This window comes from Lycium barbarum, chromosome 10 (assembly GCF_019175385.1).
Source record: "Lycium barbarum isolate Lr01 chromosome 10, ASM1917538v2, whole genome shotgun sequence".
Lineage (NCBI taxonomy): Eukaryota > Viridiplantae > Streptophyta > Magnoliopsida > Solanales > Solanaceae > Lycium > Lycium barbarum.
Window position 1 is genome coordinate 116967174 of NC_083346.1, and position 72089 is coordinate 117039262.

The 72089-nt window shown below is 35.2% G+C and overlaps 2 protein-coding genes, 1 non-coding gene and 1 pseudogene across 10 annotated transcripts; 2 read left to right on the forward strand and 2 right to left on the reverse strand.

The window, feature by feature from the left end:
• The first annotated feature begins 875 nt into the window (after nt 1-875).
• Nucleotides 876-13379, forward strand: LOC132616024 (chorismate synthase 2, chloroplastic-like). 8 transcript variants are annotated; one of them, XM_060330635.1, is made up of 15 exons: nt 876-1020; nt 2500-2650; nt 2789-2865; nt 5627-5685; nt 6544-6627; nt 6748-6840; nt 7522-7602; nt 8796-8909; nt 9004-9106; nt 9790-9884; nt 9984-10049; nt 11781-11848; nt 12269-12399; nt 12528-12612; nt 12881-13379. In XM_060330635.1, the coding sequence occupies exons 5-13, from the start codon at nt 6556-6558 to the stop codon at nt 12321-12323; spliced, it is 747 nt and encodes a 248-aa protein (XP_060186618.1). In that variant the 5' UTR covers nt 876-1020; nt 2500-2650; nt 2789-2865; nt 5627-5685; nt 6544-6555; the 3' UTR covers nt 12324-12399; nt 12528-12612; nt 12881-13379. The 8 variants fall into 8 exon arrangements, with proteins under 8 accessions (XP_060186618.1, XP_060186616.1, XP_060186619.1 ...); XM_060330631.1 differs by lacking the exons at nt 876-1020; nt 2500-2650; nt 2789-2865; nt 5627-5685 and adding an exon at nt 6090-6437 and having other exon boundaries at nt 12760-13379; XM_060330630.1 differs by lacking the exons at nt 876-1020; nt 2500-2650; nt 2789-2865; nt 5627-5685 and adding an exon at nt 6090-6437.
• Nucleotides 13380-13948: 569 nt separating this feature from the next.
• Nucleotides 13949-29967, reverse strand: LOC132616023 (chorismate synthase 1, chloroplastic-like). The gene is made up of 13 exons (XM_060330629.1): nt 29810-29967; nt 27945-28095; nt 27034-27110; nt 26391-26449; nt 18649-18732; nt 18458-18550; nt 18272-18352; nt 17685-17816; nt 17001-17103; nt 16765-16859; nt 16254-16319; nt 15201-15285; nt 13949-14298 (listed from the first exon to the last, which is right to left on the reverse strand). The coding sequence occupies exons 1-13, from the start codon at nt 29886-29888 to the stop codon at nt 14159-14161; spliced, it is 1245 nt and encodes a 414-aa protein (XP_060186612.1). The 5' UTR covers nt 29889-29967; the 3' UTR covers nt 13949-14158.
• Nucleotides 29968-48999: 19032 nt separating this feature from the next.
• Nucleotides 49000-50485, reverse strand: LOC132614996 (uncharacterized; annotated as a pseudogene).
• Nucleotides 50486-51365: 880 nt separating this feature from the next.
• On the forward strand, nt 51366-51463 carry LOC132616280 (U6 spliceosomal RNA). Its single transcript, XR_009573072.1, has one exon. It is a non-coding gene; the product is annotated as a U6 spliceosomal RNA (small nuclear RNA).
• The last annotated feature ends 20626 nt before the right edge of the window (nt 51464-72089 follow it).

Here is a 72089-nt window from a genome sequence, read left to right on the forward strand (position 1 = left end):
TAGGGTGTGTTCACTATGGAGGATGTTTTTCTCTTTTCCCATATTTATCTGGTCAATTTTCCAGAAAATATTTTAAAGATCAGGAAAATGACTTTCTGGTGGAAGTAGGGAAAATAAGTTTCACAAGTGACATTCCACATTATTGTGTCCTCCCACCCTCCAACACATCTCATCTTCATCCACACCCTAGTGTTATCATTTTTCATTCTTTTTTTTCGGGTGTTAGAGCTATTAATTTGGCTGCAGCGAAACTCTAGCATTCTAATTACATGGACCATGGACTATGTTCTTAAGGACCCTACGCGGTACGAATTTCAATTAGTCAGGCTAGTGGGTTCGAATACCAGATGGTTATCAAAGAAAAGGGCAAAAGAGAATAATTGGAATATGAACTCGGTCCATGTTATAGGCTTGTAGCTCTACCTTCAACAACTAAAGAGGCCAATATTTAACCAGAAATAGAATATTTATTTATTATAACATGGCAATGACCTTACAACTTTTTCCGGTAACTCCACTGACGAACAATGTGGCAGTTTCTGTTTGAAGTACATAAACATAGAGCTAAGCTGATTCTTCATGCTTTATCAGTTCATCAGTAAATGAGAACAGACAAAGAAAAACCTTTCTTTTACCAGTAACGTTGATTAAAACCATGCTCTCTCACGGGATTATAATATTTTTATTTAGTTTTTAAATATGTAAATTTTATTTCACAAACTTTAAAGATTGTATGTTCAAACACACGGTCAAAATTAAATTTGACAGAGGGAGTCGTATCTACTTATCATCAAGTGATAAATATGTGGGATTAAAGACACATATTTTTTATATATTTATATCAATGCGGATAAATCTTTACCACATAACTCCATATTTATATTTGTTAAATTTTTTAAAACAGAAACAAAACATTCTTGTTTGTAGTAAACGACAAACTCACTAACCAAATTCAAGAAAAGGAAGGAAAAAGGCATTGTCTGTACCTTCCAAACAGTTTCTCGGGGCTCCGAATTCACGGTTCGGATCTATCCAGTTACCATCCAAGTTCTCTTCTTCCAATCTCCAAATCCCAACTCACAGATCACAACCAAAACGACTCGATGAAACTTTACGCCTTTCATCTGTTTGTTAAAATGCGTGAAAGAACTTGACGTTAATTCCCGCTTTTTTTGGGTGAATTAAGGAATTGGGTATTAAAATTTAATGAGACTATGATCATTAAAAGGGAAAACAAAACTCTGGAATTTGATATATGTTTTTTTTCTGTGTTATTATATCTGTGATCATTCCACCATGTATTCAGTGATCGAGATAGGATTTTCACCAGGGGATACATCCTATACTATATATGCATTAAAAAAAGTGGGAATTTTCAAAAATATACAGTCCAACATATAACATTTTGCCACATAGCCATATTTTCGGTTTATACAATATTATACAACATTATAGATTATATAATATTATACAACATTATACCTTGGGAAAGCATTATACTTGTATAGAACTTAAAAGTATATAATAGTGTATAAAAATGTTTATACACAAATATGGGCTAAACCGGGTAACAAGCTCAAAATATGGGCTAAAGCGTGTAAAGATTCTCCCCCAGTAGACATAGTGCGTAATTGTCCCTAAAAAAATTGTGATCTTGTATCTATATACAATGTGATTTTCTAGTCATGGGGATTTGATCGAACGCCCTTCGCGCCCTGCATGTATCTGCATCTTCCTACTATGTACTAAGTACAGGTTGATTATGCCCATTAAGGCTTAGGCAGATGAGAAAAAATCACCTTTTCTTCTTGCCTCTACCGGAAATTGAACTGTGGTGTCCTATGATTTTCATTTCGCCTTAATTACCCGCTATGACACGTCTTTGGATAATTTGAAGTTTGTTCTAGTGTTATCATTTGTCTTCTTTTTTTAGCCGGTGGTAGAGCTATTCATCTGGCAACAGTGTAATTTTACTTGGACTTTGCTCAGGAATTCATCATTAATTAGCCAAATTCTGTAGTTTTGGCTCACTTTCATCAGTTAACATCATCTTCATTACTGTATAAATTTGAAATAGCTCGAGGTTACATGCTTCTTTCTTGTTACGTTAATGGGGTGAACTTAAGCCAAGGGTGTATGCAGAAACATACCACTATTATACACATCAAAGGCAGTTGGCTTTTAGAAACTTTAATTGTCATTTACTGATCACGTGAGAACTCAATTATAGAATTTCGTGGAAGTACCCTTCTATGTTTTTTATTATTTCTTTATGCTTATATCATTGGTGAACCAAACAAAAGCTCCAGGAATTATTTTGATGCTAATGAATGTCTAAGTTTGGATATGCTAGTTCCCACTTTTTTGGTGGTAGTGTGAGCCAAGAACAATTTGCCGCATTGAAAATGAACTTACAAACATCTCTGGATCCATATTAGTGGTTTATTCTCGAGTACTAAAAAGGATTGACAACTTATTTATCTGCTTTTGTACTCGCAGAGATACAGGCTGCCAGTAGTACATTTGGAAATTATTTCCGTGCTACATATTTTGGAGAGTCTCACGGCAGTGGAGTTGGTTGTGTAATTGATGGATTGCCCCATCGACTCCCACTTTCAGAGTCAGATATGCAAGTGGAACTTGACAGGAGGTATTTCTTTGTTCAGAGATTTCCTTTCGTGGGTTGAAATGGAGTATTGACAAAGTTGTTAGATTGAAGTCCTTCAGAATTCGTGGTTTTTGGCGTTTGTTCACTGTTTCAAGTATTACCCATTTTTGACACACCCAGGAGGCCAGGTCAAAGCCGAATTACCACACCAAGAAAGGAGACTGATACTTGCAAAATATCATCAGGCACTGCTGATGGTTAGTCCTCTGTAAAATCTCTTCTGGCCTGTGCCACTTAATTTGACCTGCTTTTAAAGGATTTAGCTTCTATCCGTGCATAAACTATAGGTCTGACTACGTGATCTCCAATCAAAGTTGAAGTTCCAACACTGACCAGAGAGGAAGTGAAACAAGAATCCACTTTCTACAATGATCTATATGTTGTATCACTCCATTTTGCACTTATTGCATGGAACAGGCCAAACTTGTTTTACTAGCTTGGCTAGGATACATGATATCTGCTTTGCCTGAGCAATGTCAAGGCTAACCTTGTATTATTGTGCATAGAAAGTTAATAGAAGGTTAATCAAGTTTCGTGTTTCGGTTTTGTGTTTCCACAAACATGAGAACGTCACATCCTTGGCATGTCAAGTTTATTGTCTTTAAGGGCATGGACTAGCATTATTAAACTGTGATGATTAGTGTAACACCCCGCATCTGGGAGCTGAGTTTAAGCTCATATCATTAGAGTTCTAGTAGAAACACTGAAGGTTTGAACGTTTTGCGAAAATGGTTGATAGGCCTATTATGGGCAGCGATAACTTCTTGATCGGTTTGGAATTTGGGAAAGTACCCTCAATGAGGTTGTAGTATGTAGAAATACCTTTCTAACGATATAAGGATCAAGCCAATCAGAGATCGGAGCAAGGAGATATGATCGTCTCAATGTGGCTAATAGTAAGACACTTGAAATCCTATAGAATCGACTAAGTTTTCGATACGTCTGCCTTCCAGTTAACTTTCGTGAAAATCCGTTGGGAATTTGGGAAAACTTCCTTGATGAAAGTTGTAGCCCTTTGAAATAGCTTTCCAACGGTATATTATGGGGGTCAAACGGACATCTGTGCAAAACGTTATGCCCATTTTACCGAGCGCTGTGTAGAACCAACACCCGTCGCTTCTCGAGGCGCGTGAGAGAGCGCGCGATGGTCCCGCTTCGCGGACCGATCGCGCAACTCTAAGTTTTTAGCTGCAGAATGTTGCGCGATGCACCCGCATCGCGGAACCATCGCGAAATAGGTCAATTTCGGGTCAAAAGTCGGGTTTACGCGTTTTCTTGTTATATTTGGGGTTGGGGTTTATTTCCCCAACACCCCATTCACGAAAATTCTCTCTAAACTCAGAGACAACAAATCCCAAACCTCAAGATCTTCCAAGGTAAGTTTTTATCATGATTCTAAATTGAATTTAAGTCCCTAATCCCTTTCTAACTTGAGTAAAACTCTTCTAATCCATAGAGTTAGGATTGGAACATTTTTGTTGGATGTGGAAACCCTAGAACCCGAATTCAAGAGGATTGGACTTCAAAAAGGTAATGTTTTTATCCCTAATCATTTATAGTTGTGAATTGATGAATTCTTGGGAGAATAATATTTGGGTTGGATGAAGAGAATTATATGAACTATGCTAGAGTTGTTGGATTGTTGATTTGGGATTGTTGTATTCATATGGGTGATGAAGAATGATGTTAATTACATCTAATTGAGATTTTAGCATTAGCTAGAAGTAAAAGAATGGGGATTGGGTGAAGAAAACACCATTAATGAGGGTTATAGAGCTTCATGCCCACTAAGTGTTTGATAAAATGCTTAGATGAACAAAACATGGATATTGTTGCTAATATAGGATCCCTATGACTTGTATTGCTATAGATTGAAGTTGAAGGGGTTGAAGGACATTGTGATACGCTCAAAAGCGGAAAGTTAAGGTATGTAGAACTTCCATCCACATGTGGGAATCTCTACGTTCTTCCCCATGATTCGTTTCGTAAAATATATGAAGTTCAAATCCTAGGGCATTAAACCCAACATATTGGTAGCCCGTAATTATGTATGTATGTACATGAATTTTGTATCTATGTTCGTTATTGTATTCCTAATCTTCCATTACGGATATTAGGAATCCTAGCTAAATCCATGAATCATGAATTCTTCCTCATGTGTTCTCATTATGTTTATATGAAACTTTATGATTTCATCCAGCAAGTTACAAGCATGTTTTCAAGTCAAGTATATATATATGATTATGAACTATTGTTATTACTCATGCATCAAAAACATGTTTTGCAAGACTATGACAAGTTATCTTATGAAACTATATTTACAAGTTATGATTTATGAAAACCATGTACAAGCAAGTTATGATTCATGAATACCATGTACAAGCAAGTTATGATTTATGAAAACCATGTACAAGCAAGTTATGATTTATGAAAATCATGTACAAGTAAGTTATGATTCATGAAAACCATGTACAAGCAAGTTATGATCATGAATACCATGTACAAGCAAGTTACGATTCATGATATACCATGGGCAGCAAGTGCCACTATTTTACATGTTCATGTTTGGGAGTTGCATTAATTACCGAGGAGGGCTTCAGATAGCCTGAAACTACGTAGCCATCGTAGGATGAGGATCGCTCCACCCATGTCCCGGACGATCTCTCATAATGACTGGATCCTTTCATATTTTATTAAATCTCATGTTCCCTGGCAAGGACTGAGTGTTCTGCTGGCGGGACGCAAGCACCAGACCATGGATCGGTTATAAGTTATTGCTCTCCCTACTTATGATATTTTTACCATGTTTTATATATATATGTATGCACTCATGTTCATGTCCAGGTTTTCAGTTTCAGTTCTTATCATGTTATTTCTTTCAGTTGTTTTACATACCAGTACATTCAATGTGCTGACGTCCCCTTTTTATTGCCCGGGGGCCTGCATTTCACGATGCAGGTACTGATATACAGGACGACACATCTGCTCAGTAAGACAGCATTCGTATCAGCTTATTGGTGAGCCCCATCTCATTCGGGGTTTAGTCAACTTTTGTTTTATGCTTAGTTATGCATCTGAAGGTACGCTGGGGGCCTTGTCCCAGTAAGTATGTTTTCCAGTCAGACTCATGATAGAGGTTTCATAGACTAGACAAGTCAGTTATGTTATGTCAGACATTCGGAGTCGTATAACCATTTTTGGCTCATTCATGTTATTTCCGCACTCATGTTTAAACAAGTGTTTTTATTAAGTATTATGACTTACTACGTTTTATAAAGGCTCATCAGGCATTCACGTTATATTTCCGCTTATGTATGCCTCATGATAGTTCAGCAAGCCATGTGGTTCGCTCGGTCACATGCAGTCAGGCACCGAGTGCCGTGTTACGTCCAGGCCATGGTTCGGGGCGTGACAATTAGTATCACTCGTCATTCATTCAGAGGTTGAAGTTCTGCATGCATGAGATTTCAAAATGATTTATCAAAAAGTTAGTAAATTCCACTTGTGTTTTTATGAACTGTACATATTTTCAAACTCAAAACAAGTGAAATGAGTTATTTCACAGCATTACATCCTGATAATCGAGGAGTAGCTTCAAAGTGGAAAGGAGAAACATTTCAGCCTAATCTGAGACTCATGATTTAAGATGTTATGCTTAGTATGTGTTCGCCGAGGGTCTCCGGGAAACAGCCTCTCTACCTCCCAAGGTAGGGATAAGGTCTGCATACGCTCTACCCTCCCCAGACCCTACTTTGTGGAATTTCACTGGGTATGTTTTTGTTGCTTAGTATGTGTTCATTTCTTTTCTTTTTGTGGCCAAAATTTGTGTTCTCCTGGTTCTTGTCAGACTTATTCATTTCCTGTTGGATTTCCAGGACTATAGTGAAATGTCCCTTGCTTATAGGCCATCTCATGCTGATGCAACTTATGACTTCAAGTATGGAGTTAGATCAGTACAGGTGATGTCAAGAGGAGATCATTTATTATAAGAAAGCTTTGCAGCTCGTTGATAAGCAATCTTCTGCAGCTATAGCTCCTGCTATTTCTTGTGTCCTTACTAGTGCTAGTGGAATATGCAGGGGGGTGGTAGATCTTCAGCAAGAGTAACCATTGGGAGAGTTGCTGCTGGAGCTATTGCTAAGAAAATTCTCAAACTTTATTCAGGAACTGAGGTGAGGTACTTGTTGCAGGATTTTCTAATGTCATTTTTGAATGATACTAGTCTTTTACATCATTAGATAATTGATATCTGAAACCTCTCTCTGGCCGTGGAACTGAAAAGAACTCCCTTGAAGTGTTGTACAGATGTTAAAATGGACATCAATATTTCAAATTCTCGCGTACCCCATTTTTTCTGCACAAACTCAACAGTAAGAGCTGTAGATCTACTTCGTTTTTGGGGATTGTTGACCCATGAATCATCATCAATGCCTTTTATACCAAGTTGGGCTCAATTATTAAGAAATAAAATCAACTGTCATGTCCATTACAGTTACCTGTTCAAGATGAATTTACAGCTTAAACATAAGGAGAATTTAACCTTTAGATTTTAAAGTTAATTATGAAGAACTGAGCTGGGTTACTATCAAATGATTGTGATCTAGTAGAGCCCTGATAAAACGTAATTCCTGTATTGTCTTACATGAAACTTCTGTGTATTGCAAAAAATGGTTATCTTATGTATTGCTAGCAGAAAATTTGCCATTCTGGCTCTTGTTGCTGGAGAATCTATTACGGTAGTTATATATATGTATATCTTTATCGTTTGTGGCATTCTTGTGGAGGCGGCTTCTACTTTTTTTTGACTTTTTCTAAAGAATGTGGCCTTTTAGCTCTGATATTCTGTACTGCAGATCCTTGCTTATGTTTCGCAAGTTAACAAAGTTGTACTTCCAGAGGGTTTGATTGATAACCAGACAGTGACACTAGAGCAGGTATATTTCACATCAGAACTATATCTCAATTTAAAATATGTAGAAAGAGTATTTCACGTAGATTGGGGCAGGGTTAAGATAGTGTTGTAACTTGCTATCACTTGCCAGTCTTTCTTTTTTCCTGGTAGAGATCACTTGCCAATCTTCCGAGCCTTGTAGGAGAAAGTAATTTATGGTTAAGACACTATTTCTGAAAGTTGCAGTTCAAAGGTTAGCTTCTATTGTTTGTGAGGAAACTATTGAACTTCTCATTCACATGCTAAGCGTCCTATTAGAGAAGCTACTTTGAGTATTATATTCTTTGACAAGTAAAAAGGAGAATTTCAATTGGTGAACTTTGAACTAGATTTTCAGGCCCATAATTTCCTCATTTGAATTTTGCTGGTGGTAATATTCTCGAAGAGAAAACTCTCTCAAAGAAAGAAAAATGAGTGGGACTCGGTACCAGTTCCAAAAAAATTAAAAATTAAAAAAAGTAGAGTGGGATTGAAATCGCCTGTGGCAGGTTGCTTATCCAAAAAAAATAAATATATATATATATAGAAAAATACAAGTTATTCTGGGGGGCAAAGAAATCCTGTTTGTTAATTTTTGTAAAGAAATGGAAATTGGGCTTAAATCAATCCCAAAATCTAGCTCATAAAAGGAGGATTGCATAAGGATATAATAATCCATACTTAACACCCCTCCCTTCCCCCGCCTAGAACTAGACAGCTGGAGCGTGGATAACATAACACCGGAGCGTAGATAATGCTGATTTTGTTGGAGGATGGACGCTAAGGTTGACTAGCCTATAGGAAGATAAGATGCAATGAGAATTATTAGCTCAACAGACATGCTTAGCTATGTGTTTTAGACCAAGGACATCCTACTTCTAAGTAGCTTAAAAAAATTGTAGAAAAGAGTTTTTAGGGGGGTATGTTTGAATCTGAGGCAATGTTTCTCCAAATCTGCACCATAGGATCTATGTATGAACTCTATTGTTTGCCTTATAGAGTGTAAATAAACCATGTTGCTTGATCTACCAAAGAGTCTCCTCTAAGGCATGGAATGGAAGGAGTAATTTTTAGTTGATATAGTGCGAGTTTGTGGTTTTCTTTATTTATAATTATCTTCTGGTATTGCTCTGGTAGTTTCTTAGCTTCTGGTGATAAAAGAACTTGATTTCTATGGTAATTATCACTTGATGCCAGATTGAAAGCAATATCATTCGATGCCCAAACCCTGAATACGCAGAGGAGATGGTTGCTTCCATTGATGCTGTACGAACAAGGGGGGATTCTGTTAGTGGTGTCATTGCTTGCATTGTTACTCTCTCTCTCTCTCTCTCTCTCTGGTATTATTGTTCATGTCTTTGGTCCTGGTGAGACCTTCAAATGAAAGTTTGGTGATAATTTCTAGGATATTGGTACACCAGTCTTTGATAAACTTGAAGCTGAGCTGGCTAAAGCTTGCATGTCATTACCGGCAACTAAGGGATTTGAGATTGGAAGTGGCTTTGCAGGTACAGAATCTTCATCCTATGGAAGTGTTCTCTTTATTGTCATGTTGTTGGATGATAGCAAAGTCCTAAGTCGCAACAGATTAATCAAGACAGTTGTTATCATCTATAAAGCATGGGTATGGATACAGGTTTTGTATTGGGAACCTGTTTGATGAAAATATGAAATTTTCTTAAAATTGTAGGGATAAAATATGAACCAGGTGATTTAAGGAGATTAAACAAGTAGTGCTAAGGATTCCTAGTTGATTCGTCCACACTTATTAGTTTATGGCATGGTTGGTTAGAATAGTAAGGAAGTTGGCCAATTCAGCTTCGAGCCATAGTTTGTTCATTACAGGGCTAGACAGACTTTTTTTTTTTTTTTGATGACATGGGAACCTGAAGCCGCTACCCTTCAGGTGCGCATAGGGTAAACCCAGCTCCTGTGCAATAGCTCGCAAACCACACAGGAGAGATAACCCGCACTAGGTAAGCCCCGTGGGACGAGCTCGACCCAGTAGGCAAATCCCCTGCTGTTGTAGGCGGGGGGTTTCGAACCTGAACAGGGCTAGACAGACTTCTTTTAACTAAAATAAGGATCATCCTCCTATTTCCCAAAAAAAAAAAAAAAACTGAAGGCTCTTACATGTTAATATCTTTGATAAATCTCATGTTCTTTTTTGTTTCTGGTGAAAAACCACTAGGTACATTCATGACTGGCAGTGAGCATAATGATGAGTTCTTTATGGATCAACATGACCAAATCAGGACAAAAACCAACAGATCTGGTGGTGTCCAGGTACACACACTGCAAATATTCATTTGGATATGTCTTTTGAAAGGGACAAACAATTCCTTTTCTTTTCAACTTTTGTTGTGTGTTTCATGTATTTCACAGGGAGGCATATCAAATGGAGAAATTATTAATATGAGCATAGCTTTCAAGCCAACTTCTACAATTTCAGTGAGTCCTAGTCTCTGTTAAAAATTCTCATTATAGGATGCTATCAGTTACTTTTCTACTTTGTTACAAGAATGCCGCTTTGAAAATTGATTGGATTCTGACTAGGTTAGATATTTATGTAAATCATATCATATCGTCATATAATATTAAAAGTAGGAAGCCGTGAAAAGTCATATTAATAAAATGCCCATCAAATGTTGAATGACCAATTTACCCTTTACTTAAACACTACTCCTATAGTCTTATTGTACTAAAAAAGTAAATTTACTTACCTTTCATTAAATAAAAAGTAAATGGTATAACTAATTTGTTACATTAGTATGTAGTCATTAGGAATTGGAATACATACGTTATTCCAATGATTGGTATTGATGCCCTCACTTAAACACCATTAATGTATGAAACATACAACAACAACAACAACAGCCCAGTGAAATCCCACATCTTGGGGTCTGGGGAGGGTATAATGTACGCAGACCTTACTCCTACCAAGGTAGGATGACTGTTTCCGAGAGACCTTACTCCTACCAAGGTAGGATGACTGTTTCCGAGAGACCCTCGGCTCAATAGAAGCATAAAAAGGGGGTCAGATAAGGTTAAAAGATTTAAAACGATATTGCAATGAAATAATGCAAGCGACACAGTAAAACAGGATAATCAAGGAATTCAAAGCGATATGAAAATGCAAATCACGAAAGCGGCACAGATAAAATAGAGTAATCAAAGTACAGAAAGTAGCAAATAATAACATAAATCAAAGCACAAGAAATTATAATGCGCTAATGCGCCTACTAATAAGGAAAGATAACGAGACTTATATACTAGCCTTCTACCCTAATGTGGGTCCTCCACACCTTCCTATCTAAGGTCATGTCCTCGGTAAGCTGTAACTGCGTCATGTCCTGTCTAATCACCTCTCCCCAATATTTCTTTGGCCTACCCCTACCTCTTCTGAAACCATCCATGGCTAACCTCTCACACCTCCGCACTGGGGCATCTATGTCTCTCCTCTTCACATGCCCAAACCATCTCAGTCGCATTTCCCGCATCTTGTCTTCCACCGAGGCCACTCCCACCTTATCCCGAATAGCCTCATTTCTAATCCTGTCGCTCCTAGTGTGCCCACACATCCATCTCAACATTCTCATCTCGGCAACTTTCATCTTTTGAACGTGAGAGATCTTAACTGGCCAACACTCCGCCCCATACAACATAGCCGGTCTAACCACCACTCTGTAGTAATGTATGAAACATGAATTCAAATATTCAACAAATGATTTCAGAAAATAGACTACATTAGCTGAATTGTAGTTGTGTAGTAAATGATTGAGAGTTATTGTAGTAAATGTGGGTAGTGAAGAGTCTACCAAAGACATTCACCTTTAATATTAATTTTGTAGTAAATGTGGGTAATGAAGACTCTACCAAAGACATTCACATTCAATTTTATATACAGAAAATCTTTCATCCAAATCTGTGTCTTCATCTTGCTTTCTCCGTTAGAATTCACGGTTGGCTGCATTCTTTTTGTCAACTTTGATCCATATTCTGTCTTATCCAATTTGGTGAGTTAATTGGCGAAGTCACAAAACCATTCCTTAAGCAATAGACGCTTCATATATTTCTCCACTTTTGGGATGGTTAGTCTTCTCTATATCTCTAAAATTGAACTTGCCTATGAACTTTTGAGCTATTATTATTACAAGAAAAATAATCCTCTTCGCATGCCAGAAACTGGAACTGGAAGGGTCAAAGGACTATGCAGGCATATTTCTATATGTATACTTCAGAATGATCAGGTATGAATCTTAAGCTCTGTTATGTTCGTTTTCTGTAATAATATCTCTAATTTTTGCTGGTTATTCATTTCCTATGAATTATTGTGGCTCTATACAAATTGTCTTTTGAAATCTGTATTTTGGACATCATTTTTGAGAGGAGCAACGTAGTAACTTTATTATGATATGTCGACGGCACAAGCATGTGATAAGTCTTTTCCCTAAGCTTGGGCTTCTTGGAAAGAATACTTGCGCCAAACTAAGCTTGATTAATCGTGTCTTAAAGAAATTTCCAGCACCTAATGCTTAAGTTTGATTAGTATTTTAACAAGTTTTGGCAGATACAAGAATGGTTCAAGTGGCTTATCCTTAAAACCAGTTTGTTCATCATGGCTTATATCCTTTTTTCATTTTCGGTTTTTATTTCTGGGTACCACGCAGTGAATTAGGCGTGGGATTCGAATCTGTCATTCTTGGGATTACATGTATCATTTGAGATAAAATGGTGATGAAGAACATTAGTTATATTGTCAAAACATTTGACATCACCTGCAATCCAATCTAAGCAAAAGGTACGCTAGATTATTACGAAGAAACTTTAATTTCATTATTTTATAAATGATTAATCAGGGGTTCACGTGCAAAGCACGTGCACAAAAACTAGTTATAATAAATACCTATTATTTCAATTGTTATGCAGAGGAAGCAACATACGGTTAGTAGGGAGAAACATGAGACTGAACTCGTTGCTCGTGGTCGCCATGATCCTTGTGTGGTTCTACGAGGTTTGTATATTTGACTTTGTTTGACTATTACTCAATTTGGCAGTCCCTTTCAATCCTCTACTAGGAATTCTTACTATTAGAAGCCACTAAGGCAGGCGTGTTAGATTTTCTCAATCTATTCTTGTTCTTTACTGGTGCATGGGCCAGAAATACTTCGGCTTACTATGATAAAATAACTGAGAGGAAATCTGCTAGCCGTTTGCTTTTCCATAAAAATTTCTGGTCACCATTTGAAAAGTTACGGACATTTGATGTCTTGGCGCCACAGCTGTTCCGATGGTGGAAGCAATGGTTGCCCTGGTGCTCGTGGATCAGTTGGCTCAATATGCACAATGTATGCTGTTCCCAGTCAATCCTGTGTTACAGGAACCTTTGCAGTCATAAAAAACCGGGTCAGCTTAGATTCCCCTTTAAAAGGAGCGGAGCAGCCCATAACAACTTCTCCCTACATGACTTCTCACATTTCTGGCATATTTCTTCGTTTGAAGAATGCATATATGTAAAAAGAAGTTTCCAACGATGCCTTAAGAGTTATATAGTTTTACAGAGATAGGTATATATAGCTTTTGTTGCCAGAGCTCTCACCAGTGTGTGGAGAACAAAGTGCATCTACAAAAATAGGAAATTGTGTCGTTTTCATTATTTTGTAGACTTTTCTAGTGTTTATAAACTCATGTCATTTTCAATATTTTATAGGCTTGGTTGGTCAGTATAACGATGAATGTACAAAAAACATCATTGCTATTTGCTATTCTAGCAAGGCCTCATTGGAAGTCTTCTACCAATTAATTGTTTACTTCAACTAAATGTTGAAATTCATTATCTTGATGAAATGTGTAGGTAGATGTGACGTTTTATTCTTAACAAGTTCTTGTTATCATTTCTCTTTTTGACATAAACTGAGAAACTGCATTTTCACTTGAACGTTGTTCTTTTTAGTCTGATTTGCTTTTTCCTGATCTTTTTTAGGTTAGATTCAAAATGAGCAAACATATCAATGTGCATTACACACACGCACGCACGCACACACGCCTGCATGCATGTATGTTGAAATGAAAAGTGAGCGTTAAGCTTTACTTATCTACAAAATGAGTGTTGTAGAGATGCCAATGTAATGATGCATATGCAGTCATTAAAGAGTAAGATTACAAATGATTAAATTATTAATTTGTTTGAGATGGTTTGGACATATCCTAGGTGAACCTGCGAATGCATCGATTCTGTAAGTTTGACACCAGGATAACCGTCGTGCTACAAGAAGACGACAAAAATATAAAATCACATGGAGAAAATTCGTTTTTAATAGACTTGCAATTTCTCAAGATCAACACGAATGTGGAAGCAAATGATCCATATATACGACACTAATCGGATCTTTTTATCAAAATACAAACTCACATATCAAGTCGATGTTAAAATAAAAAAGGTGAATCTTCTAATTCCCTTGTTAAATAACAGTACCTCAAAAAATAATGCAAAGGGTGCAACAGGAGAATATAACAGATAACAGACAGTTAGCATTTCTATTCTTAAGTAAAAACATGGTCTAATTCAGTATTTCAGTTCTCGGTGAGCCTAGGGGCTCTTGAAGGGTGGGATTGATGGGAAAGAGCATGCACTGAGCATATTGCGCCATTAATTGATCAACAAGCACCATAGCTACCATGGCCTCCACAACAGGAACAGCTGCACCATCAAGATACTGTGCCATTAGCTGAACAAGAACCATACTAACTGATCCCCATAGAAATTCACTAAATGTCTGTGTAAATGAATCTTTTTTCATTGAAAAAAAGTACGTTTAATGTGCCGACACCACTAGGAAATAAAATAAACATCAATTTGGATCGGAAATAAACTCTTGCATGTAACAAATCGAGTTGTGTTAATATATCTGACACAGTCAGGTATTTGACGAAGATCTATCTACCAATAGATAGGAATTGAGTGTTTGATACAGGGAATTGGATACATCTGCTCTTTATCTCACGATTTTTTAAGCGAGAGCAGATATAATGTAGAAGCATCCAGAACGGGTTCCACATTCATTTCATTGGCAGAAACGATCTCACTACTAGAAGATCTCTATTTTCCCACTGAATTTCCCACTGAAAAATGTCAGAGTGGCTATTTCCCACTGAATGTCGGTGGAAAAGTAAAAAAAAGTAGTGTTTTCACATTAAAAAATTAGAAAATTTCCCAGGATTTCAATGGGAATTTGTTTCCACCCATGCATTTTCCCAGTGAGCTAGTTTGGTAGAAATGACGTGGGAAAATCATGTTTTGCACCGTTGTTATATCTATCTATGCTTTATCATCTCTCGGTTCTTTTTTCTATCGTTTTATCTTCTGTCTCAAAATAAGATTGTGAGATAAATAGGAGATGCATCCATTCTCCCATATCAAGCATTCATTCCTATCTTATTGATAGAAAGATCTTCGTCAAAACCAGACTTTGCCTTTTCGTAGGAATTACTAATCCAGTTGTGTTAATATATCAACACAGTTTACACAAAATTCTGCTTGCACCACTCTAATGATTGTTGGGTGCACTTGCATGCCAAGAGGCATATAATTTGAAAACTTACCTCGTGGGGCAATACATGGCTCTTGGCGGCCGAGAAATATGAGTTTTGTCTCATGTTTGTCCCTAGTCACCGTTTTCTGCTTCTTCTGCATATGCATGAAAGCAAAAGTATGACTACCTTCATTATATACTAACTGAATTGCTCAAAAAGATAATTTATAAAATATTTAGCTCTAAGACTCGAGTGTACACTGTTTACTACTTCCGTTAAGACTATCTATTCATCACAAACGGCATTACTGTTTGTGCAAGGCCTTAAGGCACATTTTGAAGTAGTGATTTTCTAATGGCAAGAAAGGTTAAACAGTGTATATCGGGATAAACTTGTTGCTAAGCCTTGACTACTAGAGTTGATCACATGTATGGTTGCTAAACTTTGTTCACTATAATATAAAGTCATGAAACTTTTTTGTCACGCTAAAGTAATTGAACTTTACCCATTATAACAGTAAAGTCACTAAACTTACGGACTCTAATAGTGAAATCACAGAACTATCTTTTGTCATATTAAATAACTAACTTTATCATTATAACAGTAACATCGCTAATTTATACCCATTATAACAACAAAACCTACTTGTCAAGGTAGCTTTACAGTTATAATGGATAAAATTTGCAACTTTACTGTTATAGTTGGTAAATTTCAGTTAATGTAAGGTGACAAACAATAGTTTGACTTTAATGTTATAATGGGCAACGTTCAGTTACTTGAATGTGGCAAAAAATGGTTTTGCAATTGTATTGTTATAGTGGATAAAGTTTAATGATGTTACGTGAAATAAACCCTGACTACTAATACATGGAGGCACGGCATTTTCAAATGGTATGAAAAGAAGGTGGAAGCAATATTGGAGGATATTAAGTCACTGAAAAGTGAATTGCTTTCTCAATCACACCAATATTAGTACCACAATGTTAGAAATTAATTGTAACCTGAAAAAGATGAGCTTTACTTGATCTTGACAGGTAAAAAAATAGAGAAATAGAAAATGTAACACCACTGTTATTATATACTATATGACATATTAAGGGAAAAGAAAGACAAAGTACCGACATTGATTGTAGGTGTTGGCTTGAAAGCTATTTTCATGCTAATTGTCTCTCCATTTGATATTCCACCCTGTACATAAACAAAGACCACCAGATCCAAAGTTAGTTTCATGTATTATCACTAGTAAAAGAACAAAACTAACTACCTCTATAACAGTAAAGTCATGAAACTATATGCTACAATAGAAAAGTCACAAAACTATTTCATCACATTAAAATTACCTACTATAACAGTAAGTCACTAAATTTTACCTACGATAATGACAAATGCTACGGTGATTATACTGTTGTCTCGGTAAAGTTTGTGACTTTATTGTTATATAGATAAATTTCAATTACTTTAACGTGACAAAAAAAAATTATGACTTCACTGTTATGGTGATTGGTGAGTAAAATTTAGTTACTTTAATGTGACAAATAATAATTTTATGATTGTTGTAATTGTGAGTAAAGTTCAGTGACTAAAATTAACCCCTAAGATGCATGTTTTTAATAAAAGATCAGATATTGAGAACCTGAATTCCACCAGACCGGTTAGTTATTGTCCTGATTCTTCCATTCTCATCAATATAGAACTCATCATTATGCTCGCTACCAATCATGGAAGATCCTATAAAGTAGGTGATTTATCAATTTAGGTGCACATAGATAAGGGGGAAGAAAAAATTGTATATCTGCCAAATCTTGAATTCCATATTTGTTCAATCAAAAGCGATCACTAAGAAGGTTCAAGGTCACTGTGCTTAGTTACCTGCAAATCCCCTTCCAAATTCAAATCCTGTACTTGCTGGCACAGACAGAACAGCTTTAGCTAGCTCAGCTTCAAGTTTATCAAATACTGGCGAACCAAGACCCTAACAAACAAAAATGAACAGAATTGAAGTAATACTTTACATGAAATCATCTTTCAGGAAAATATTTTCCATGAAAACGTCATTTTCTGTTGTTAGGTATGACATAAGTCATATTTCCAGGAATACATTTTCCATCAAAAGGGGGACAGCGACTTCCTTCACTTATGGACGGAAAGCATTTTCTTTACAACTGTCTTAGCCTTTAACTTTAAATTACTTGCTCCAACTAATACTCAAAATTTACTATTAATCTTTTGTACTAAAAAATTTCATCATTACATCCGCCAACTTGCTAACATTCTTATGAATCTTTACAAAAGTATTTTCCATTCACCAACTAAACATCTAAAAATATTTTCCACAGAAAATGACTTCAATCATATCAAACACACTCTATGTACTTCTTTGTTTTTCTATGTTGTTCGGACTCACCAAAAATGTTGTTGTACTTGTGTTGAATCCTCCAAAAAATGCACTACTTTTGAAGGATCCGACTCGAACAGTTCGACATTTTTGAAGAGTCGGAGCGACATAGTTGTCTTTCCTTATTAGGGGTTGAAAAGGTGAATGAAGGAGCTTACACGAGGAACATTTCTGACGATGCAAGTTACAATACCTCCTGCAGAATCTCCACTCTCTCGGACAGCATCAATGGCAGCAATCATTTTTTCTGCATACTCTGGATTTGGGCACCTCACAATATTACTCTCTATCTGACAGTATGTACATGGTAAACTAATTGGATCAACAAAGCATCAAGAAGTGGCCTTTCAAAAGCTTAACAATAATGAGAATTTAGTTAACAAAGAAATGCACCACTTGCTACTGTGTTCGTTTATCCTTTAAGCTTTCTTTTATTTGTTTTGTCATTCATTATCTGATATTGTCTTGAATCAAAAAAAATATCTTATTCACAAATCCTCTATTCAAGAAGTAAAAGCTGACTTTCATAGGATTTAGTCGACTTGAATCTTCTTTTAAAATTCAGAAATTAGTTTTGAGTCAATAACATGAAATACAACTCAATTCACCTTCCTCTTGCACTTCCAATTCGTTTACAAATTTTGAAGTGGGACAATAACTTGGCAACATAAGAGATGCTCCACTAGCAAATAAAGAGTTCCTAACAATAAGCCAAAGAAAATAAAATGTGTAGAAGCTTGTGAACCTGATCAAGTGTTAGTGTATCATAATCAACCAAATCTTCAGTAAGCACTACTTTGTGAACTCGAGAAGTATAAGCAAGAACCTGCAAATCGAAACATGATGTGGCGAGTGACGAGTTATAGGTGCTGTAAATATGTGTTGATACATCATTAGTGAATCAATAATCCCACAATATCATACCATATACCTCAGTTCCAGAAAATTGCTTTAGAATTTTCTTAGCAATTGCTCCAGCAGCAACTCTCCCAATTGTTTCTCTTGCAGAAGCTCTGCCTCCGCCCTATTTTCCCATTAACAACATGAGAGAATCCCAAAAAAACAATCATAATATATCTACCCCAATCTTTCAAACAACTGTAAATATTTTGTGTTCATAACCTCTATAGATCTCAAGCCATATTTGAAGTCATAAGTTGCATCTGCATGGGAAGGTCTATAAGCTTTTGACAGTTCATTGTAGTCCTGAGAAATCCAAGAAAGAGTCAATATAAACCACTGTGATACTGCTATCTCTATCTTAATTTATGTGATACTCTTTCATTTTTACTCAGTCCCAAAAAGAATGACAGCTTTCTATATTTAATAACAATTTAACTTTAAACTTCCCATGTTACCCTTAATGAGATGATTTATAGCCACTCAACTGTCTATGACTTATTTTAGACCACAAATTTCAGAAGTCTTCCTTTCATTCTCAAATTTTATGCCTATTCAAACACCGACAACTTTTATGTACAGAAAATGGAAAAGGAAGAGACCAGATACACTTGTGCATAGGATTGCACCTTAAGGCACATATCGACACGAGATTCAGAGATTGAAGAGGATTGCTTTAATATGTGAATTTTCCACTTCGGTTAAAACTCTGCAAGTACTGAGCAGTGATTGATTGATCAAGTGAGAGCAAATGTATTTTTTTTTTTTTTACAACCGTGGTGTTTGGGCTAGCTTGTGCGCACCTCGACTAATTTTACGGGATACCTGTCACCTCTCACCAGAAACAGGTACCAAGTAACTGTAATACCACGTGTATTCGGGCTAAGATTTGTCTCATAAGATGGGGGTATAATGAACCCAATTTGAGTAGTGTATAAATGGTGTTAGAAACCCAATCAAGACATGAGAAGAGTCTTTTGGCAAAGCAAAGTTGAAAACCACTCTACGGGGTATGTTTGCAAATGAGTTTATAGAAGGTCTTACTTCCAACGACCATAACCCCTTTATTAATTTGGAATTTGGGAAAACTTCCTTGATTAAAGTTGTATCCCTTTGAAATAGCTTTCCAACGGTATATTATGGGTCTTTAACAGAGCTGTGTACAAGAAGTTATGCCTATTTTACCGAACGTTGTTCAGAACCGACACCCGTCGCTTGTGCAGGCGCGTGCGGGCACGTGTGATGGCCCCGCGCCGCACGCCGATCGCACAAAAACTCCTACTCTGAATAATGATCTGAGTATGGTCGTGCGATGCATGTGCGTCGCGCGACCATCGCATAACAGGGTCAGTTTCGGGTCAAAAGTCGGGTTTACGCGTTTTAAGCTATATTTAGGACTTGGGGTCTATTTCCCTAGCCTCCCCATTCACGAAAAATCTCTCTAAACCCATAGAGAACAAGTACCCAACCTCAAGAACCTTCCAAGGTAAGTTTTTATCATGATTCTAGGTTGAATCCAAGTCCCTAATCCCTTTCTAACTTGAGTAAACCCTTCTAATATATAGAGTTATGATTGGAATATTATTGTTGGATGTGGAAACCCTAGAACCCGAATTCAAGAGGGTTGGACTTCAAAAAGGTAATGTTTCTACTCTCTAATCATTTATAGTTGTGAATTGATGAGTTCTTGGAAAAATAGTAAATGGGTTTGATAAAGAGGATTATATGAACTATGCTAGAGTTTTGGATTGTTGACTTGGGATTGTTGTATTCATGTGGGTGATGAAAAATGATGTTAATTACACCTAATTGAGATTGTAGAATCAACTAGAAGTAATAGAGTGGGGATTGGGTGAAGAAAACACCATTAATGAACGTTGTGGAGCTTCATGCCCACCAAGTGTTTGATAAAATGCTTAGATGAACAAAGCATGGATATTGTTGCTAATATAGAGTCCCTATGACCTATATTGCTATAGATTAAAGTTGAAGGGATTGAAGGACATTGCGATACGCTCAAAAGCAGGAAGTTAAGGTATGTAGAACTTTCATTCACATGTGGGAATCTCTACGTTCTTCCCCATGCTCCGTTTCTTGATATTCATGAAGTTCAAGTCCTAGGGCATTAAACCCAACATATTGGTAGCCCGTATTTATGTATTTATGTACAGGAATTTTGTATCTATATTCGTTGTTGTATTCCTAATCTTCCATTACGGTTATTAGGAATCCCAGCTAAATCCATGAATCATGAATTCTTCCTCATGTGTTCTCATTATGTTATATGAAACTTTATGATTCTATCTAGCAAGTTACAAGCATGTTTTCAAGTCAATTATATATATGATTACGAACTATTGTGATTACTCATGAATCAAGAATATGTTTGCAAGACTATGACAAGTTATCTTATGAAACTATATTTCAAGTTATTTCATGAAACCATGTTTACAAGTTATTTTCGTGAAGTCATGATTACAAGACAAGTACAAGTTAATTCACGAAAATCATGGGCTTCTTAGCCAACTATATCATGTTCATGTTTTTGGGAGTTGCAAGAATTACCGAGAAGGCTCAGATAGCCTGAAACTATGTAGCCACCATAGGACAAGGATCGCTCCGCCCAGTTAGGACGATACCTTAATTTTACACTGAATGGATCCATCAGGCACGTTACCACCTTATACCCTGGCAAGGTATAGGGGCTCTGCTGGTTCGGCGAGGTACCAGACTCCACGTATCCACGTGGTGATATCATGTTGTCGGTTTATGAAATGCTCTCCCTACTTATCATGTTTTTACTTATGTTATATATATACATATGTACTCATGCTCATGTTCATGTCCAGATTTTCAGTTTCAGTTCTTATTATGTTATTCCATGTCCTATGTTATTTCTTTCGGTTGCTTTACACACTAGTACATTCAATGTGCTGATGTCCCCTTTTACTGCTCGGGGGCCTGCATTTCACGATGCAGGTACTGATATACAGGACGACACATCTGCTCAGTAGGACAGCATTTGTATCAGCTTATTGGTGAGCCCCATCTCATTCGGGGTTTAGTTAACTTTTGTTTATGATTAGTTATGCATCTAAGGTATGCTGGGGGCCTTGTCCCAGTAAGTATGTTTCCAGTCAGACTCATGATAGAGGTTTCATAGACTAGACAAGTCAGTTATGTCATGTCAGACATTTGGAGTCGTATAGCCATTTTGGCTCACTCATGTTTAAACAAGTATTTTATTAAGTATTATGACTTACCATGTTTTATAAAGGCTCATCATGCATTCACGTTATATTCCGCTTATGTTATGTATCATGATGATTCAGCAAGCCATGTGGTTCGCTCGGTTACATGCAGTCAGGCACCGAGTGTCGTGTTACGTCCAGGCCATGGTTCGGGGCGTGACAAAGCTTGGTATCAGAGCCTAGGTTCAAGAGTCTTTAGCGAGTCTATGAAACCGTGTCCAGTGGGGTCACTTTTATATGTGTGAGGGCCCCATACATATAAACAGTTGACCACCAAGACATTCAGGATTTGTCTCATTTCTTTCTACTCTAGATCGTGCCATATCTTAGAGTAATAAGTAACCTTCTCTTCCAATCAAACTATGTACGTTTCGAATGCGCAGGCGACGAACAGATAATTCAAGGTCCAGGTAAGGATGTTTACCCATAGGGGGTACAAGTGTGCAGTGCTTACTGGTAACGAATGATACTCCAAGTGCTATTGAAAGTTGAATACAATGTAAGTTGCCCGAGAAGGGGAATAGTAGAATGAATGGTATGTTGAATGATAATAATGTTCTTGAGAAAGGAGAATGGAATACAACAGGGAGAGGATATCAGAGAAATTAGAAAAGGAGATAAGTCAACAGGAAAAAGGTAAATCATGGAGGATCACAAGGAAGTGGTGGCAGGCAGTTTTCTACCAGAGGTCATCAGGACCCACTCCATCTGCTGTTAAAGATTGAAAGGGAAAATAAACAGGAAAGAAAAAGCATGAGATTTGGCAAGAAAAAGCAAACTCAGCCCCAGATATATTGGACCTTAAAGAATTCTGCGAAAGATCAGCCTAGTAGCCTATGAACTTGAGTTGCCATAAGATTTAGTTGTTGTACATCCCGTGTCTCATGTGTCCATGTTGAGGAAGTGTGTAGGAGACCCGTCGTTGGTTGTTTCTGCTGATACTATAACAGTTAAGGATGATTTGACCTATGAGGAGATTTTTGTAGCCATTCTTGACCGTCAGGTTCGAAAGTTGAGAACTAAGAAAGTAACCTGAGTGAAAGTCCTGTGGAGGAGTCAGAAAGTTGAGGAAGCTACATGGGAAGCCGAGGAGGATATGAAATCCAAGTACCCGCACTTGTTTCAGCCCGCAGAAGATATTAATAATGAAACACCAAGATTTTGAGGTATGTAAGCTTTCTTTTCATACTTTTGGTCGCGTGTGGCCAATTTATAGTGCTATTGTGATGTAGCCCTGTGAGGCAATGGTATTATGGGTTGTTGTGACAGGTTAGTACTGCCATATTACATGGGAAACTCGGGCGAAATTTTTGTAGAATCCCGAATGTTTAACATTCGAGGACGAATGTTCCAAAAGGGGGGGAGAATGTTACACCTTGGAAATTTCCCCGTTAGCGTACAGACCCACTAAGGGTATGATATATACGACATGTTGACGAGTAAGAAGTAATATTTAATGATTCTAAATGAGAATTCAAAGACATTTGAGGTAGGAGACGAAAGTTGTTAAGGAAAGCAAGGTATATGTTGTGTGTCGGGCAAGAATTACGAGTATCGAATTAATGATAGCTTAATGACATTTTGGAGGAGAGTTATAATGTCCCTTATGTATTCATGCCTCACGTTTCACGTTCAAGTTCATGTATTCGCTATTCATGTCTCGTGTTTGGGCACTGATATTTTCATGAAACTATGTCATGTTAGTTTCCATGCCCCATGTCATGTTATGTCTCATGTTCCACGCTCATGTCAGCTATCCAGTGCCCATGTTCATGTCTCAGTATTCACGTTTCCATGTAACCATGCCATGTTAGTTCAGTCTCCATGTTTCATGTCATGTTTCCTTCACGTTCATGTAGTCAAGCCATGTCTAGCCATATCCTTAACCAAGACCCATCATTCGAAGACGAATGATCCAAAGGGGGAGATATTGTAACACCTCGTGTATTCGGGCTAAGATTTGTCTCATAAGATAGGGGTATAATGAATCCAATTTGAGTAGTGTATAAATGGTGTTTGAAACCCAATCAAGACATGAGAAGAGTCTTTGGGCAAAGCAAAGTTGAAAACCACTCTACGGGGTATGTTTGCAAATGAGTTTATAGAAGGTCTTACTTCCAACGACCATAACCCCTTTATTAATTTGGAATTTGGGAAAACTTCCTTGATGAAAGTTGTAGCCCTTTGAAATAGCTTTCCAACGGTATATTATGGGTCTTTAACAGAGCTGTGTACAAGAAGTTATGCCTATTTTACCGAACGCTGTTCAAAACCGACACCCGTCGCTTGTGCAGGCGCGTGCGGGCGCGTGCGATGGCCCCGCGCCGCACGCCGATCGCACAAAAACCCCTACTCTGAATAATGATCTGAGTATGGTCGTGCGCTGCATGTGCGTCGCGCGACCATCGCATAACAGGGTCAGTTGCGGGTCAAAAGTCGGGTTTACGCGTTTTAAGCTATATTTAGGACTTGGGGTTTATTTCCCCAGCCTCCCCATTCACGAAAAATCTCTCTAAACCCATAGAGAACAAGTACCCAACCTCAAGAACCTTCCAAGGTAAGTTTTTATCATGATTCTAGGTTGAATCCAAGTCCCTAATCCCTTTCTAACTTGAGTAAGCCCTTCTAATCTATAGAGTTATGATTGGAATATTATTGTTGGATGTGGAAACCCTAGAACCCGAATTCAAGAGGGTTGGACTTCAAAAAGGTAATGTTTCTACTCTCTAATCATTTATAGTTGTGAATTGATGAGTTCTTGGAAGAATAGTAAATGGGTTTGATAAAGAGGATTATATGAACTATGCTAGAGTTTTGGATTGTTGACTTGGGATTGTTGTATTCATGTGGGTGATGAAAAATGATGTTAATTACACCTAATTGAGATTGTAGAATCAACTAGAAGTAATAGAGTGGGGATTGGGTGAAGAAAACACCATTAATGAACGTTGTGGAGCTTCATGCCCACCAAGTGTTTGATAAAATGCTTAGATGAACAAAGCATGGATATTGTTGCTAATATAGAGTCCCTATAACCTGTATTGCTATAGATTAAAGTTGAAGGGATTGAAGGACATTGTGATACGCTCAAAAGCAGGAAGTTAAGGTATGTAGAACTTTCATTCACATGTGGGAATCTCTACGTTCTTCCCCATGCTCCGTTTCTTGATATTCATGAAGTTCAAATCCTACGGCATTAAACCCAACATATTGGTAGCCCGTATTTATGTATTTATGTACAGGAATTTTGTATCTATATTCGTTGTTGTATTCCTAATCTTCCATTACGGTTATTAGGAATCCCAGCTAAATCCATGAATCATGAATTCTTCCTCATGTGTTCTCATTATGTTATATGAAACTTTATGATTCTATCTAGCAAGTTACAAGCATGTTTTCAAGTCAATTATATATATGATTACGAACTATTGTGATTACTCATGAATCAAGAATATGTTTGCAAGACTATGACAAGTTATCTTATGAAACTATATTTCAAGTTATTTCATGAAACCATGTTTACAAGTTATTTCATGAAACCATGTTTACAAGTTATTTTCGTGAAGTCATGATTACAAGACAAGTACAAGTTAATTCACGAAAATCATGGGCTTCTTATCCAACTATATCATGTTCATGTTTTTGGGAGTTGCACGAATTACCGAGAAGGCTCAGATAGCCTGAAACTATGTAGCCACCATAGGACAAGGATCGCTCCGCCCAGTTAGGACGATACCTTAATTTTACACTGAATGGATCCATCAGGCACGTTACCACCTTATACTCTGGCAAGGTATAGGGGCTCTGCTGGTCCGGCGAGGTACCAGACTCCACGTATCCACGTGGTGATATCATGTTGTCGGTTTATGAAATGCTCTCCCTACTTATCATGTTTTTACTTATGTTATATATATACATATGTACTCATGCTCATGTTCATGTCCAGGTTTTCAGTTTCAGTTCTTATCATGTTATTCCATGTCCTATGTTATTTCTTTCGGTTGCTTTACATACCAGTACATTCAATGTGTTAATGTCCCTTTTACTGCTCGGGGGCCTGCATTTCACGATGCAGGTACTGATATACAGGACGACACATCTGCTCAGTAGGACAGCATTCGTATCAGCTTATTGGTGAGCCCCATCTCATTCGAGGTTTAGTTAACTTTTGTTTATGATTAGTTATGCATCTAAGGTATGCTGGGGGCCTTGTCCCAGTAAGTATGTTTCCAGTCAGACTTATGATAGAGGTTTCATAGACTAGACAAGTCAGTTATGTCATGTCAGACATTTGGAGTCGTATAGCCATTTTGGCTCACTCATGTTTAAACAAGTATTTTATTAAGTATTATGACTTACCATGTTTTATAAAGGCTCATCATGCATTCACGTTATATTCCGCTTATGTTATGTATCATGATGATTCAGCAAGCCATGTGGTTCGCTCGGTTACATGCAGTCAGGCACCGAGTGCCGTGTTACGTCCAGGCCATGGTTCGGAGCGTGACAGTAACTCTTTGACAACAACCTATTATCATATGCACAAAAATTTGACTTTGTGGGATTGCATTAAGCATTTAAATCCAACAAGTACTAACTGCAGCCAACTTGTGACCATCACATGCAGTAATACGTAAATCTAATGTTTCAGCCTTCTCCATCAAACCAATACATATCACTGTACCAAAAGTGTAGATGAATCAATGTACTTACACGCCCTCTTGTATTTGTGTTGGGCACCTCTATTTTAATAGGCGATCCTGTAGTCAGCCCTGCATTTAATACAAGAAATAAATCAAGCATTAGTAATTTAATTGAGAGCAGAAAGTAAAGGTGTGTTTGATATGACAAATATTGTTTCTCAAAGAATGTTTTCAAGTAAAGGTAGAGGTAAGGTCTACCTACATTACCCTCCCCAGATCCCACTTGTGGGATTACATTGGGTATGTTGTTGTTGTTGTAAAGAATGTTTTCAAGAAAATAAGTCATTTTCTAGTGTTTGGTTGCTAAAAAATATTTTTCACAAAAAGGGGGGAAAAGAAAGAACTTCCCTCGCTTTTGGGCGGAAATCACTTTCCTTCAATATTATCTCAACACTTAACTTAATATCATTTCTTTAACCGACACGTCTACATTATTATCAATTTTGAATACTAAAACTTTCAAAAAACACTCTCCTGATTACTGATATTAATATAAATATTTTGTAAATGCTTTTTTTTGGAAAATATTTTTCACACTCCAACCAAACACCGGAAACATTTTTCAAAAAATAAGTGACTTTCTGAAAAACATTTCCTTCATACCAAAACACACCCTAAGAAAAAAGCAAGATGAATATCACTAAGTATCTTACCATCAGCAATTCCTGAAGATATTTGGCATGCATCTGCTTCTTCTCTTGGTGTGGTGCCTCTGTTTTGACCTGGCCTCCTAAGTGCAACAATTGTATAGATCCATAGTTAGTTTCAAGTGGACCTGGCCTCCCAAGTGCAGCAATTATATGACACATAACTATCTTTATCTTTACTTATATTCTTATTTAGTTATTATAATTAATTCCTCATTGTTGAGGTACTTATGCTGAACAATGAAAGCTAATTTATGTGACATAATTTGACTTGGCTTAGAGATTAAAAAAAATGTAGAAGGACTTGTAATACATCATGGTCGTTAACATGAATGGGAAAACTTGCCCCTCAAGTAACATTCAAACTTTGAGGTACCATTGACCATACATACCTTCCTTTGGACTTCATGTGCCTTTTTCTTCGAAAAGTTTACAACATATGGTCCTCCTTTTACCTCTATGTTTGACAGTTTCAAGGTTTTTCACAAACCAGAAACTTTTACATTATGATAATGGATTTGTGACTTGTGGAAGAAAGGATAAACTTGATAAATCTTTAAAAAATTAGTTTCCGGAAACGAGATTTGTTAGTAAAATTTTTTTAATGGACTAAAAAGGAAACGTAGTCGTATAAGATTGGACAGAGGAAGTAATTGGTTTTCTATCTATAAGACCTGGTGAAATATTTGGATCATTTTTATCCTCATACAGTTCTAAGAAAGAGAAAAGCCAACCAGTCTTGGAAGAGAAAACGTATTGTAAAATTATAGTGGCCTTAGATTTCCTGGAGATCCTCTAAAAATTGAACACAATAATTAAGTGGACTTACCAGTTCAACTAAATCAGGAAAATCTGACTATAAAGCGGAATCCTCAAAATTTCATTGAGAAAAGTATAATGAAGTATTAGTTAGAAACCTCCTGTCTAGCTGAAGTTGAATATCAGCTTCCGATAATGGCAGTCGAGGAGGGCATCCATCAATAACACAGCCAATACCAGCACCGTGAGATTCTCCAAATGTTGTAACGCGGAAGAAAGTTCCATATGTACTTCCAGCAGCCTTTATCTCTGTATATATACATGTTCGAGTTATGAGGCTAACATAAGAAATTCAAAACATTCATTTGTCTATGGGATTCTTGTTCTTTAACGAATTACTGCTATTCTTTCTACTTGGTAATCTCAAGAGATCTTCATATGATGGCCATCTCTTGCAAAGCAGAAGTAGTTAACAAGATAAATAACTTTCAACATGAGTGTAACAACATACCCAGTGTAATCCCACCAATGGAGTCTAGGGTGTATTCTGTTAATTGGTAAGCTTTAGCATCCACTAGAACTACGCTCACTCTTCGAATTGGACCAACATTATCTTCGTTATTCAAAAGGGTAACCTTTTTTCCTCCAAAATTTATATCTAGGTGAAAAATAGAGGGTTATTCTCATCTTTAGCTGTTCGTCGTCTTCTATCTTCCCAAGAAAAAAGGGAGTACCTGGTAAAATTACACTCCTATACACTTGATTGAACACCAAAGTGCAGTTGTTGGCACAGTTACCACCACTATTTTCCAGTTCTTTATGTCTTTTAAATGACTGAACTTTATCCACTGTATCAATAAAATGACAACTATTTTTTGTATTACTAAAATCATTGATCTGTATGGCCTAGTGGTATTTGAAAGGGGGTTGAGAATCACGAGGTCTCAAGTTTAAATTTCAGTGGAGACACGTGATGGAGGTCGGAGGTACCTCGTGGAATTAGTCGAGGTATGAATAAGCTGGTTCGGACACCACGGTTATTAAAGAAAAATCACTTAACTATCTGTTAGTATCTCTGAAATACAACTCAATGGAAAATCATATTTCCAGCATGGAAAAATGGCTTCTCCACCTTGTTAGAAGCGAATATATTCACATGGATTTCAGAACTCATTCCACTTGAATTGCTATATAATGTTATTTTTTTCCTAATTCTCTTCTTTCTTTGTTCGATTATTCCTTCAAAATCTCCAAGTTTACCGGATCGAAATTCCTATTCTACTTTTATTTACCGTAAAAATTTCTATAATTAAATCAAATGTCTACATTAAAACCTGTAGCAGCGGATGATGTAGCATATAGCCAACTACCTCAACTGATCTCACCATTTTTGGGTTTCGAAACTAAGATATATGTGAAAATTACTAAAATTGCAAAGTAATTTAACTTTGAACCTATAATTTTAAAATGTATGAGTTAATCGTAAGAATCTAATGATTAAACCCGTTAAATATAAATTTTATATCCTCCTCTTCATTAAAATGCCCTCATCCTTTTGAAAGTATGTATCCTTTTGAAAATAGTCTCCCTACCCCACCAAGATAAGAGTAGGTCTGTGTGCATCCTATCTTTCACAAATTTCACTTATAAAATTACACCGAATATGTTGTTGTTTGTATCCCATTACATTCTTTGATGTTGATTTCAATTAATTTCATAATAAGCTATCCACCAAAATACAAAAGAGCCTGTTTGGATGGGCTTGAAAAAAACATTTTATAAGCCGAAACAGCTTATAGTCCAACTTATTTTTTTGGCTAATTTAGATAAGTTAAGCCAAATAAATTTAATTAATTTTTTAAATTTATTTTAAACACAAAATAACTTTAAGGTGGCTAGCCAAACACTCAAAACAAATTAAAAATAGTTTATAGGCAACTTATAAGCCAATCCAAACGGACTCAAAGTAAAGTACTATCAAACACCATGGATATGCAACAACAACATGAAAAAGGAAACTAACCAAAACGTTTGTAGGGCTTAGAAGGGAAGTGTCCAGAAGAGAATGAAAGGGAAGGAATGATAGAGAGAGACACCGCCATTTCACGCTTTTATGCTTATAACCACCACTAGCCTTCGTTCATTTTCCGCCTTTCATCCTACATCTATTTATATACTCCCTCCGTCCCAAAAAAATTATCTCTAAAAACGACTTTTAAAATATATAGTCCAAAATAAACCTTAGATATTTGTGTAATTGTAAATTATATCATAAAGTTAAATTGTTTCTAAATATAGTAAGAAAATAATCTTTTTGAGACAGATTAAAAAGGAAAGGGGATAATTTTTTTGAGACATAGGGATTATTTTTTTCCCATCACAATTTATGCGATGACAACTTATCCAGCACGTGTTCCAGGAAGAAAATAAATAAATTAAAAAGACTTAATATATAGGTAGCCTTTTAAACCTGTCAAGATATTTTATTTAGACATTAAAACTAAGTCATGTTCCAATTGAACACTTCAACTCCTAATAAATTGTTCCAATTAGACACTTTCAGTTCAAATTTTAAAAAAAGTTTGCGGGTGCTTTCATTTGTTTATGAGATAGTTAAGTTAACTACATAAATATGTCATCCCCTTTAATTATACAGATTTGTCTCAATAAGCCCTAAAACCTCATACATTTTCTACTTGAGGTTGAAAACACATGCAAAATTATTTCCAAAATTTGAAGTTCAAATATCTAATTGGTACACTTTATTAGGAGTACAAGGCTTACTTCGTGTGTCTAAATGAAACATCTTGACAAGTTTAAGGGGTTGGCTATATATTCAGCCTTTTAAAAATTATGGTCTAAAATAAAATTATAGACATTTGGGTGATTAGAAACCATCTCATTAGCTATAGAATGAAAATTTTAAAATTAAATTATTACTCCTTCCGTTTCAATACATGTGATGGTTTTCAAATTTTGAGAGTCAGACAAACTATTCTTTGACCGTAATTTTTTTATATGTCTTTTTAATATTTTCAGTTATTAATTATTGTAACTAATAAATTTTTATGTAGTTTTTAAATATATAAATTTTATTTCAAAAATTTAAAAGAATCTACATCCAAACATACGTCAAAATTAAGAAGTTGAATATCCAAAAGCGAGAAATGTCATGTAAATTGGAACAGAGGAAATACTGAATATAAAAAAATCTCTTTACAACTGATCAAGAGGAAAGTGTCATGTGTATTTTACTTCTAGAATATGTACTTGTGAATAAGGGCGTCATACGAGACAGGTCGGCCCGGTCCCTGTACGATATAGGGGGATGGAGCTTAAGGAGTAGGGAAATGGGATGTGGGATGGGTTGGGGTGGAAATCCCGGTCGGTCCTGGCTGGCTGACCCGGCCCCACCCGCCGAAAAATTGTTAATTTTTTTTTTAAATCCAAACGTTGATAGATAGGGGGCCCATCAACGGTCACCTTAGCCAGCACAGCAACCACCAATGGCTATATAGCCGTTCAAGCCACCCCCAAAATTTTATTTAACCCCAAACTTTAATAAATTACCGTTTAATTAACCCAATTTCTAAACTATAAATAACCCTTCCTTCTTATTCATTTTCACACAAATCTTCCATCAATTCTCTCTCTCTCTCTCTCTCTCTCTCTCTCTCTCTCTCTAATATTTATTAATCATTTTGGTGAAATATTTTTATTTTCGTGAATTGACCAATAGTTGGAGCAACTTTCAAGCGTCAAGTGAACAAATCCCGATTTCAACTTTTACGGTTACGTCTGCTTTTACGCAGTCATTTAGTACACTCGTTCCATCCTTTAATTTATTTAATTTTTGCATTTTATTTGCGTCTTTTATTTCAATTAATTTTCACACTTTATTTTATAATATTTTAAAAATGTCTTCTAAAAAAATTACGATACCTAACCCTTTTAATTCTAGTCAAAAAGTTGTGACTATGAAAATACCTAACCCTTTTAGTAGCAGTAGTGGTCCTAAACGTGGTTCTTCTAGTAAATCTAAAATTCAAGTTAAAAACAATACGGAAGATTTTACTCATGTTGATGAAACTGATTTTAATTCTCCCCCTGATTTTCCTACCATTCCAGAAGATTTAGATTTACAAAATGAAACCTTAGAAAGAGCTTATGTAATTTAGACTTTGATCGATTTGAAAATTTAGAAGAAGAAGAAGAGGAATTAGATTTACATGACACACCTACTAGTCCTGTCACCGAAGCTCCAACTCGGACTCCATCTCAGTCTGGAGCTGATCTTCCCCCTAAACCTCCTACTCGGGGTAAGACTAAGGTGCAACGTCCTCGAACTAGTGTTGTATGGAGATTCATGACTCTTAGCAATGATAAAACTTTTAATTGTAACAAATGTAAAGCAGTAAACAAAACACGGATCCGGTGGAGGGGCGGGTGGAACGGATGGTTTAGATAGACACTTGAAAAAATGTGTTGGAAAACCGTACTTTGATGCTCGAGTAGAAGTCGTACTTGACCCCGTTCCTAGAGGCGGCACTACTAGTTTTGCTCCCACTGGATCCGTTGGGAGATCTAATATGGTCCAACAAACTTTAAATCATTCTAACCCCGCTGTCACTAAAATTGCTTATAATAAAGATAGAGATCGTGAAGAACTAGCTAAAACGGTCACGGTCTGTAGCTTATCTTTTAGTTTCCCTTCTAACCCCAGTTTTGTACATTATATTAGAGCTATGTATAATCCTACTTTTCAAGGTATTCCTAGATCCACTATTAGAGCCGATGTTTTTTAAATTTCAGAGTGATTATAGTCAGTATATGCGTTGTTTTTCATCACTTAGATAATAGAGTGTCTGTCACTTCTAATATAGGCCACAGTGTTAATGGCAATGATTATTTATCTGTTATAGCACGTTGGATTGATCATAATTGGAATATGCAAAAACATATACTTGGCTATGAATATGTTGATGAGAAAAAAAAAATAGATTCTTATATTTCTTCAAATGTTCAAGAAGTTTTTCAATTATATAGTCTTCTTGACAAAGTTTTAGCTGCTACATTTGATAATGCTTCTGCCATGACTAATTGTGCTGAAATTATGGCTATAAGAATTTTCCCAATTAACACTAATATTTTTCATACTAGATGTGCATGCCATGTTGTTAATTTAGTTGTAAAAGATGGTATTGATTTATTTGATGGTTCTCAAAAAACAAAAAATACAATAAGTTTGTCAATATGTTTTTAGTGCTCATAAGGCTAGTAGAATTACTTTGTTTAAAAATATGTGTTGAGCAAAAATTGTCAGTTAGAAAAATTTCAAAAGAAGTTTGTACTAGGTGAAATTCTTTATATGAAATGCTACTTGTTGCTCACGAGTATCAAAAACCATTTCAATATGTTTTTGATGTACATCATTATCTTCCCCAAGAACAAATAGCATATAATGATTGGAATGATATGGAATCGCTATGTATTTTTTAGAAAAAAATTATTTTGCAACAAAACAATTTTTCGGCATGTACTATCCTACTATTGCACAAATGTTATTTTATATTTGTGTATTTACAAAACTATTTTCAGAATATAGAGAATTAAACCAATATGAGGAAGCCATTAATGAAATTATTATCAAATTAAAAGTATTTTTTCCTATTCCCGAAATTTATTTGATTGCTTGTATACTTGACCCGTCTTTAAAATTAAAGAGGTGCTAAGAGACTTGTTGAAAAAAATTATTTACATGCTAAAGGACTTGTTGAAAAAATTTATTTACATTTAGAAATTGGTGAAAACGAGCATCCGACTGTTGAAGAGTGTAAATGTAGCATACATACTAAAGCTAAACTAATGTATGATAGTTATAAATCTTTGGAAAGAATAGGTGCAAATGAACGTCCTTCGCAAAAAAAATAAGGCTAAATTTGACAATAGAAAATTTGATAAATGAATGGATGTTGTCTACCTTGGTATTGCTTCTACTCAAAATGAAAGTGATCTTGATTCTTATTTTAATCAGGGATTTGAAACTATTTCGGATGACGACGACAATGAAGATCTTTTAGGATGGTGGAGGAAGCGTGGCAAGGCATTTCCATTACTCTAAAAAATGGCTCGAGATATCCTAGTTGTTCAAGCATCATCAATAGATTTGGAGGTAGCTTTTAGCGCGACAAGATTTCAACTCGGAGACCACAAACATTCATTAGCACAAGATAGCTTGGAGATTTCCGTATTATTCATAGATTGGTTCAACGCAGAAAAAAGAAATTGTGGGCTACCAAAATTAACCCGTCAAGAAGAAGAAGATTATGAAGAGATAATCAACACTAATAGCGATGACGGCATGGAACTTATGGACCATCAAGCATCATTGCCAATTGCACAAATAAGTCCAACGGAAGCGATACAACAATCAGAAAAAATGTACATAGATTCGTACAAGTTTTAGTGTGATAATTTACAATTAGCTACTTAAAGGCCTAGTTGAAACAGAACCCTTCCTAGAAGGTGGTTGTGTAGATTAGGTAATCTTATTGTAACTTATAGGCCTAGTTGAAACAAAACCCTTCCTAGAAGAAGGCTATGTATATCAGGTGCTCTTCTTATATTTGAGACTTTGAGTCAACTTTATGAAATTTAAAAGCTCAATTGAATAAATAAACGTAAAGTTTTTAATTGAAATTATTTTTCTTTTCATAACTGCTAAAAAATGCAATTTTTTATAATTTTTATAAAGACTTGAAATTATATTTAATATTATCTAATAAATTAGAAAAGCTAGCCCTTAGAAGTTCAAAAAAATAGCCGTTAGAAGTTCAAAAAAATAGTCGTTGTTAAATACATTTAAAGACTTTAAAGTTATAAAAAATAAATTCTAATATTAAGTTATAACTAAATAAGTTATTAAAAGATATAAACACTAAAAAATTACATGGTTTGTAGTTTATTTTTTTAAAAAAAGACCCCGAACCCGTTTGACCCGGTCCCCCCATTTAGTGGGATGGGACGGAGCCCCTAAAATTCGAGTCTGTAACTTAAATGACTCAAACGACTAGTCACAATTTGAACATAGAAAATGACCCAACAAATGATACAAATATCTTTATGTTATATTTAACAATCTTACTTTCCTCACAATTTCTTCATCTTTTTTTGTAACTGTTGTTTTATGAAAATGACTAACTAAAAGAACATTTTATAATATAAATTTATACCTTTTTAATTAGTAGCTTCAACGTTTTTTTTTAGTATTTTAATTGTAGTTCGTTGACCAATAAACTCTACTAACATTTTTTAAAAGCTTTTTTTAATTGAAGTAATGACTGAAATTACCAACTATTGATTAATTAAACTTGTAACTTTTGTTTTCTTTATTATAGTCTACTACACTAAGTATAAGATATAAATAAATCAAAAAAATAAATGTGACTAATTTATAATGTCTAAATAAAAAATTATATGTAAAAACTTATAAAATTAATAAATTACCTCAATTTGAAGAGGATTATGGAGCAAAAGTTGAGGAATCCTTGTGATAGGATTAGTAGAAAAAGAAGAAAAGAATGAAGAACGGAAGAAGAGAAAGAATGGAGGTAGAGGAAGAATGGAAAATGGAGAAGGGAGAATGGAGAATGGAGAAGGAAAAATGGAGAATGGAGAGGATAAGGTAAAACAATATAGGGTAAAAGTGGAAAGCAGAAAAAGGGTATATGAACGAAATAAAAAAAAAATCCTATTTCGTTGGAATATAAACGAAATGCAAAAAAAAAAAAAAAAATCCTATTTCGTTTTTATATAACGAAAACCAAAAAAAAAAATATCCTATTTCGTTCATGTATCAATGAAATACAAATATATATATATTCCAATTTCATTTTTATATGAATGAAATAAAAAAAAAATTCATATTTCATTTTTTAATAAACAAAATACAAAAAACAAAATTACTATTTCGTTGATATACCAACGAAACGCAAAATATATATATATATATATATATATATATATATATATATATATTCCAATTTCGTTTTTATAATAATGTTTTTTTATCCTATTTCGTTTTTTAATACACGAAATGCAATATATATATATATATATATATATATATATATATATATATATATATATATATATATATATATTTTGCGTTTATATATATATATATATATATATATATAATTTCCTATTTCGTTTTTTTATTCACGAGAAACAGAAAAAGAAAAAAAAAACCTATTTCGTTCATTAAATTATGAAATGCAAAAAAAAAAAAAAAAAAAAAAAATCAGTTTCTTTCATTAATACTCGAAAAACAAAAAAAAAAAAATCAGTTTCGTTCATTAATTCACGAAATAAAAAAAAAACCTATTTTGTTCATTAATACACGAAATGCAATATATATATATATTTTCCAATTTCGTTTTTATATGAATGAAATAATTTTTTTTTATCTATTTCCTTTTTAATACACCAAATGCAAAAAAAATAAAATTTATAATTTCCTATTTCGTTTTTTTATTCACGAAATACAAAAAAAAAAAAAACATCTTTCGTTGATTAATTCACGAAATGCAAAAAAATAATAAAAAAAAAACAAAATAAATCAGTTTCGTTATAATTCACGAAATACAAAAAAAAAACCTATTTCGTTCATTAAATTACGAAATGCAAAAAAAAAAAAAAAAAATTAGTTTTGTTATATTAATTCACGAAATAAAAAAAAAAACCTATTTCATTGATTAATTCACGAAATGCAAAAAAAAAAAAAAATTGTTGCATTTCGCTACACTTGTAGTGAAATGCAACAAAATTTTCCGGTTGTGAACAATGCGTTTTGCGGGTATTTCGTTGGTTATCCAACGAAATACTCATTGTGGTATAAAAAAAAAAAGGCAGCCTATTTTGGGCTAATGGCTGCAAAAATAAGCCAGTTTGGCTCGGACTCTTTTCTCGTCAGCTTTTTGCAGTTTATCTAGTTATGGTTATAAAGGAGGACAGAATTATTATTATTTTCACTAGCAAAGCTTCCATTTTTCAACACTACAAGAAAAAATATATGTGGCAACAAAATTTTTCTGGTTGCCATAGATTAATTATTGTTGCAAAAAGTACTTTTGGCAACAAAAAAAAATATTTTGTTGCATGAACTTTTTCCAACGGCTGTTATTGCAACAACATGCAACAATTTTTTTTTTTTTGCCAAAAGTACTTTTTGCAACAATAATTAATACTATGGCAACAAAATTAAATTCTTTGGCAAAAAAAAAATCATTTGCCAACAATAATACTAAGTTATTGCCAAATATAAAACTTTTTGTTGCGATATCTATACTTTCTTGTAGTGTAAAGTTGGCTCTCAAGTCCGCTCTTGACCTTCACAGGCACATGGATTAGTATCTGCATAAAAAGTGCACCAAGTGTAGCATGAGTAAAATAAACGTGTAGCCAGTAAGTATCATTTACCACCCCCAACAAGATAGTGGCCAGCATGGCCAGAGAATACTGACTTTATAACCTGCGGAGTCAATATATTGAATGAACTGAACGGATGTACATTGTAGAATGGCATAAACAAGTATGCACAAACACTGTATAGTAAGATATGTTAGAAAAGCATGTTTGATACTCATGTTTTCACAAAGTTAATTAACCCTGCATTTAAACGTATGTGATGTGTATTTGACTTGATACGTGAGTTCAAAAAAGAAAAACATTTGAAATTTGCGATGGGTCTTAAGCATAAAAATTCTTGTGGCTATACATAAAATTTATCATTGCTATGAAATAAAACAGTTTAAAATTAAAATATTTCTAAATATAGAAAAGTGGTATTGGCTTCCTTAATGACTTGTTTGTCTCTCCTTGTCAAATCGAATTGATTTAGTGTCATCTATATTGAACACAAAAACTGTTGTAACGGAGCCTATATAATTCCAAATATTAAAATATTTCAATTTGATGACGCAAGTTATTCTAATTATCAATCAATATCTAGTTGCCCGTTTATGTTATGTTTATTTGTTCATATCATTTTACTAGAAGGGAATGCCCGTGCGTTGCACCGGCCCAACAATTTAATTTGTGGTGTATTTTTATTCATCACTTGTGAGATTATACTGGGTATGTTGTTATTGTTGTTGTGTATTCTTATTCATGCACCTGTTATGCTAGTTTACATGACAAAGTATTGCTTGAATGTAAAATTTCATGATACAGGAACCAAATGAAGGCTACATAGCATTATCTCCAGAAAAAGAAAAAAAATCGCACATCAACTGTGACTTTAATAAATCTGAGAATGCCAAGAATACGAAAATGCAAATTTCTTAAAGAGCTCACAACACGTCAATTGTCCAACACATTTGAAATCTAGTGTTCTGCAGGAGCTTCAACTTTCTGCAAACGGTCTTTTTTTTGTCATGAAAAGAAACTATTTTATTATTTAAGAGTCCAGAGGGAGCAGTGTGTGAGTGAGACACCATAGTAGTACAAGTATTTGAAGATGCTGAGGATGAAGGATCCTCATTACAAAATATATGATCACATAAAAGATGCTTATCTTCTAGTGAAGTGGATAATCTACTTGAGGTAAAGCTTTAAAATGAGTACCTCCAAAGGTGACTGGTGTCTATGAATCTGTATGTAGTGAGGGCAGAACAAAACTGACATGATAATTTTCTTTATACATGCCAAACGGGTTAAGCTTAACGAAAGCAGTTTATGTACATTGTCTATAATATTATCCACATTAAATGTGCAAAAGGACATTAGTACATTGTCTAGTAGAATCTTCCTAATATTATAGATATAATACCCAAAAAGTATATAGAAGATGTTTACATTTGCAAATACATGGGCACATCTGAATTCTGAATTCATCGTTAGCAGGAGCGGTAGTCATCAGTCGAAACCTTTGTCATTCCAAGAACCACAACATGATGGAGAAGTTTTCGAGTGCCTAAAAAGAGCAAGTGAACACTGATCAATTAAGAAAATGATACTTAGAAGTGTGCCAAAGAAAAATGTCGTGAACGGGAGTTGCAGCACTTTCAGAATACAAATCCAGCAAGATAGCATAAGAGGATGTAAAGCAGGAACATTCAGTATTCACATGGTGCCTCCAGTATTTGCTCTACAGATGGTATGACCTGAGGCAACTTCAAAATCAAGATGACGAAGATGCTAGCAAGCTAAATTATAAAGTTGTTATGATCTTATGGACACATGATGGTCAATCTAAACAGTTGGAAAAAGTACTTAACATTTAAAATTCACTGTTTCGTAAATCAGACATTTAGCTGCATTTTCTTTTTAAGCCAAATGAATTTCTAATTGTATCATTGCTGCAGTAAATTGTGAATAATTTATATGCCTAAACTGATGGCCAATTTTATATATGTGGCTTTTAACTGTTCACACAAAACCCTACGCGTAAATTGGGGATCCCTAGAGGTGTGTTATAAGAGGTACACATTAGCTTTTTCCTGTGTTTCTTTGTAAGCTTCAAAGAGTGTTCCATCAGTTTCTACTTTCTCCAGTTCTTCTCCCTGTTTCTGTTCAAGCTGCAGGTATGTTCTTCTTTCAATTATTACATTTTGCACATATCTTCTACTATGCTTCATATTTGTTGTATCTTTTAAGTATGAAATCTATTATCTGTAGGGGCAATTGATCTGTCATATCTGCTTGACCAAGTCTTCCTAAAGTGATCTTATCAATATACAAAATACAAAATCACAACTGATCAAAGAAATGCAGTTCCAAAGTCTATGACAACACTCCTCATGCAAAGAGGCTGGAGCAAGGAATACCAAAAATATGTAGAGTTCAATCTTTTACTGAATTTGGCATTTTCTTTGACATAGCTAGCTAGACTACAACAACAACCACATACCATGTATAGCTAGCTAGATTATGAACTCTAAAAACATGGGTACAAGTTAGAATCTATTATTTCATCTGGAAGGTCTCACCGGAAAAAAATTAACAGCTCAATGATAGTGGTTAACAATCATAAATCTATCTTTCGGGTAACACAAAAGTAAGCAGGGAAGCACTGACCTTCACCATTCCAGTTCCATTGTCATGAATAATATCCTTACCATCATCCATTAATTGCCAATACAAACAAAACATAGATAAGCAATCCTACTCCTAGAAATGGTAAGAATTCAGTTAGCGAGATAAGCACATGTATGTAATTACAAGAAGAAGAAAACAGTACAATATCGATAGAGGGGAATCATAAAGTAAAGGTCTCTTAAACCCCGGATGTTACTTTCAATTAGGCAAAACTAAATGACACAACACTGCACACTTCTCTCTTTGTAACTTTAATTTCTTATATCCCGCATCAGAGAAAAAAGGGAAAATAGAACTCCTAAATGAAGTCAAATTAATCAAAATTTGCTCGTACTCCATACTCATTTTTAACTGCGCTGTATTTCATTCATACATAAGTATCCAGAAATCCAAAAAGTTTTACAAGGGACAGGTTCATTTTCAATTTTCAACAGAAAAGAAAACACAGTTGTACACAATTCAAAAACAATACTGATAAATCATGAAACTGTTGTACACAATTCAAAGCCATTTGAAATGTAATCCAACAGTAGATCAATTGAAATCCTTTTTTTTTTTTTTTTGATAAAGTAATTGATTCTATTCAAGGCATCAATTGAAATCCATTGCAGGCCTCTTCCTTAGATCTCTGTAGAAAAGTAATTAGGATTTCTTTGCCAAGAGATTATGACAAATGACAAATGACAAAGAACAACTGTTGTCTTTGTCATTTGTGGGGCTTTATCCGCTTTCACAATGTGATCCTGTTTTCCATTCACAGCTACGTTGTCAAACGATCACTTATTATTGATGTTTGCAGGGGATGATAGTTATACTGTTTCCTCAAATCTAGATTCTAACAATGCATTCTTTATGGGAATCTCTATTTGAACCCAGTAATGCAAAACTCTTCTCTTCCATGCCTGATGTTTATGATACTCATAAGCAAAACTCAATTTCCGTATACAAAATCTAGATGGTTTATCAATGCCCCACAAATTATCTCTTGCTCATGAGATAAATTCATCATTAAATCATACAAAATAAAAGGGATTTTTTTTTTAAATACACATGAAATTAATTCAGCACTAATTCATAAGAAAAAGGATTAGAGACACGGACACCTAAATGGAGAAACAGAAGAAAAACAAAATCAACTTTTGGAAAGAGGGGTGGATGCATGGACAGATAGAGAGAACTAACAGAAAGGACGAAAATATGAATTGAATGTTCAAAATAAATGATTCCAAACAACACTGGATTAAAGAGGAAACAATATCACCAATGGAGATTAGATGTACCGAAAGTTAGTTGAGACTCACCATAGCATCTTTGGTCATCGACAAGAATTGATCCATACAGACTAATTTAGGGCAGTGGCGGTACTACGATCTTTAGTAAGAGGTGTCAAAATATAAGAAAGTAAATATACGACGAAATTAAGGGGTTCAACGCATAGTATATATAGTAAAAAAATTATTTTTACGTATTTACACAGTGTAATTTTTGGACGAAGGAGTGACACCCCTTCGATGCATGTGGCTCCGCCACTGATTTAGGGCAAACAGCTGCAAGAACTTTTCACAGAGGAAATTTGTATGCACTACCTGAAAAATCAGATAGTGCGAGAGTGTAGAAATAGAAGAAAGAACCATAGAAATTCTACCTTAGAAATCATTCATTGAAGAAGGAAGGAAAACAGGAAAAAAAGGTAAATATGTGTCACTCAAAAGAGGCTAATTAAAATTGAAGTGCATACTCGTGTAAACAGGAGAAGAGAATAAATGCTCAATACATGACATAAGTCCAAGTGGGATGAAAAAGGAGTTGGTTAAAGTGTATAATTTACATAACTTTTGGTATAAATTTGCGTTGCAGCGTTCGTCCTCTCAACTCTCACTTTTATATATTACTAGATGTGTATTGCCCCTGCAAGGCACAAGCGTGTGCCCGACAAAATCCATAAGAGTACTAAAGAGATTTAACAGGTACCGGGAAGACTTTTCCATATAACATAATAAAGCTTCATCCTATTTACATGCAATGATAAAGATAGTCCTACAAAGATACCAATGCGAAAAGATAACAAACACAAATTTGCTGCTATAATTTTGGTTGGATAAAACTTCAATCAACTGCAACCATTCCCTCCACTGACTACCTGCCTTTTTGATCCATCATCAACGGCAACCTTATAATACACTTGATGCCTGTCGATATTATCTCCAGTCACACCTTTTTAATCACTCAATCCATCACTTCCTCCAACAAACGTGCATTCATATGTAAAACATGATATATACCATGACTTGCCCGTGCATTTCACTTCATTTGGTCACACATTGCTTCAGCCCTCGAATCAAGGAAAACAAATTGGAAACTAACATGCATTGAAACTAACTATAGACATCAAGTGGCAAGCCCTTCAACAACTTAAAAGCTGGATAGTCAATCACTCAAGAAGCTTAATCCTTTGGTGTTTTGAGTATACTTCATAAATTAATGGTCTGGAGCACAAGCAAGATCTAGGAACACAAACTTTACAGAAGTATACCAAATCAACAACTTCCTTTATACAGTAAGAGCAATTGAAATATCATCTATTTTTGGATGGAATAAATCAGTGTGGGTGAAAGCATACTGAACCACCAAAGAAAACTAAAAGAAGGAAGAGAAAGAACTCATGAAGGGAAGTCAAAAAGAAAAACGTAAGCTCCAATTAAACTACAAGCAATAGAATCCATTTTAAAATAATCCAATTGAACTTTTAGCCAGAACTAAATAGATATCCCGTTGAATATTAATAGATGAAAATTCCTTAAAACAAACTTTAGAAGCACATCTCCAGTAATAGAAAGAGCAATAATCTCTGTTTATAATACAATGATTCAGGGAATAAGCTAATACCATATACATGCACTCACCTATGAGAAAATCCTTACGTTCAAGAACATTCGTGACATCCAAGCTCCTGCATAAGTATTAGAAGAAGAAAATTGCGATGCCCCTGGTCCAACTGTGAAGGTAACCGCTTTGGACCTACACCCACACGGATTTGTCCCAAGGGGCCTCAGCAATTGATTCTAAACCCGTTCTTATAAGGTTCTTAACTTTCTTCTCTCATTCCGATAAGGAAGTGTGGGGACAACCAGGCCATAATAATACCTTAATGAATTGAAGCATATAAAAGTTATTCCGATGTGGGATTCGCTGTAACACCCCGCATTTTGGGACTGAGTTTGAGCTCATATCATTAGAGTTCTAGTGGAAACATGGAAGGTTTGAACGTTTTGCGAAAATGGTTGATAGACCTATTTCGGGCAGCGATAACTCCTTGATCGGTTTGGAATTTTGGAAGGTACTATCAATGAAGTTGTAGTATGTAGAAATACCTTTCTAACGATATAAGGATCAAGCCAATCAGAGATCGGAGCAAGGAGATATGATCGTCTCAATATGGCTAATAGTAAGGCACTTGAAATCCTATAGAATCGGCTAAGTTTTTGATACGTCTGCCTTCCAGTCAAATTTCATGAAACTCCGTTGGGAATTTGAGAAAACTTCCTTGATGAAAGTTGTAGCCCTTTGAAATAGCGTTCCAACGGTATCTTACAGGGGTCAAACGGACATCTGTGCAAAGAGTTATGCCCATTTTACTGAAGCCTGTTCGCTGGAAATACTGCCAGCGTAACGGTGACGTTACGGGCCGTATCTCGTGTTACGGTCCGTAACAGTGGACCGTAACGTCCCGAAAATTTCCAGAAACTCACTGGAAATTTTCACCAAGATACGGTACCAAGTTACGGTCCGTATCTCGTGTTACGGGACCGTAACAGTGACCGTATCTTGGTTCGTATATACGTTTCGGGTCACCTGACTTCGGGAGGCCATAACCCTATCATAACTTGGGAATTTGGGAAAACTCAAAGAACTAAAGTTGTAGATAATTGAAAAACCTGTCCAACCATAGGTTGTGGGTTCACAGGAGACGTCGGGATAAGGAGATATGGACGTTTTAAGACAGATAGGTCCCAACCCGTTTTCAAGTTGGGTCAACCCATTTTCCCCTTGGTATATAAAGAAAATATTACCCTAACAGCCCATTTTTCCTCCAAAACTCAGATTTTAGAGAGAGGAAGTGAGAGAGAAGGGAAATTAGAGAGAGAAAGTAGAAAATCAACCAAGTTTAAGGCCCCGAATCCCAAAGCTCGTGAAGGAAAAAGTGTAGTACAAGTCGTTGTCGTCATTTTAAGCCCAAGATCGAACTTGGGGGTGTTGATTTCGTGGTGACTACCCAAAAGGTAATATTTCTACTCCCTAATCACTTATAGTTATGAATTGATGAATTCTTGGGAGTATAATAATTGGGTTTGTTGAAGAGAATTATATGGACTATGCTAGAATTGTTGGATTGTTGGTTTGGGATTGTTGTATTCATATGGGTGGTGAAGAATGATGTTAATTACACCTAATTGAGATTGTAGAAATTGTTAGAAGTAAAAGAATGGGGATTTGGTGAAGAAAACACCATTAATGGGGGTTATAGAGCTTCATGTCCACTAAGTGTTTGATAAAATGCTTAGATGAACAAAACATGGATATTGTTGCTAATATAGAATCTCTATGACTTGTATGCTATAGATTGAAGTTGAAGGGGGTGAAGGACATTGTGATACGCCCAAAAGCGGAAGGTTAAGGTATGTAGAACTTCCATCCACATGTGGAAACTTCTATGTTCTTCCCCATGATCTGTTTCGTAAAAATCTATGAAGTTCAAATCCTAGGGCATTAAATCCAACATATTGGTAGCCCGTAATTATGTATGTATGTACACGAATTTCGTATCTATGTTCGTTATTGTATTCCTAATCTTCCATTATTGATATTAGGAATCCCAGCTTAATCCATGAATCATGAATTCCTCCTCATGTGTTCTCATTACGTTCATATGAAACTTTATGATTTTATCTAGCAAGTTACAAGCATGTTTTCAAGTCAATTATATATATGATTTCGAAATATTCTTATTACTCATGAATCAAGAACATGTTTGCAAGATTATGACAAGTTATCTTATGAAATTATTTTACAAGATTATTTCATGAAACCATGTTTACAAAATTATTGCATGAAACCATGTTTACAAGTTATTTCGTGAAATCATGATTACAAGACAAGTACAAGTTAATTCACGAAACCATGTTACAAGTTATTTCGTGGAATCATGATTACAAGTTAATTCACGAAAATCATGGGCTTCTTAGCCAATTATATTATGTTCATGTTTTTTGGAGTTGCACGAATTACCGAGAAGGCTCAGATAGCCTGAAACTATGTAGCCACCATAGGACAAGGATCGCTCCGCCCAGTTAGGACGATACCTTAATTTCACACTGAATGGTTCCATCAGGTACGTTATTACCTTATACCCTGACAAGGTATAGGGGCTCTGCTGGTCCGGCGAGGTACCAGACTCCACGTATCCACGTGGTGATATCATGTTGTCGGTTTATGAAATGCTCTCCCCACTTATCATGTTTTACTCATGTTATATATATATATGTACTCATGCTCATGCTCATGCTCATGTTTATGTCCAAGTTTTCAGTTTCAGTTCTTATCATGTTATTCCATGTCCCATGTTGTTTCTTCCGGTTGCTTTACATACCAGTACATTCAATGTGCTGACGTCCCCTTTTTATTGCCCGGGGGCCTGTATTTCACGATGCAGGTACGGATTTACAGGACGACGCTTCTGATCATTAGGATTTGCTCGTATCAGCTTATTGGTGAGCCCCATCTCATTCGGGGTTTAGTCAACTTTTACTTTATGATTAATTATGCATCTAAAGGTATGCTGGGGGCCTTGTCCCAGTAAGTATGTTTTCCAGTCAGACTCATGATAGAGGTTTCATAGACTAGACAAGTCAGTTATGCTATGTCAGACATTCGGAGTCGTATAGCCATTTTTGGCTCATTCATGTTATTTCCGCACTCATGTTTAAACAAGTGTTTTTATTAAGTATTATGACTTACTACATTTTATAAAGGCTCATCATGCATTCACGTTATATTTCCGCTCATGTATGCCTCATGATAGTTCAGCGGGCCATGTGGTTCGCTCGGTCACATGCAGTCAGGCACCGAGTGCCGTGTTACGTCCAGGCCATGGTTCGGGGCGTGACATTCGCCTAAGGTGTAATGTTCACCCCCTTCTTCAGAGGTTTGCCCTACGTCTTGGGCATCACAAAAATTCCACAAATAATGAAGCCGTGATAGTCTCCACCAAATATTGAAGTGCTTATTGTCTGTTGATGCTTGCAATACAGGAAACCACAAGTGACACATCTAATGTTAGGTGAATTAGCAGCATATGGAGTGGTAGTTGTTAGGATTGGAAAAGTCTTCTATTCATAACCGGAACAGAATTACAATAGGAGGAGCAACTCTCACACTCAACTATTACAAAAAATCAATCCTAAACTAAATACCTATATCTGACTCAAGTGTTTTTCCTTACTGTTTTTCTCTCTTGCTCTTGGTGATACTACAAATGATAGAAGGCTTCCCTATTTATAGGGATGAAATGAACCTATTGATGTCATTTGTGACTCAAGCAAGCACTTGACAATTTGCCAAATACAAGAAAGATGTTTTCTTCCTTAAAACAAGGAATATGTTTTCTTCCTCAAAACAAGGGAAATGTTTTCTTCCTTGTTTTCTTCCTTAAAATGAGGGAGATGTTTCCTTCCTCAAATTATGGGATGGACCCAACAGTAGTGACACCAAATATCAAAGAAATCCGAGTGTATTATTTATCAAATGTAACAGAAAAAGCATTTTAAACTTTTTACCTTACTTGATCTCAAAAGTATTTAGAGGATCCTACTGACATTACCATGCTTTCTCAATTTTTGTTCGTGCACTACCTTCTATTGGAAGTGAACCATCCAACAATAGGTAGAAAACAGGTCACCTTAGCATTTTGCTTAAATACTCCTAGCGAAAAGTTTACTCTACAAATTCAAGCCATAATATTCTACGTATTCATTTCACTTTTCTGACTATTTAATTTAAAAAGGAAGAGGTTTTTGTTTCCCACCAAATATTGCAATATGATGTTCTGTGGATCCTGAGTGTAATGATAATATATAACAGAATAGTAAGTAGACGTGTTAAAAAAACCAAATGAGAACCAAATACTTGGCAGATTCGACTTTATGTATTAACAACTAATTGAAAATAGAGGTCCAACTTACAGCCTACTCACAACCAAAATAACAAATTTATCTGCAATGCTGATAACTTCCTAGGGCTAAAAGTTCATTTAAACTGGATGTCTATATCTAAGTCAAAAAGTCTCAGTTTTGCTCTGTACAAAAGTAAGGTTGGTGTTATGGTAAAATAAGATATACTATAACTTATTAAAACTTAAAAGAGAGAAGAAAGCATATTCAACAAATCTTTTAAGCATTTTTACTGTTAGTCAAACACTAAAACAAGCCAAAATTGCTTTTACGCTGATCCAAACACCCTCATAATATAGAACCCTAGTCTCTTCATTAACAACAACAATTATCTTCATCCTACAAAAAGAGCATATGCTCGCTTATTTCAAAACGAATTGGCAGGTAATGACTAATATGTTAGTGTATTGAAAAAGTACCCCTTTCCACTAACTGCTAAGTTAATGGTATTCAAAATATAACAAAATTACCAGTTAGTCGCACAATTACAGTTTGAAACCAATTCTTTATTCATATTACATGACCTGGGAAATTCAATTTCTACTCAAACTAAATCAACTCAGACACTAAGGGTGTGTTCGGTATGGAGAAAAATGTTTTCTAAGGAAAATGTTTTCCTAGAAAATTAGTGAATTTCCGCTTATTTTCTCATGTTCGTTTGGGTAGTGGAAAATAAGTGAATTTCTTACTTATTTTCTCATGTTCGTTTGGTTGATAGTAATTGAATTTGTGAAATCTTGATGTTTTTTGAATGGGCTCAGAGACTCTTCACTTTTGTCAGGTGATTTCAAACCGTCATTTTCTATTAGAGGCTCTAGGCTCTTATTTTTGTTATGGAGTTGATCTCTTGAGTCTTCTTTCTCACAGTGTTCATTTGTCGATGTATCTATTTTAACTGTCGGTTCCCCAACTTTCTCTGATTTGTCAGGTGACTCTATTTTGTTTTGTGAAGCTGTGGAATCATGCTGACTCTTCTATATGTCCGGAGATTTTCATCATTATGTGACAAGTCAGTAGAACAATCCTTCTTGGCGGATAGATCAGAGCTATCCCGTTTTTCATCTTTCAACTCAGCACCCTCTGCATTGTTCTCTGTATTTTCCTCAACTTCTAAGGGTCCGAGCTTTGCATCAATACTCTTGATCACAACTGTTAATGATCTTGCATCACGAGCAGCTGTCAGCCGTCCAGGTGATGATGCCTGTTTGTGAAGAAAGAAGATGTCAATACGTCAAGAGCTATACATGGTTAGAGTATTTTAATTTTTATTTTTTTCCTTATATTTTATGTAGGTACTATGTAACTTTAATCTTCTTCGTGCAAAGTTAGCTCCAAGGCAACTAAGAGTCCGATGAAATGCCATGGCGAATTAGATTCAATAAATAGCTCTAACATTCGATTCTGTCTTGATTTTGATTGACATATTTCTCACCAACTTTGCGGAAAATCATAGCATAAAGGTATTTAGATGAAGGATTCCCTACTGCGACAATCTTCTAGAGGAAAACAACCAAATTTTACTAACCCATAGTACAAAGTTATCAAAAATCAATGGTGGTCATAAAATGAAATCAGCTTATTAGACTGTGAATTGGCCAGCCAAGGCAATACGCGACGAAGTTATTTTTTGTGTGAACTATCCATTTACATATTACCATTTTTCTTCACCTACTTTATCTCTTCGAGTTGGTGATGGGATCACACAAATTAGAATATGACTGTTAACAAAGAAAATGTAAGGAAAATAGTGGCAGGAAAGAAAACACTGCTCTTCCGATCTCTGAACTAGTTGGACATAGCTATAAGTGCAGATTTTGGTCTTTCTACGGTGTTTTTTCTTTTTCAACATTTTTTTTTTACCAAGTTATTTCAGTTTGACTGCATACATTTCCTATGGTCGCTGCGAGATATACATTTCAAAGAAAAGCAGCAGTAACATGAGTTCAATATAACCAAAGGAAGAGAACGAAGGCACCATTTAATTACTGACCTCCAAAAATTGTTCGGTCCTTTTCTTCAAAGCCTCAAAAGATGCTTCCTTGTGAATAAGTTTTAAGATGTGGATTAAGTGCGACTTTAGATTCTCAAAACGGTGTTGGTCTGTTTGCGCTGAGGAATAGTAGATACACAGCCTACTGGATAGAAGGGGCAGTTAGCAAGCTTCATTGGACATGCAGTTATACAGTGCATGTCCATATTGCGCCTCATGAGCATTTCTGGGCATTTCTGCTCGCATTGGAGTATTCTGAAAGGACAAGTCGAGCCGTGCAGTTCCAGCTGAGCTGCACTAAATCGAGCGTTACATCCTTCGTTCTCACAGTTCAATTCCCTGAAACTGCACGAGGAGATATGTTTCGATAGTTCTTCTTCTGATTTAAATTTCATACTGCAGTGATAAGTGTTCTTGAAGTCGATATTTCTTATCACTGTTTGTGCCACTGCAATCCTCCTCGCCATCAACCAAAAGCCATTTATTTCCATTTCCTGTACGAAATCATCTATTCTTTCCTCTCTCCTTTCACATAGCATCCACGATGATACTTTGCTGAAAAAGTTCCCCTTAGACTGTGCAAAATCATCAATAAAATCTGATATAATAACATGAGGATTGTCCGACACTTCAGTAACCGAGTCACCTTCACCAACAACAGATTCCGCAACAAAGGTCTCGCTTCTCGGGTTAAGATAGTCCACCATTTCTCTTCTAATACCGACAGCCACAGAAGCGGGGCTATTAAACAAACCACCGGTCGTATTGTCAACACAGGCAGAGGCTAATCCTGGAAGGAATTCATCCGCTACCTTTTGAACCATTTCTGCATCAAATAGATCACAGCGGAAGAGGTTACCGTCCTCTTCCACTTCCTCAATTGCTGCTGGTTTAGTTTCCTCCGCTTCCTCTAATTTCACGTCCTCCGGTGCTGCTGGTTTAGTTTCCTCCATTGGCTCTAATTTCAAGTCTTCAAGTGCTGCTGTTTTGATTTTCCCTTCATCTGTAGGGGGATCCATGTTCGAAGAAGCTTCCGACATGTCCAGAGAGATGAAAAACTGCAAACATATTATGTTTAGTACCGCAGATACTGAAAGTGGATATAAGAAAACTCCTAAAACAAAATAAGTCTTCAAAAGCAAGACAGGATGATCTTGGCTGGTGAAATAAATGACCATCAGCAAATATGACTGGCGAAGAAACACTGATATCACTGACACATAAAACTTCATTCATTTCAATTAACTAGTTTAAGTTTCATATACTGCACCAGTACCAATTGCTATATCAGCTTAATACTTTTCATGATTGCCTCCTCTTTGGTTAGCTACATGCTTTGATAATTTGTGGCCAAAGAAAATAAAACAGTAATATAGACACTACACCAAACAACAAAGACATAAGCAACTAAGAGTAAGGAAAGATAACTCATTTTCCTTGATAAAATAGACCTCTCAACGAAAATGTTATCCTTTTCAAAATATAACATAATTGAAACCGGCATGAAAATTAGAAATAGTTCCTCATTTTAAAACTGAATGTCATGGTTCCTATACAGGCACTACAAAGTTGAGTCCTTTTCTGAGAATAGAATACTTGTTAATTCTCCTAAATTCAGTACATTATAACTTAGAAAGTCAAAGATTTCTCTGAATTTGGAAGGGAAAGAATATTTCATAAATAGCTTGGCCTTTCCTTACGGAAAGTGCAAGTGAAGGACTGGCTCATCCAACAGCAAAATAAGTGAATAGATATCCTGGTAGCTATACAAAAAAATGCAAATAATTGGATCTCATGGTGAAATCTAAGCCATAAAACTAAAATTTCTATTAGAGGTAATATAAAGGATAATTCTCACAAGCAACAGAAGTTTGACCATGCGTCAATCGTATTCACCGGGTTAAACTGAATCAGTATTTTCGATACGGAACATAGATATATATGTGCAAAACCACTACACTTCCAATAAACACTAAATTTTGAACCCATAATTTCAAAAGTACAGTTTTGTTCAGAGCTAAAAAGTTTAAACATGGAACCACCTAATACTGGATCTGCCTATGCTTCCGGACCAGTGATACCATTTGCATGATTATTATTTTTTTAAATTGTTTTTATTACATGGGGTGTAGGGGAAAGGGAAATGGGGAAGGAGATTACAACGTGGGGATTCGAACCCGCACTAACAAGGTGAAAGTTCAGGTAGCCAGCCAACTGAGCAATTAGATCCCTACGATACCATTTGTACGAGTATTATCCTTTGTGTCCTTTCGGGGACATCCAATAAAATTGGAACAATACAGAGAAGATTAGCATGACCCTTACGCAAGGATGACAACACACCCAAATTCCAAAAAACTTTAATGTGAATTTCAAATTTTTATGTTCCCCTTTTAATCATTTTCCTTAAAAACCAGATCAGGTGGTGAAATTTAAAATTAATAGAATACACCATCAATATTTTGTAAGCAATCACAAACTGAACATTACATAATGACACTATTAAATCCAAAATTAAGGAAGAGATAGATCAATTCACCTCTAGTTCTTGTTTGTAAGATTGGATCAAAAGTGAAAATCCATTAAATGGGTGTCAATGGTTACCTATATATATAGCCATCAAAAGCTAATTTGCAAACAGAAAAGGCATAAAAAATTGAAATAAAGATTGCAAACCCCACTGAAAATTCTTCATCTCCGACCGGTCTCCGTTGACAATGGCTGCCAAGATTGGAGCTCCATCAGCTGGTCCATAGCAAGTCATCAAGGTTTCTTAGCTCAGGTAAACTCTTGTTCATCTCCGATGAATGATATGTCTTCTTGCTTTCTAATAAATTGCCATTTGTAGCTGATAAGCTTCTGCATCGTTTCCATGATTCCATTTCCACACCCAGCTACCATTTTTGTTCAGTGATTATGGTTGTTCATTCTCCTATGTTCAATCTGATTTCCTCAGCTTTAACACTGATTAATCAAACTTCTAAATCCTCTATAGCATTAGATCTCGTGGGTTTTTGAGTAAGTAGCACTCTAAATTATGATTGATGCTAAATATATGCACCTCAAAGCTCTCACAGAGACTTGGCTAACAAATCATTAGGAGTATGCCTCCAAACTCAAGATGACTAAATATCACAAAAACTTACTGTTTTCTAACTGTATGGAATCTTTAGGATGATATGGACATAGGTCCTCAACTCATATTATCCTCTGTACACCATTTCTGAAAATGCAATTAAGTTGTTTCTCTAGTATTGATATTTCTTCAACAGAATAAGATACCACACATTGCAGGAATGTCAACATCAAAGTCACATTTATATAATTGCACTCCCTAATATCAAGCACCAAACTAACAATTAATTAATCAACTAATAATCAAGAGACGGTTGAGTTAAAGAGAGAAATAGAAAAAAATAACCCATTCTAAAAAAAGATGCCAATTTGTATATACACACATGACTACCAATATCGCAAAAAAATACAGTATATGTTCGCAACAAAATATAGGACTAATGTCAGAGTATATATCTTGATTTCTTGTTAAGAATATGTTCCTAAAAGTTCAAGCTGTGAGGATCATTTGGAACCAGTTCTTGATCAAGTTATTTGCTGGAGCCGCCTCATTTGGAACCAGTTCTTCGATCAAGTTATTTGCCGGAGCCGTCTCATTTGGAACCAGTTCTTGGATCAAGATATTTGCGAACTGGTTCAAGATATTGGCCGGAGCCGCCGCATTTGGAACTAAATCTTGGATCAAGATTTGCGAACTGGTTCAAGATATTTGCGGTATTTGGCGGAGGCGCCGCATTTGGAACCAGTTCTGGGAGGATCAAGATATTTGGCGGAGGCGCCGCATTTGGAACCAGCAGTTCTGGAAGTATTTTGCCGGAGCCGCCGCATTTGGAACCAGTTTTGGAAGGATCAAGATATTTGGCGGTGGCGCCGCATTTGGAACCAACAGTTATGGAAGGATCAAGTTATTTGCCGGAGCCGCCTCATTTGGAACCAGTTCTTCGATCAAGTTATTTGCCGGAGCCGCGGCATTTGGAACCGGAGCCAACGCATTTGGAATGTAGATAATTTCTTTGATGACTTCGTCATCGTTAGCAGCATTTTCAAGATCATCGGCATCGTTAGCAGCATTTTCAAGAGTGGGACCGCCGGAGGCAATTTTTGCATTAAAAGTATCCTGTAATAAACCAAAAAAGCAAAGAAAATTAATTAATACGTAATAATATAATAATACTTACACGTATAGAAAGAAAACAAGCGTGTACCTACGCCCTTTTACCTTTTGAAATTTGGCAAGAATTGTAAGACAGTTGTCCGCAACAAAGATGTGATTAGCAATCTTGTTATTGTTGTCCATACTTTCAGTTTCAATTTCTTTAGTCACTGTTCAATTGCATGCAAATAAACCTGAAATTAGTGATCATGGATAATCAAAATTCTTCAAGAATTTGAAAATTGTAAACGCGCCAACGTAAATTTGACCATCTCAGATTTCACATAAACCTGTTTGTCTAGTTTATATAGGGCCCACAAAATAATTTGTTTGTAGAAAAAAACTTCTTCTTTATATATGGCTTTATTTAATTGTTGTTCCAAATAAGTACTAATTACTTGTGCATGTTCACAATTTTTTTTTTTTTGAATATTTGTTTGTTGAAAGAAACTTCTTTATATATGGCTTTAATTGTCGCTCCAAATTAGTACTAATTCCTAGCATTAAGAGGTCGTTTGGTATGATGGATAAGTAAAAATAGTCTTGAGATAAAAATTTAGTGTCGCCTTATTTTACGTTTGGTTGAAAAAAAATCACGGGATAACTTGTTTTCTAACCAAACGAACCCTAATGGTATTTTTGGTTTTCAATTACGAGTAAATTCTAATTTTTGTCCTTGTGATATCTGACTTAAACACATTTTAATTAATTTAAAATTAGATATAGTGGGTCATATATCGGAATTTAGTAATAATCAAGTGACAAGTGTTTTATCCCTAATTTTCAATTTACATTATTGTTAAACATGTAGTCTGTTATATCTGTGCACACTGCTTTTAATTCATCTCGACTTAAGTACCTTTTTTTTTCTTCCCCCCCCCCCCCCCCTTATTTAGGAGGATTTATAGTGTTTCCACACTTCCCCTCCAGTGTGACTCGAACCCAGGACCTACCGGTCGTGGGTGGAGGTGCTTAACCACTGAGTCATCCCTCACTTGTTTCTCGACTTAAGTTACACTACAACGTAATGTATGCAAATAATTCATATAGTCGAACTCAATTAATTTAAAATCAGAGAAGCAATGAATTAATTGATATATTACTACTATATGTTATGACTTACATAGAAAGCGGTGACATCTTTATGTGCATGGCAAAGTGCAAAAATAATTAAGATCTTTTTGACTGGAAGCCAGTACCTATATATGTCCCAAAACAAATGTAATATCAGAACTTTGGGTTTTGATACTTCCAACTTAAAATCAATGCCAGAATATAACACAACTTACAACATGGAGCATAATAGTATAATATAGTCTGAGCGAATTTAAAATTTGAAGTTTATGAATTTTGAAGTTTATCCCTTTTGAATTATTAGGTTCTAAATTTGTAATAATTTTTACATATGAAATGAAAGTGCTACTAATTGAGTGTCATGCACCCAGTGGCGTACGCAGAATTTTTCGCAAGAAGTGTCAACATTTAAAGAAATGAACCAAGGTATTTTTAATAAGAGGCCTATACTTTTTTCATACTATTGTTTATAGTGTATATATTTAACAACATAAAGTCTTTAACTTCACATAATAATATTTTGCTATTATTTATATTAATAAGGATTAATTCAAGTTAATAAGATGTTAACCATGTGTTTGCAATACAATCTGTAGGATATTGTTGTATAAAATTTATTTACTACTATGAAGACGTGAGTAGTCTAATACAAAATTCTAAAATATTTTTACAATAAACGTAGATAGTTTTTCTTTTAATTTTTTATTTTTTATTTTTCTACAAACTACAATACTGTCTAAGCGAAGATTAAATCATGAAATTTACAATTAATTAATTGTAGCCTCAAGTTTTTAGGGGCCTAGAGCGAAGGCTTCACTAGTCTGCCTATTGAGCCACTTTTGAAGTGAACAAATGAATAAATCACTATAACGACAACATATTTTAGAAAAATACAATTCAAGGATTAAACGACAACTCTCCTTGGTGAGATTATATTTTTTGTAATGTATCCATAATAAATTCATTATAAATATTACTAAATACTTCTTTTTTACAAGTCACAAATTTATAGTGTATATATTTAACAACATAAAGTCTTTAATTTCACATAATAATATTTTTCTATTATTTATATTAGTAAGGATTAATTCAAGTTAATAAGATGTTAACCATGTGTTTGCAATACAATCTGTAGGATATTGTTGTATAAAATTTATTTACTACTATGAAGACGTGAGTAGTCTAATACAAAATTCTAAAATATTTTTACAATAAAAGTAGATAGTTTTTCTTTTAATTTTTACTTTTTTATTTTTCTACAAACTACAATACTGTCTAAGCGAAGATTAAATCATGAAATTTACAATTAATTAATTGTAGCCTCAAGTTTTTAGGGGCCTAGAGCGAATGCTTCACTAATCTGCCTATTGAGCCACTTTTGAAGTGAACAAATGAATAAATCACTATAACGACAACATATTTTAGAAAAATACAATTCAAGTATTAAACGACAACTCTCCTTGGTGAGCTTATATTTTTTGTAATGTATCCATAATAAATTCATTATATATATTACTAAATACTTCTTTTTTACAAGTCACAAAACAACTACTCAGAAGCTGAGCAAAGACAATAACTTATAAATCAATATAATAACATCATATTTTCGAAAAGACAAGTCAAGTATAAAATTACAACTCTCCTCGATGAGATTCTATTTATCTGTAATAAACTCATTGGAAATACTAGTAAATACTTTTTTTATACAAGTCACAAAACAACCACATCAAAGGCAATAACTTATTTTTGGTAGCAATATGAATGTCAATGTAGGTTCACTTGGTTTAGAAACTCTATTTTTGGGTAGGCGTCAAAGGATCAAGACCGGATGTCTTCAGTAAATTTTTCGAACAGTGCTAAAAAGAATTTTAAAATTTATTAACTTATTTTTGGCAACAATATGAACGTGGATGTTGGTTCACTTGGTTTAGAAACTCTATTTTTGGGTATGCGTCAAAGGATCAAGAACTGATGTCTTCAGTAAATTTTTTGAAAAATGCTAAAAAGAATTTAAAAAGTTATTAACATTTTTGGCAACAATATGAACATGGATCGATGTTGGTTCACTTGGTTTAGAAACTCTGTTTTTGGGTAGGCGTCAAAGGATCAAGACCTGATGTCTTCAATAAATTTTTCGAACAATGGTAAAACAAAAATTAAAAAGTCATTAGGGTTGACGAGATTCGACCATCGACCTCAATAGTAAAACTAAAGGCCTAAACCAGCAAACCAACAGAAGCACTTTCATCAAGTAGTATCATTTTATTTATATATTATATGTTTTGATTTGCCCGATTATTTATGTATATATAAACAAAAAATATTTCCGGCCAAGCGGTGTCGGGTGACACCCCTCAGCGTCACGTGCCTCTGCCCCTGCATGCACCTAACTGTGTTGTCAGTAAGAAGGTAGCCAATGCCTTTCGAAGCACTTTCTATTTCTAGTCAGCGCTTTTTTTTTTATTAGTTATTTATCGAATCTAGCGCGCTTGACTAATACTTAAGACAGAATGGGCTTTTCCGCTTGTTTAATAATTTTATTAAGATAAATACAGAATTTGGATCAAACTTATTGGTTTATGCGAACCTGTACCTTATACTCTACCTCCGGCTCTAAATGTAGAGCTAATATTTCAAGAGTGTGTTTGGTACAGCAAATTGTTTTTCATGATAAAAAAAATATTAAGTAAATATTTTTTGATATTTGGTTGTTGAAGGAAAGCATTTTTGAAATAAAAAGTATATATATATATATAAAGTTAATAACAATATTAGCAAATCGAAAATTATTCCAATGAATTTTTTTGAATAGTATAGTTTCATAATAATGTCAAACTGTTAGTCGGAGCAAGTAATAAATACTAAAAATCAACATAGTTCTAGCGGGATTGACTTCCGCCCATAAGTGAGGAAGTCACTTTTTATTTCTTGGAAAATACAATACTAACACCCCACATATTCCATTTTCCATCTCCCACCGACCAGCCTCCTTTTGGTAGTACTTCTGAAATATCCCCCCAAAAAAAAAATTGTTGCCATTGATGTAATGTTGATAGCAACAATAACAGTTGTAATAATCCCCCTGTTCCATTTCAAGTGGCCACTAAATGGCTATGCAAAAAAGATGCTGTCTTTCTAAGGAGCAGTGATGATATTGCTATAAAGATTCCATTTTTTTTTTTCAAAAAGGCAATGATGACATTGCTATTTCTAGGCTGATTAATAAATAATTCTGTTACTTTTTTGAGATCTAGTTTGATCACTGTTTATTCTATTTTTTCTTCATCTCTTATGTTTGAGCCTTATTTGGCTTTTGGGTTTTCAATATTTTGGTGGATCAAATGATAAATGCATTAGCTTTCATATAAATCTGCTCCGTTTTTTTCTCTCTCTGCCAATTTCAGAATTTTGATCGTTTGAAGTTTAATTACAAAAAAAAAAAAAAAAGTATTTATTGGTGGGGTTCTTTGAAATCTGCAATATCGCAAGGCTTTTTGAGGATTAAGCTAGAAATTCCATCAAGTATTGGCACAAAAATTTGAGCACAGCTATTCTGATTATAGATTGTTTGAGCAATTCAATTGCAAATCAAGATATATGATGATTTGTCGCCTTTCCAATGTTCGTAGCCCACATGGCCAATGAAGAAATTTCCGTCGATTTCCAAGGCCTTCCATGTACAAAGACGGATTTTTATTTTAAGTTTATTCATTATTTCTTTAATTCATCCGATAGTTATTTATTCTCTTACTAACATTTTTACTAAGTCTCATGCAGGTGTCCGGAGTTATTTCTTGAAGATGGCACTCGAAAGAAGTTCAAACAGCTTCTCGGGTTCTCTGTTTATTTTTATTTTTTACGTTCTTAAAATTGTGGAAAGCATAAAATAAGTGAAAACGCTACTCTCGGGTTAAGAGGAGGAGATTATATATTTACTTGCTCACTTATTATTTGTAGTAGCTAGTATTTTATAGTTAACATGTTTATTAATTTTATTGCTTGGCACACTTTAGTTAATAATTAGGATAGTTTACCTCAATATTTACCATTCAGAATGTGATCTTATAAATAATTAATTAGTTAGGTGTATGCATTTAGCTAATTAAAATTAATTGGCTCACGTTAAATCGAATAAACTTGGGCTTAGAATAGTGTCATGTGCAATCTTTATACCTTTTCCTATAATAAAGTTAATTGATTGGTAGATAACTTTTGATTGATTTTATCTCACATGTATTTTTTCATCTTCTATTTGTTCAAAAGCAAATCAGTTAATATAGAACAAATAAGTTCCTGTTATATTCTCTTAAAGCTAGAATTGTAAATAATTATTTTCATACTGGTTTACTCTTTAGTCAAAAATTTGGTAGCTATTTATTCATTAGAAGATTTGTTACATCCTCTGAAGCTTCTTTGTATATTATATTCAAATTATAAATTTATTCTTTTTTTTTTATTCTTTAAAAGTTAATTTTCAATATACATTCATTAAATATTTGTTCATCAAAAAAAAAAAAACTTTTTACATATTTTATTTATTGATCTTATAATACATATTTTCATACACATGCAAATGTTTATTCTCTTTTATTACATAAACATTCATGTTAGTTATTCTTTAGTATAAATTCAATTAATATATATATATATTTTTGTAAATAATAATCAAGCCTTTTTACACATCCCTCGTATAGTTAAATTGGTCCAGCCGGGAACCACATTTGTGGATTCTGAAGGAAGCCTAACACCTTCCCTTCGGAATAATTTGAACCCTTACCTAGAATCTCACTTATTTTCGTAGACCATGTTAAGCTGCATATATTAATAATTTATAGGTACCCTAGTATACCTTAAATGCTAGGTGGCGACTCTGTACATAATTAATTATTTCAGAGCTCCATAAGTTGTGCTTTGTTTAGCCTTGGTAAAAATAAGGTGCAACAAGGATAAGAACCAAATGCCATATGTCTTACCTAGTAAGGTAAGAATGAAAAACAGTAAAATAAAATAAAAAGGCTGCCCACTTTTATAAATATCTAATCCAATAAAATTTCAAAACGAAGTTTCTTAAATGTGTTGGCGATTAGAGAAGGGATTACCGTTTTAAATTGATACTCTGATGTTGTATTTCATCTAAGAAATTTTCGAAGGGTACAAAAAAAAAAGTCGCACTATCAACCCCCTTTTCGCATGGGCCTATTTCCGCTATTAAATGTTTTTGTATGAATATATTTTGGCATAAATTTTTTCTAAACATTGTGAGTGTGAAATTAGATTTTGTTTTGTAAGTGGTATCCTTCCAAAGGGAATGCTACAAGTTTTGGTATCAGAGCCTGAATGAAAGTTTTAGATATATGTCTTAGGGTCTCAGAAAAATTCGAATCACTCCTATAGCAATTTTGTACAAACAGATATGCTCAGAATACTAACAGCAGTACATGTAAGGTTTGCAAAAACAGAAATCTGGGCAGCACCTCTCCTGTAGTTCATCACCCCTTTTCGAGTAAATAAAAGCAAAACTGGGTTTTAGAGCCTGAATGAAAGTTTTAGATCTATGAAATAGATTTCTGGAACATCTTGAAGAACTCAAAACAAAGCTTTATACAAGGAGTTATGCTAAAAACACTAACAGCAGTCCAATCCAAAAACGGTTTTGTAGACTACCTCAATCTTGTGGAGTTGTTTGGGGCTCAACCAAAGCAAATCTTGATGATTGATCTAGTGGATGAATATTATGGGAGAAGAGATTTTTTGGGTCTGTTTTTCTAGAGAGAGAAAACGAAATTGGAGGGGTGGGGAGGATAAGAACCAAAGGCCATATGTCTTACCTATTAAGGTAAGAATGAAAAACAGTAAAATAAAATAAAAAGGCTGCCCACTTATAAATATCTAATCCAATAAAATTTCAAAACGAAGTTTCTTAAATGTGTTGGCGATTGGAGAAGGGAATTACCGTTTTAAATTGATACTCTGATGTTGTATTTCATCTATGAAATTTTCCGAAGGGTACAAAAAAAAAATGTCGCACTATCAACCCACTTTTCGCATGGGCCTATTTCCGCTATTAAATATTTTTGTGTGAATATCTTTTGGCATAAATTTCTTCTAAACGTTGTGAGTGTGAAATTAGCTTTTGTTTTGTAAGTGGTATCCTTCCAAAGGCGATGCTACAAGTTTTGGTATCAGAGCCTGAATAAAAGTTTTAGATATATGTCTTAGGGTCTCAGAAAAATTTGAATCACTCCTATAGCAATTTTGTACAAACAGATTGTCTCAGAATACTAACAGCAGTACATGCAAGGTTTGCCAAAAGAGAAATCTGGGCAGCACCTCCCCTGTACTTCATCAGCCCTTTTCGAGTAAATAAAAGCAAAACTGGGTTTTAGAGCCTGAAAGAAAGTTTTAGATCTATGAAATAGCTTTCTGGAACATCTTGATGAACTCAAAACAAAGCTTTATACAAGGAGTTATGCTAAAAACACTAACAACAGTCCAATCCAAAAACGGTTTTGTAGACTACCTCAATCTTGTGGAGTTGTTTGGGGTTCAACCAAAGCAAATCTTGATGATTGATCTAGTGGATGAATATTATGGGAGAAGAGAGGTTTTGGGTCTATTTTTCTAGAGAGAGAAAACGAAATTGGAGGGGTGGGGAGGATAAGAACCAAAGGCCATATGTCTTACCTAGTAAGGTAAGAATGAAAAACAGTAAAATAAAATAAAAAGGCTGCCCACTTTTATAAATATCTAATCCAATAAAATTTCAAAACGAAGTTTCTTAAATGTGTTGGCGATTGGAGAAGGGAATTACCCTTTTAAATTGATACTCTGATGTTGTATTTCATTTAAGAAATTTTTCGAAGGGTACAAAAAAAAATGTCGCACTATCAACCCACTTTTCGCATGGGCCTATTTCCGCTATTAAATATTTTTGTGTGAATATCTTTTGGCATAAATTTCTTCTAAACGTTGTGAGTGTGAAATTAGCTTTTCTTTTGTAAGTGGTATCCTTCCAAATGGGATGCTACAAGTTTTGGTATCAGAGCCTGAATGAAAGTTTTAGATATATGTCTTTGGGTCTCAGAAAAATTTGAATCACTCCTATAACAATTTTGTACAAACAGATATGCTCAGAATACTAACAGCAGTACATGTAAGGTTTGCAAAAATAGAAATCTAGGCAGCACCTCCCCTGTACTTCATCACCCCTTTTCGAGTAAATAAAAGCAAAACTGGGTTTTAGAGCCTAAATGAAAGTTTTAGATCTGTGAAATAGCCTTCTGGAACATCTTGAAGAACTCAAAACAAAGATTTATACAAAGAGTTATGCTAAAAACACTAACAGCAGTCTAATCTAAAAACGGGTTTGTAGATTACCTCAATCTTGTGGAGTTGTTTGGGGCTCAACCAAAGAAAATCTTGATGATTGATTTAGTGGATGAATATTATGGGAGAAGAGAGGTTTTGGGTCTGTTTTTCTAGAGAGAGAAAACGAAATTGGAGGGGTGGGGAGGATAAGAACCAAAGGCCATATGTCTTACCTAGTAAGGTAAGAATGAAAAATAGTAAAATAAAATAAAAAGGTTGCCAACTTTTATAAATATCTAATCAATTTAATAAATGTTATAAGATAATCACAGTAGGAGTAGTTTGTATAACCATACCATAACACTTCGAACAAGTTTCAAATGTCGTCAAGTTCACTTTCAGGAAGTGCGAAGTAAAATATACCCTTACTATCAAGGTATGGTCAATAAAAGTTTCAAGTGTTAGTTTTAAAAAAAAAAATGGGGTGTTACAACTCTCTCCCCCTTAAGAAATTTCGTCCCGAAATTTACCTTATGCTAGCCTCAAAACAGCTGTGGATATTGAAGTCGCATATCCTCTTCTCGCTCCCAGGTAGCTTCTTCGCCAGAATGATTTCTCCAAAGGACTTTTACTAATGGGATTTTCTTGTTTCTAAGCTCTTTTGTCTCATGCGCCAAGATTTGGATCGGTTCCTCTTCGTATGTCAAGTCAGGGCTGACCTCAATGGATTCAACAGGAAGAACATGAGATGGATCTGAGCGATATCTTCTAAGCATATAAACATGGAAGACATTGTGGATCCTATCCAACTCCGGTGGAAGAGCTAATTTATATGCAACTGGACCAACCCTCTCAAGTACTTCATATGGTCTAATAAATCGAGGACTAAGTTTTCCTTTTTGGCCAAATATTATAATCTTCTTCCATGGAGAAACCTTTAAAAATACTTTATCTCCCACTTGATGCTCAATTTCATGCCTTTTTAGATCAGAAAAAGACTTTTGTCTATCCGAAGAAATTTTTAGACAATCCTTGATGACTTTTACTTTATCCTTAGTTTGTTGCACAATCTCAGGACCAACCAAATTTTCTTTCACCAACTTCACTCCAACAAAGGGGAGTTCTACACTTTCTCCCATATAAGGCTTCGTAAGGAGGCATGTCAATACTTGATTGGTAGTTATTATTGTAAGCGAACTCTATCAAGGCTAGGTGTCTGTCCCAACTACCCTCAAATTCCATAATGCAAGCTCGGAGCATATCTTCTAAGATTTGAATCACCCTCTCGGACTGGCCGTCTGTCTGAGGATGGAAATAAGTACTAAAGTTCAACCTAGTGCCCAAAGCTTCTTGCAAGCTAGTCTAGAATCTGGATGTAAACCTTGGGTCTCGGTCAGATACAATAGAAACAGGAACACCATGTAGCCTTACAATCTCACTAACGTACAATTCTGCTAAACGTTCAAGTGGGTAGTCCATTCAGATGGCCAAGAAATGAGCACTTTTGGTTAGCCTATCAACTATAACCCAAATTACGTCATGATTTCCTTGAGTGCGTGGAAGCCCAGAAACAAAGTCCATAGTTATTTTTTCCCATTTCCACTCAGGTATCGACAAGGGTTGTAACAAACTAGTTGGGACTTGATGCTCGGCCTTTATCTGTTGACAAACTAAGCATCTAGAACTAAATTCCGCAATGTCCTTCTTCATACCATTCCACCAGTAGTGCTCTTTGATGGTTTGGCACATTTTAGTACCTCCAGGATGCATTGCATATGGTGAAGTATGTGCTTCATTCAAAATTTCCTTTCTCAAGTTATCATCTTTAGGGACACATAACCTATTTTGATAAAGTAGAACACCATCCTCCCTTAATTTAAAATCAAGCTTTTCTCCAATTTGAACTTCTTTGATCAATTTCACAAGCTTCTCATCTAACTTTTGTGCTTCTTTCACCTGTTCAAGTAGAACTGGTTTGACTTACAAACTAGCAGCAATAGAGCCATCAGAGTTAAATGCAAGACAAGCATTCATGGCCCTTAATTTAAGAAATGAAGGCAAATGACGTAGAGATAAACTAGCAAGGGATTTGCGACTTAGAGCATCTGCTACCACATTGGCTTTACCCGGATGGTAATCAATCGTGCAGTCATAATCTTTAATGAGTTCAAGCCATCTACGTTGTCTCAAATTCAACTCTTTCTGTGTACCCAAGTACTTCAAACTCTTGTGATCAGTAAATATGTGACACTTTTCGCCATATAAGTAATGCCTCCAAATTTTCAAAGCAAACACTATGGCAGCGAGCTCAAGGTCATGAGTAGGATAGTTCAATTCATGTGGTTTCAATTTTCGGGAGGCATACGCAACCACTTTCCCTTCCTGCATCAGGACACAACCCAAACCATGATGAGAAACATCACTATATATCACATACTGTTTTCCTTCAGTTGGTAGAGTAAGTATAGGAGTTTGTGTCAATAAGGATTTGAGATTTTCAAAGCTCTCTTGGCATTTGCCATCCTATACGAACTTGACATCCTTCCTCAAGAGTTTAGTCAAAGGAGAGGCTATAATGGAGAAGCCTTTGACAAACCTTCTATAGTATCCCGCTAAACCCAAGAAACTTCTTACTTCAGTTGGACTTTTAGGTGGTTTCCATTCATCAATAGCTTGAATCTTACTAGGATCCACCTTCACACCTGCAGCTGACACAATATGTCCCAGAAAGGCCACTTCACCGAGTCAAAATTCACATTTGGAAAGCTTAGTATAAAGCTTTTTCTCTTGCAAAATTTGCAAAACAATTCGAAGATGCTTTCCATGATCTTCACTATTCTTGGAATATATTAAAATATCATCAATAAAAACCACCAGAAATTGATCAAGATAAGCCTTAAACACGCGATTCATCAGATTCATAAATGCCGCAGGAGCATTCGTCAACCCGAATAGCATCACCAAAAATTCATAATGGCCATATCGAGTCCTAAAGGCAGTTTTAGGGACATCTTGTTCCCTTACCCGCAGTTGGTAATACCCATACCTCAAGTCAATTTTTTAGAACAAACTAGCACCCTTTAACTGGTCAAATAAATCATCAATCCTAGGCAGTGGATATCTATTCTTAATTGTTACCTTGTTCAGTTGCCGGTAATCAATACAAAGCCTAAGAGCTCCATCTTTCTTTTTCACAAATAAAACAGGATCTCCCCAGGGAGAAACACTCGGGCGAATAAAACCTTTCTCAAGAAGTTCTTGCAATTGATTTTTCAACTCCTTGAATTCTGCTGGAGCCATTCGATAAGGCGTTATAGAATTAGGAGTAGTTCCAGGAATAACCTCTATAGGAAATTCAACCTCTCTTTCCGGGGGCAATTGATAACGTCCAAATCCACCCTATTAATTAGAATGGGCACGGTCGTATGCAAATATATTTACCCAACTATGAGTCGGGGTCGAATCCCACAGAGAACAATATGTAGGCGAGTAGGAAAAGTAGGAATTTTCACCAACTACGCTAAAGCCCAACGATAGATAATATTTTGGTTTTGTTTGAGAGAAAATTATAACTAATGCAAAAATGTAAACTAACCTAGAAAGCAAGTAAAATGATCAATGGCCACAAGCATGGATACAAGGGAAACTACGCTCAAGTAACGATCCAATGTATTTCATGATTTACAAATAATGGTGAGTTTATATTACTTAGCCTCGGATAATGACTCTAAATTAGCTTCTTCCGAAGACTAACTAGACTACCTAATTGAATATCCCTAAAGCAATTAGGAGCATTAAGAACACCCGAATATGGCTACAAGTGGTGTCGCCTATTCCTAGGTCGATTTCCATTAGATGAGGGTTAACGCCCCAAATTCTTGTTAATTAATCTTTCCCAATCCCGAGTTTGCCTCTACCAAGTTTAAACCGAAATAAATGGGCAAGTCTTAGGGTTAGCTACTCCCTTAAGAATCATTCAAAATGAGATTAATTAAAGAAACAATAACTCACTTCATTAGGAATAAAATCATTCAACACATAAGCAAAACAAGAGATTCAATCCAAACTTAAACAATATATACTTCTATAAACAAGGTTCAAGTATTGAAATGAAATACTACACACATAAATATTCAATACCAAACAAGAAATTGAAGAAAGGATTAAGAATATCTCATTAAAGTGCTTCCAATCTTCTCCTCCAATGTGTTGGTGTGAAACCCTAGCCTCAAAGGACTTGTGTTGAGCCAAAGATGATATGTTTTTGCCCCCTAGTCTTCCTTTTATGTTTCCCAATTTTTCCAAGTCCAAAAAATGACAAAATATGCCCCAGATTTTCGTTTTTGCAGTTCTGCCCGTTTTTTGCGAATCTGTCCCATTTTTGCAAAACTGTCCAGTTTTGACAGTTTTGCAAATCTGTCCAATTTGACCTCTTTTTGATTTTATTTTCACTTGGTTTCTTCCGATCACTTATAAATCATATAAAACCTGTAAAATAGATGTAAATGATATTAAATGCACTATTTTCTCAAGCAAACATAGCAAAAATATAAGATTAAAGAAGAGATAAGTTGGTAAAATACCAACTTATCAAACCCCCAAACTTAAACTATTGCTTGTCCTCAAGCAATTCAAAACATACAATCTCTTTCGAAGAAATCGACTCAATAGTGCACCAACATCATACCAAGTTAAAAAGTCTACTTTAAGCACAAAAACGTGACTTTGATTGGTACCAACAATTAATTCAAAACATATGAATCACCAACTTCTTCTTAAAAACTTCATTTTCCTTTCAAGTGCTCAAACACCAAATTAATCAAAGTAGCAATCAAGTCATGACACTAAAGCTTCAAAATTTGCCTCCTTATCGCAAAACAACTTTCTTTTATTCATTCCTCTCAATTGGAAAATGAAACACTTTCACAACTTAAATTCTCATGTGCCCTCACACTCAAGAGAGAATCCCACACTTAGAAAATGTAATTCAAAACACAAATGGGATATTAAATAGAAAGAATTAACTCTCTTCTCTCACAAAGATGTTCAATTGCACAAGTAGTACCATAAGCTTGCCCTTCATGTATTTCTCCACTAATATAGACACACTTGGTTCAAAATCAATTAGGACTTAAAGGGTTGTAATGTAGGCTTTTAGTTAAGGTAGGGACATAATTTGGAAATAGTGACTCAAAAACCTCCCTAAGCACTACAATTTTCAACAATCAAAGCACGCTTCCTTTCAAGCTTTTCCACCATTTTTTTCATTTTTCATTTCGCCAACTAGTCTTCCCTTTATTCACAACTCTTTATTATTCCTTCCTTTATTTTTATTTTTTTCTTTTTCAAAATAACAAGGAAGTTTCCAAATTTTTTTTTCTACTACTTCATTTTTTTTTTCTTTCACCTTAAAGTAACTCCCACATCACAACTTTTTCCAACTATCACCCTCAAACTTAGGCTTTTAGCCTACGTTTGCACTTTCAACGCACTTAAGGAGGTAGGGTACCAAACGATAGATCAATAAAGAACAAAAGGTTAAAACTTGTAACATGGTTGCCAAAGAAAAGGTTAAAGGCTCAAACGGGGTTGACTAGGGAAAATATGCAAGGGTAGGATATTTAAGGCACAAAAGCGGTTCAAGGAAGGCCTAACATCATTTTTCAAACCAAGTGTAGTCTAGGATTTCGCCTTGAAACTCATTCCGGGCAAGTTCTAGACCACAAATAATGCAAAAGAACTCACAAATAAACCTCATCACACATGGCACATGAAAACTCAAGTAGAATATGTATCCAAGAACCAATTGAAACAAATGAACTCAAAAAGTCACTCATAGCCTAAAGAGACTAATTAGTGAAAGTAAGAGCCAAAAATTAAATCTAAAAGTCACAACAAGAAACCTTACTTCAATCATTTTTCTTTTTCAAAAATCAAGAGTTCATATGTTAAGGTTTAAATAAGTTGGTACCAAGCAAGCCAAAAATTAGCCAAGGGGTAAAAAATCACATCCCAACACCATTTTTACTCCTAAACTACCTAACTAAGAACGGAAATAAAATAACAAAAGTTTTTACTCCTAAACTACCTAACTTAGAACGGAAATAAAATAACAAAAGTGACTAATCCACAACATGCAAAAAGAACGAAATTTTCAAGAATTTGAGCAAGTTCCATTTGTAACGTTTATCCACAGCCACACCAACAGTCACAAAATAAACCCGACAAGGGCACACAATCAAGCATAACCAAAACATAACGTGCTACCACATGCCACCCCCAACTAAAAATATTGCAGTGTCCTCATTGCACATAATCAAAACAAAACATAAAAATAGAATATTTTTTTGTGCAACTAGACAGTTTTGCAAAAAACACTGGACAGTTTTGCAGAAACTGGACAGTTCTGCAGAAACTGGACAATTCTGCAGAAACTGGACAGTTTTTGCAACTGGACAGTTCTGCAAAAACTGGACAGTTCTGCAGAAACTGGACAGTTCTGCAGAAACTGTTCAATTTTGCAAAAACTGGACAGTTTTGCAAAAACTGTGCAAAACAGTTCTGTTAACAGTGCTGCAATTTTCAGCAGCTACTGGTTTGGAGCTGTCCGGAAATCCGACCTGCTCAAAACAACTCCAAAAATTCTGAAACTTTGCAGATTAGTCAAAAACCATAAACTTTACTATTCTAAAAAATAAAATTTCAAAAACGATTTAAAATTTTTAAAACGATGGGTTGCCTCCCACCAAGCACTTAAGTTAACGTCGCGGCACGACGGTTACCTTTACCGCTTTTCTCGCCATTTGGAGCTTATGAATTGGGCACCCAACTTGGACTCAAGTTTGTGACCACGAGCGGTGGGGGGTGGTAAGTAGATGAACAAGCCAAACGTTAATTTCTTCATTCTGCACTTCTTGGCTTTCAAATGAGGAATGTCATTTTGCCTTCTTACTCTTTCGAATTGCAAGATGTAAGGCACTTGTCTTTCTTCTTCACCATCCAACATGGATGTATGTGGCTCAATTCCCATATCACCATACAAATCCAATGTTGAAAAATGCTTGGAGTGAGACTTCAACCTTCCGATTTGCAAATTTTTCTGGATTTTGACATTCTCATTTTCCCCCAAACTAGAGTCAACTTCCACCATTTTTCTCAAGACAACGGTTGACTCTAATTTCTTTTCTTCTTTGGCATATCTAATGAAAATAGATTCGTTTGGAGGATTTTCAATTCTTGATTCCTCCTTTTCATGATTGGCCTCCAACATGGGCATTCTCTCCTCATATTGAGCATTTGAGAATTCTTCTTGATTTTGTTCAAATGCCCATGGAAGATTTTTGTATTCATTCATCAAGCCATTTTGGAGACTAGTTTCCAAGTACTCCTCCAAGGCTTTTTGCTTTTCATTTCCTCCTTCAAGTAGGCATTCCATCATGAGCTTGAACTCTCCATTTTGTCCATTCTCAACTTCTTCCACTTCCATTTCCCTATCATTGTCACAACAAAAAGTAGAATCGTCATAGTGGGGGTTCGGGTAAGGGAAGGACACATAAGCACAATTAGCCCAATAGCCATTTTGACCACCACATCTATCACATATGCTCCACTCATGGGTTCGAGATTGTGCGCACAATCCTCCCCCGGGAGACTTTAAACAATTTTGCAAAGAGTGAGGTCTTCCATAATAGGGACAAGGGTCATCAAAGTATGAACAACTTCCATCCGACCCATTTTCATTACAAGATGCCATTGTTTTTTTTTAAAAAAAAAAAATATTTTAGCAAAAGCAAAAACTGGACAGTTTTGCAAAAACTGGACAGTTTTGCAGAGGCAAAAACTGGACAGTTCTGCAAAAACTGGACAATTTTGCAGAGGCAAAAACTGGACAGTTCTGCAAAAACTGGACAGTTCTGCAAAAACTGGACAATTTTGCAGAAATAAAAACTGGACAGTTTTACAGTTTTGCTAAAACTGATCAGTTTTTTTTTTTTTTTTTAAAGATAAAATAAAGCAAAGAAAGTTTGGACCAAAGCAAGTTAGCTTAAATCTCAAACTAAACCAAATACGCCAAATTGTTCCCCGGCAACGGCGCCATTTTTGATAACGTCCAAATCCACCCTATTAATTAGAATGGGCACGGTCGTATGCAAATATATTTACCCAACTATGAGTCGGGGTCGAATCCCACAGAGAACAATATGTAGGCGAGTAGGAAAAGTAGGAATTTTCACCAACTACGCTAAAGCCCAACGATAGATAATATTTTGGTTTTGTTTGAGAGAAAATTATAACTAATGCAAAAATGTAAACTAACCTAGAAAGCAAGTAAAATGATCAATGGCCACAAGCATGGATACAAGGGAAACTACGCTCAAGTAACGATCCAATGTATTTCATGATTTACAAATAATGGTGAGTTTATATTACTTAGCCTCGGATAATGACTCTAAATTAGCTTCTTCCGAAGACTAACTAGACTACCTAATTGAATATCCCTAAAGCAATTAGGAGCATTAAGAACACCCGAATATGGCTACAAGTGGTGTCGCCTATTCCTAGGTCGATTTCCATTAGATGAGGGTTAACGCCCCAAATTCTTGTTAATTAATCTTTCCCAATCCCGAGTTTGCCTCTACCAAGTTTAAACCGAAATAAATGGGCAAGTCTTAGGGTTAGCTACTCCCTTAAGAATCATTCAAAATGAGATTAATTAAAGAAACAATAACTCACTTCATTAGGAATAAAATCATTCAACACATAAGCAAAACAAGAGATTCAATCCAAACTTAAACAATATATACTTCTATAAACAAGGTTCAAGTATTGAAATGAAATACTACACACATAAATATTCAATACCAAACAAGAAATTGAAGAAAGGATTAAGAATATCTCATTAAAGTGCTTCCAATCTTCTCCTCCAATGTGTTGGTGTGAAACCCTAGCCTCAAAGGACTTGTGTTGAGCCAAAGATGATATGTTTTTGCCCCCTAGTCTTCCTTTTATGTTTCCCAATTTTTCCAAGTCCAAAAAATGACAAAATATGCCCCAGATTTTCGTTTTTGCAGTTCTGCCCGTTTTTTGCGAATCTGTCCCATTTTTGCAAAACTGTCCAGTTTTGACAGTTTTGCAAATCTGTCCAATTTGACCTCTTTTTGATTTTATTTTCACTTGGTTTCTTCCGATCACTTATAAATCATATAAAACCTGTAAAATAGATGTAAATGATATTAAATGCACTATTTTCTCAAGCAAACATAGCAAAAATATAAGATTAAAGAAGAGATAAGTTGGTAAAATACCAACTTATCAAACCCCCAAACTTAAACTATTGCTTGTCCTCAAGCAATTCAAAACATACAATCTCTTTCGAAGAAATCGACTCAATAGTGCACCAACATCATACCAAGTTAAAAAGTCTACTTTAAGCACAAAAACGTGACTTTGATTGGTACCAACAATTAATTCAAAACATATGAATCACCAACTTCTTCTTAAAAACTTCATTTTCCTTTCAAGTGCTCAAACACCAAATTAATCAAAGTAGCAATCAAGTCATGACACTAAAGCTTCAAAATTTGCCTCCTTATCGCAAAACAACTTTCTTTTATTCATTCCTCTCAATTGGAAAATGAAACACTTTCACAACTTAAATTCTCATGTGCCCTCACACTCAAGAGAGAATCCCACACTTAGAAAATGTAATTCAAAACACAAATGGGATATTAAATAGAAAGAATTAACTCTCTTCTCTCACAAAGATGTTCAATTGCACAAGTAGTACCATAAGCTTGCCCTTCATGTATTTCTCCACTAATATAGACACACTTGGTTCAAAATCAATTAGGACTTAAAGGGTTGTAATGTAGGCTTTTAGTTAAGGTAGGGACATAATTTGGAAATAGTGACTCAAAAACCTCCCTAAGCACTACAATTTTCAACAATCAAAGCACACTTCCTTTCAAGCTTTTCCACCATTTTTTTCATTTTTCATTTCGCCAACTAGTCTTCCCTTTATTCACAACTCTTTATTATTCCTTCCTTTATTTTTATTTTTTTCTTTTTCAAAATAACAAGGAAGTTTCCAAATTTTTTTTTCTACTACTTCATTTTTTTTTTCTTTCACCTTAAAGTAACTCCCACATCACAACTTTTTCCAACTATCACCCTCAAACTTAGGCTTTTAGCCTACGTTTGCACTTTCAACGCACTTAAGGAGGTAGGGTACCAAACGATAGATCAATAAAGAACAAAAGGTTAAAACTTGTAACATGGTTGCCAAAGAAAAGGTTAAAGGCTCAAACGGGGTTGACTAGGGAAAATATGCAAGGGTAGGATATTTAAGGCACAAAAGCGGTTCAAGGAAGGCCTAACA

Coding starts and splice junctions, on each gene's coding strand:
- LOC132616024 (XM_060330631.1), top strand. CDS start 6,315: ATGTTATGCTTAGTATGTGTTCGCCGAGGGTCTCCGGGAAACAGCCTC. Junction 9,885..9,983: donor ACAGATCTGGTGGTGTCCAG/GTACACACACTG, acceptor TGTATTTCACAG/GGAGGCATATCAAATGGAGA. Junction 10,050..11,780: donor AGCCAACTTCTACAATTTCA/GTGAGTCCTAGT, acceptor TTCGCATGCCAG/AAACTGGAACTGGAAGGGTC.
- LOC132616023 (XM_060330629.1), bottom strand. CDS start 29,888: ATGGCGGTGTCTCTCTCTATCATTCCTTCCCTTTCATTCTCTTCTGGA. Junction 18,353..18,457: donor AGCAATTTTCTGGAACTGAG/GTATATGGTATG, acceptor TTCGATTTGCAG/GTTCTTGCTTATACTTCTCG. Junction 16,860..17,000: donor ATTTGGAAGGGGATTTGCAG/GTAACTAAGCAC, acceptor CCTACTTTATAG/GATCTTCCATGATTGGTAGC.